The sequence below is a fragment of the Durio zibethinus genome, chromosome 11 (assembly GCF_047325235.1).
Source record: "Durio zibethinus cultivar Kanyao isolate XHJ-2024 chromosome 11, ASM4732523v1, whole genome shotgun sequence".
Lineage (NCBI taxonomy): Eukaryota > Viridiplantae > Streptophyta > Magnoliopsida > Malvales > Malvaceae > Durio > Durio zibethinus.
In genome coordinates this window covers 8,880,369-8,952,081 of record NC_143172.1, presented here as the reverse complement: position 1 = coordinate 8,952,081, position 71,713 = coordinate 8,880,369, and the positions used below count along the sequence as shown (strand labels likewise).

Below are 71,713 nucleotides of genomic sequence, written 5' to 3'. Positions count from 1 at the left end.
ATATCATGACATTCTTTTTCTTTTCCTCTGCAACAGCTATGACTTAAACAGTTCCAAAGAAGAAAGAGATGCTGTTAGAACTCAGAAAAGGTAAACTTGACATTCTCTTCCCCATATTTTGTACTTTGTTATTCCTTTTAGCTATATAAGTTTATTACTACCGAGAATTACCTGTTTGGTTTATTTCTTCACTTTTAGTCAATCTGTTGATGCAGGAAAGAGTATGAAAAACTCCGCAGAAAGTGCCGGCGGCTCCCAAAACACAACACTGGGAGTTTTAAGTTAATTGAAATTGGTGAAACTTGTCAAAATGGAGACAGTGGAAGTCTTATTCAGGAGACAGACACCTGTAGCTCTGAAGATGTGGTTAGTGCCAGAGAATCTCTCTCTAGTGAGGAAAGGAGCCCGGATGCTGAGTTCTCAGATGAACCATCCAGTACATTATTGGAAGGAGATGATAGTTCGAGAAGAATTACAAATGCTAATGTGTCAGCAATGAACAGTGAGTCATCAGACTCTGACTCGTCAGAAGACCCTGAAGTGATTCAGGGTTCCCCCTCTTTGGATGGCAGGGAGGAGAATGATCCTGACGTGTATTCAAAAAGGAATGTTTCTCCCTCAAGCACTGATGGGCAATCAAAACTATGTGCAACTGAAGGTTTTTCCACCTGGCAGCGAATCATTCGTTTGGATGCTGTTCGTGCCAATGCTGAATGGATGCCATACTCTGCTTGTCAGGCTGCAGTATCTGATGGGAGGGCACGCCGTTCGGCTCAGGCTGTTGGGTTAAAGGATTATGATCACCTGGAGCCCTGCAGAATTTTCCATGCTGCACGTTTGGTTGCTATCCTTGAAGCTTATGCACTTTATGACCCTGAAATTGGCTACTGCCAGGGCATGAGTGATCTCCTTTCTCCAATAATTTCAGTCATCCCAGAGGATTATGAGGCTTTCTGGTGTTTTGTAGGTTTCATGAAGAAGGCTCGACATAATTTTAGGCTTGATGAGGTGGGGATCAGGAGGCAACTTAATATTGTTTCCAAGATAATAAAATGTAAGGACTCTCACCTCTACAGGCATTTGGAGAAGCTCCAGGCTGAGGATTGCTTTTTTGTTTATAGGATGGTGGTGGTACTGTTTAGGAGGGAATTGACATTTGAACAGACAATTTGCCTTTGGGAGGTAATATGGGCAGATCAGGCAGCCATTAGAGCTGGGATTGGGAAGTCTGCCTGGAGCAGGATAAGACAAAGGGCACCCCCAACAGATGATTTATTGCTTTATGCAATTGCAGCTTCAGTGTTGCAGAGGAGGAAATTGATCATAGAGAAGTATAGCAGCATGGATGATATTTTAAGGGAGTGCAATAGTATGGCCGGGCAACTTGACGTATGGAAACTCCTAAATGATGCGCATGACTTGGTGGTAACTCTTCATGACAAGATAGAGTCGTCCTTTTGATCATTGCTACATTTTGTCCACTAATTTGATGTTCTCGGGTTCTTTCCTGAATCTGGGTTCTGTGGGTAATTCAGTCTCTTTTTGACGCACCGCTTGAAATGCTGTCTTTGCTGAGTTATATTTGCTTATTTTGCCACTGCTCACTCTCAGGGCTTATTGCAGTGGCAGTAGTTGAAAAATGCTTATTTAGTAGATAAATCTGCATTCTACTGCTCCATATTTTTAGCACACGAGATAGGAAGATATCCTTGATCACTTGTGTGTTGCGAAAGACAGGCAGAGCCCATAATTCCAATCTGTGTACCATATTGCAAAAGAAATATTTAGACTTGATCATGCAATGCCATCATGTCTTTTTCTGGTATAACATGTTTTTTAGCATCTTGCATGAAAATGCTTTTGAAAGATCGAGCACTGCCGACTGCCAAGCTCTTGGCCTTTTGCTTTGACATAGAGGGCTTGCCCGGTTGCCCTTTCTTTGTACCATCATACCTTTGGATTTAGATCGAGCAAAGGCTAGGATTGATGCGTCCCACTTGGTGCTTATGGTGGAACTGTAGACCTATGCTGGAAATCCATGCTGATACCATATTCAAGTTTAAGTTGGCATCAAATCCCATTGTCATTTGATAAGATGAACGAATGCAAATTGCACTTTTTCATGATTTTATCAATATAATAATAAAAGAGATGGAGAGAAGGGGAGGAAACAGCCAATATTGAGACCGTTAGTATGGATTTGGTTCACTAATATATTGGGCCTGAATAGACATACAGAGTCACGTAAAAACAATAAATCATAATAAACTTACAGTAAATAATTAATAATTAATAATTAATAATACATAAAAAAATAAAATATATCAAGATTTATGTGAAAAATTTTTTAATGTAAAGAGAAAAAATTACAAATCATTAAAAAAATCTTTATTATTAAATAATAAATATATAAAATTCTTTTCTAACTAAAATTATAATTAATCAACAATAAAAGAGAAAATTGAATAAAACTCATTAAATAAGTGGCTTAAATACACTCTGAATTTATTCTTAAAGAGCTGCAAATTCGAATTTTATCGTTCAAAATATAGAACATTGAATCATGAACATATTAACAAAATTTCAAATCAATCGAACAATAAATCAACTTGTATTCAATTAGCAACTCTCTCTTCTCCATTCTCTCTCTTTATTTTCTAGTTCTTTCTTTCTTCATTTTGGCGCCACACTTTTTTCTTTTTCATGCCAAAACTAGCCCCCCAATTTTTTATTATATAGGGTTCTTTTTTGGTTAAAAGTCAAAAAGCCCATGGTTTTTTATTAGTCAAAACCAAATGAGACTAGACCTCACGTTCTCAACAATCTCCCACTTTAGCCTCATTAGGAGAAGATTTATCACCATAATAGTGTCATTTAAAACTTATCGTGGCCAATGAACCAATTCTAACTAAATTACTACAGAACTTAAGTTTTTCCTTTGGAAGTGAAGTCAACATATCTATTACATTTTCATTAGTATAAACTTTTTTCAACTAAATCTGTTGCTCCTTAATCATCAAACGTAGCCAATGATATTTAACACCAATATGCTTTTTTTTAGTATAGTACATGGCATTCTTAATCAAATCTAAAGTATTCTAGCTATTACAAAATACGACATACTCTTTTTCATTCAACTTAAAAAAAAAAATATTTCATCCAAAGAATTTCTTTACCTGCTTTAATTATTACAATTTACTCAACTTCTGTAATTGATAGGACAATACACTTCTATAATTTAGACTATCAAAACATAATTTCTCTTGCAAAAGTGAATAAATACCCTGAAATAAATTTTCTATCATCAGTATCACCTGCTATGTCAACATCAGCAAACCCTTCTAAAACTAGTTGTGTAGTTTTATAATTTAAGCACATTTTTTAGGTGCCCTTCAAATATCTAAAAATTTATTTCACTGTTTTTCAGTGAACCTTTTTCATATTAGAAAAATTTGCTCACTATACCAATTACATGAGCAATGTTTTAGTTGTGTGCAAGCCATAAGATACATTAAGAAATCAACTATAAAAGAATAAAAATATTAGATATATCTAGTTACTCTTCTTTAGTCACATGACAAGATTTCTTACTTAAATGAAAATGGTTGATAAATGGAGTGCTAACTAATTTAACATGCTACATGTTAAATCTATTAAGCACCTATTCAGCATACTTTTTCTGTAACAACCACAACTTTTCAACTTTTTTATCCTAGATAATATCCATATCGAGAATTTACTTTGCTAGATCTAAATATTTCATGTCAAAAAACTTAAACAATTGTTCTTTTAACCTATAAACTATACCAATATCTTGTCTTATAATCAACACATCCTTAACATATAATAAGACAATAATAAAGTTACAATTATGAAATTTTCTAACATATTCATAAGGATCCATTACCCTTTTTTTTACAGTTATGACTTACCATAAAAGAATCAAACTTTTTTTAGTACTATTATGGAGCTTGTTTTAAGTCATACAAGCTTTTTTTTTAGTTGTAAACTAAATGCTTTTTTCTTTTCACTTTAAAACCCTCAGACTTATCCATATAAATAAAATTTAAACTTGGATACTTGATTGATAACCTATACTCTCTGATAGATTTCCTAAGTTAAGACTTTACACTATCTGATATTGAAGATAGCTCCTCTTACTCAACACTATTTAGTGGAAAGGATTGCTCACCTTGCTAAACATTCTAAGGTAGAAAGGATAATTTCTCTGGTTCAAAATTGATAACATCTGGCTCATCACTAATATGATTGGCTCATTCATATCCCTAAATTCTGTCTCTTACTCATTTTCACCATCTGTGGCTTTTCTTGACAAAACCTCTGACGGTGTTGAAATATCACACTCAACAATAAGTCATGTAATCTATTCATTCTTTTCAAGGTTTGTTATGGTGTCTTTTTCATGAAAAATCACATCTTTGCTTCTTATTATCTTTTTTTTCATTGAATTCTATACCTTGTAACCAAATTTCTCATCACCATATTCGACAAACACATACTGTGTAGCTTTATTGTCAAGTTTTGACTTCTATTCTTTTGGTACATGCATAAATAATTTACACTTGAAAACCTTCAAGTGAGAGTATGAAGCATTTTTTCTTATTTACGTTCTTTCTAAAATGTCAAACCCTAAAGGCACTAATAGTGATTTGTTAAGCAAATAGCAGGTTGTGTTAACTACTTCACCTTAGAATAGCTTTGACAATTTTGCTATCTTTAGCATAAATTAACTTTGTTTTTATAATGGTGCAATTCATCCGTTCAGTTATACCATTATGCTATGATATTTTAGGTTTTGTCATTTCATGCCTAATCTCATATTTTTAACAATATTTTTCAAAATCTTTAGGTGTGTTTCTCCACCATTAGCAATTTAAATACACTTCAAAAACACCACTGTCATCATTTTCATCATGACATAAAATTTTTAAAAATACTACAATAACTGACTTTTATTTTTTAACATATACATCCAAGTTTTACATGAAGCATCATTAATAAAAGTAACAAAATATTTATTATCACCTAATGACTCAACCTCAATAGGATCACATACATCAAAATAAATCAATTTTAATCTATTTTCTTTTCTTTGAGAACGCTTACGAAAAAAAATTCTACGTTGTTTATCATGTAAATAATGATCACATGAATTGAGAAACATACCTTTGGTCAAGAAAATGAAAAACTACCTTGCTTACTAAAGCACATTCTCAACGGTATTTATCTGGTTGCCGTTCAATTGCATCCATGTCTTGTATATTATGCAGCATAATTTTTTTTTTGCAACTATCATAACTCTTTTGAGAAACTTTCACTGCTTTCTTTTGTTGATTCTCAAATTTTTCCTTATGAAGAACTTTCATCACAAGCAAATTGATTCTAATATCCGAAATGTGTCAACATCTCTTAAATCAACATGCAACCCGTACTAGTTTGTATAACAATATCATTGATCCCAACAATCTGTGACATACTCTTGTTTTTCATTTTGATGCAACCAAAATCTCTTACTTTATAAGTTGTAAACAACTTATTCTTAGGAAAACAATGATATGTCACTTATGTATCAACTATCCATTTAATGTTAGGATCACCAACATGATTGCAATCTCTATGTATATAAATCAAAGTAATTGAATCATTATCTGAATCACCGTCATAACATTGTCATCATTTGAACTTTTATCTTTCTAATTTTTTGCTCTTACTTTAAGATTTTGCAGTTTCACTTTACATAACTGAGTTTACTCCAATGGTAGCACTTCACTTCATCTCTAGACTTAGATTCATGTTTAGACTTACTATGACCTTTCAAATTCTTACCTCTATCGATGTTTCTACCTTTATTTTCTATGACAAGAGCTTGATTCCCAAAATTTGAATCTTTTCATCCTATTTCTTTGTTAAACATACTATCTTTTACCATCTCCAATATCATCTTGTAGTCAGGAGTTAAATTAAGAACAATCATAATTAGAGTATTTCAGTTGTCTGGTAATAAACCTAAAAAAAATAATGCTTTTATTTCATCATCCATTTTAAGCTCCATAGTAGTCATCCGATTGAATATATCTTGAAAATTATTCAAATGCTCTGTAATCGATTGTCCATCTCTATACTGTAAAATTGCAAGCTTTTTAACAAACATAAAGTTATTTATGTCTGTCTTTCTTCAGACAATACTGTTAATTTTTTTCAAATAATATGAGCATTTATCTCTTGTGTTACATGATAAAACACACCGATACCAACCTATTTTCTAATTGTGACCAACGTTTTTTTTACCTAACTTATTCCAGCTTTTATCTTTCATATCTGTTAACTTAGCCAAATCATCCAATACCAACTCATATAAATCTTTACAGTATAAATGATCTTCTATCATAGGCTTTTAAATTGAATAATTTGATATTATCAATTTTATCATAAAACCTATATCACCTTTCATGATCTGAAACAGAATTTACTTCTATCTTGAATTGTTATTATATCAATATCTCAAAAATAATTAGTACTGTGATACCGCATGTTGAGTCTGAAGCAACAAACACAATAATGTAAAAGCAATATATTGTAATAAACCCACAGTAAATAGACAATAATCAATAATTAACAATGTAAGAAAAATAAAACACACTAAAATTTACATGAAAAATCTTTCAATGTAGAGAAAAAAATTATAGACTACTGAAAAAATCTTTACTATCAAATAATGGATATACAAAATTTTCCTCTAACTAAAACTAAAACAAATCAACAACTAAACAAAACAATTGAAAAAATCTCATCAAATAGGTGACTCAACAAATATATCATAATTTGTTCTTAAAAAACTTCAAACCCGATTTTACCGTTCAAAATGTAAAACACTAAATCATGAATACTGAAAAAATTTTAACTCAATCAAATTACAAATCAACCTTCATTCAACTAACAGCTCTTTTTTTTTTTTTTTTTTTTTTTCATTCTCTCTTTCTTTTTCGGTTCTTTCTTCTTTTCGGCATCACACTGTTTCTTTTCCATGCGAAAACCAAATCGGGTCGCACCCATCTTTTTATCATATAGGGCTCTTTCTTAGTTAAAAGTCAAAAAGCCCATAGTCTTTCGTTGGTCAAAACCAAACGGGGTTGGACCGCACGTTCTCGACAAAAAATTCTGTGATACACCTCCTCCCTTGTCCCTCGGTGAGAAAGCCCTTTAGTAGTCTTTAAAATGGCAGAAACTTGTGTGTTAGATCATTGCCATTCCAGCTGGGAAACGAAAAAGGAATATAACACAAAGGAATAAAAACATGCTCCTGCTTTTAATTCCCAACAAATTTACACATTGTCTTGTCTCAATGCAGACATAAATGGGCGTTAAAGATGCTCAATAAAGCATTGTCTTCGACAATGGACTATACTATAAACCAGTATTCAGTTTGACACAAACGCCAAAAGAGGAAATTAAACAAACAACTAACCGATGACACCATCAATTCACCCCTCAAAACGAGTAAACTCCAGTGTAGTAATAAACTATGGGAGCTCAAAGTTACTCAGTATAGTATTAATGGACCACATTATGAACCAGTATGCAGCTTGACACACAAAAACTAAAAGGAAATTAAACAAAAGATGCGACTGCCCTTTTCAACTAATAGATGACACCACCAATTGACCCCTCAAAACGGGTAAACTCCTGTGTGTAGTAATAAGCTACTCTTTCTTAGTGTATTGAAAGTACTGCAATAGCCAAGCCCAGAATCAAGAGGGGTACAAGAAATTGTAGGATCTTAATGACAAACTCAGGGGTTGTATCGGGGTTGACAGGAGTTTGCTGTGGTGGGATGTAGGTGTGCTTAGTCGGAACAGCTTTGGAATCAATCTCTCCAATGTGGTATTTTTCCATCATTTCTCTTGCGGAATCACTGTGGCCCACATCTTCAAAATCATTTGTGGCATTCTTCCCTGATAAAACAGCGGAAAATATTCATGATCTAACTATCAAATCAGGCTTAATTCAATAAAATTAATTAAAGAACCAAATACAAAATATATTGTTAAAAAAAATTACCAGTTGATGACAGCAAAACTTCACTGCCTCCAGGATGATCATCCATGAATGGAGTTACATCATATACCTATATAGAGGGAAATCTCAATTATATCCAATAGCATAATACAAAATTTAACTCCAAATATCTTGTTCTTGTCATATTTGTCAGTGACTTTTAAACATCAAAGAAGATACACATGTGATCTAGCGTAGACAATTAAACGCAGCATTATATATGTGATGATAGATGAGAGTAGACGTTGTCACATATAATAAGTAAACTACCAAAGTTTACTATTCTCCACTCAGAAATTTCTTTCGACCGAAAACATCCAAATCTATCTGACAAGAATAACCATATTAGTGGCATCAAGAGTTGCAGAAACACACACTAAAATTAAGAGATTCATTAATATACTAATCCAATATCTGAAAAGATAAAAAGTTCAGGCCAAAAAAAAGTTAAATATCAAGGCTCACCTACCATGAACATGAATATATTATCAGCCCCTTAATTCTCTACCCCTCTATCATCGCCCCCCCCCCCCCCCCCCCCTGCCCACTCTCTCTTTTCTCCTTTCATTTTTGGTTTTCCTGGGTCCCCTATTTTGAAGAATAACCAACAGGTAAGAAACTAGACTCATAAATCTAGAAATTAAATCATCCAACATAGCTGACTATGCAAAACAAATTTGAATAATCATTCACACAGAAAGTTCCAGTTTTAACTGTCCAATAGGAAACTTACGGTTGAAAGATGAACTATGCTCACAATTCATCAGCAATCAATAATCACCAAAATAAGCATAGTTTAAAATAGAAAAAGCAATTATACAATTCTGAATAGAAAGACCAGAAACCCTAATCAAATAAAACAGAGAGAAAGACCTGACCTTCCCAGAAATAATCAGCCAACAATCATTGGTTTTGTTGTGCTTAGCAACCTCTTCGAAAGTGTGCATCTTTGAATATGAAGCCATTTTTCACTACAACCAATCACAGAAAGCAACAAAATTTTAAAACCCCACCACCAATTACAAGTAAAGCCTTAACATTCGAAGCTATGAGAGATATGAAATACCCAGAAAGAAAGCTACAAACCCGAATACTCAGAAGAAAACAAAAGCCTTGTAAAATCAAAATTCCAAAAGCCTACAAATATATACTTGCAAAGAAAAAGCTAGAGAATTTACGATGAAACAAAGAGAGGAATCTGATTGAATTACGGGGGCTTGCTTTGAGAGATTGGAAAAAGGCTTTAGCTTTGGTTGCTTCTGAGAATATTATCTCCGCTTTTTCCTCAACAAGACAGCGCCAAGTGCCAACTCAAACAATATGAGGATCTTCACTTCTACTTATGTTTGCGAGGTGTCCGAATGATGATTGCCAAAATATCCATCAAACTCTTCAAATTTACGGAGCTAACCTCGAATGGGGTGCCGTTCAATGAGGTAGTTTTGTCTCTTCAAGAATTATAAACGTAGTGGTTTATTTTTCAAATTAGTCCTACCCTCCCACTGAAGTCTGATTGGTGTTGGCTAAAATAATAAAAAAAAAAGTTTTTGAATTTTATAATTTTATTTAAATAAATTTTTTTTATATTTTTATTATATTTAAATAAAATTTTAATTTTTAATTATATTTAAATAAGTTTTTAACTTTTAAATTGTATTAAAATAAAATTTTTAAAATAAAATTTTATTTTAATAAAAGATCAAAATATAAAAACTTATTTGAATATCATAAAAATTTAAAAATTTATTTAAAAAATAAAATAATTTAAGAAAATTTTTATAATATTTTAGTTTTTGATGTTTCACGTTTGTCTTTAATTCTTTTATTTGACCGAAAAATTTTAAGAAGCAAAAAGTCTCTTTCGATTTCAATTTTTAATAGTTGCTATTATTGAATTTTACATAAATGTGAAGTCATGTTTTTGACCATTTGTATTTTACTTTTATTTAATCGTGAATGAGGCCGCGAGCATCTAAATTTTGTATATATTTAAATTTAATAATTTAATAATTTATATCATATTTATTTTATATTAAATATTTATAAAATATAAAAATTATTATATTAATACATTAAATATAAAATATTTTTTAATTTTATTAAATTCATATATAATTTTTATTAAAATTTTAAAATGTGTTGGATTCTTGTTGTATTTAACAAAGACGGTAACGGTATTAATAAAGAAAAGATAAAAGAGTATAAAATATGTGATTTTGGTAAAGAAATTTGTAGGGGATAAAGCTGTACTTATCAAACACGTACCCCAATTCCATATTGGTGGCTATTGAAAATATTTCATTTAAAAAATAATCCCACACCAACCAATGTAAGACTTGAACGGCAGTTCCAAAATTTCTTATCCATGCTGCTTTTTTTGTCTTTATGGTAATCTGATTGGAAAACCAGGTAGACTAGTCCAATAAACGCTGTGCTCCTCTGAATTTTTCACAAGTTGGACTTCGGCTGTTTCATTATGCACAAAACTAGCTGATTGGTATGCAATTTCCTACTTTTTTTTTTTTATAAAGTAGTCTTTTTCTTTTTTGGGTATTTAAACATCCATGATCAGTCCTAGCCCACGAGGCTTTTGTGCTCTAATCCTATGTTTGGATTGGGGGAAAGGAACGGAGAGGTGAGGAGTAACATTGTGCTGGTAGACTTACGGGATCACTGAACATATTTGATCCGTTCCCAACACGTCTTTCTGCCCATCACAACTAATTTCTATCTGTTAAATGTTAATGGACACATCTAATCTAAGCATGCAAACTGACCAGGGAAGATATACCTCAGCAACAGCTAAAAGCTTTGATAATGTAATTACGTCACCGTCAAACTCATGTCAAGTTCGAGTTTGAATACCTTCAATGGTTAAGCGAGTTTAGTTCTATATACAAGCTTAATTCAAGTTTGATTATTTTTCAACATTGGGTTGAAATTTGAAAAATAAAATTCAATAGAATTCCAATCAAGTTCCAGTCTAAGGTTTGTTGCCAAGCTGATCCCATCGATGAGGAAATCTTTTATTCGTCCATGGTTGAATCATCCCTTACTAAATGGTGCACAAAACTGTGATCTATCTTTTTGTTGAATGTCAAGTTCATGAGAAGATTATAAGCTTTCTATTGATTCTCAGCAACGTCCAAGAAAGTTCATTCCCCTGATAGTACACTTGCAGCATTGTTTCCTTTGCTAACAGTTTCTGGCTATGTTGCTGTAATCCACATTCTGATAGCAACAAAAAAAAAAAGAAAAAAAGAAAGAAAGAGATGTTCATGGCTTCATGTGTAATGTGAAATATACAATTTGGTCTCATACATATACAGACCTTATAAATATAAATAAGCAAAAAAAAATGTCCACATATTTTGAAGCATGAACAAGAAGAGAAAAGTATTAAAGCTTTAGGAAGACTATGTTTATTCTTCACCCAAACTGATTTCTTATTACACAACCTTTTCACATACTGATATACATCAGAACTACCCAACTTTTCCTGTCACTTCAAGCTCATATAAAGTATGTTACTTTGGAGCAGCTTAAATAGATATACATACATACATATATATATATATATATATATGTTGCCTCTTACCCTATTGCTGGAAAGCACAGCTTGTGTATCGAACACCATACTCTGGTCTGTCATCATTTTGCAGGTTCCAACTACAAAACTAGTCTGTGTTAAATGTCACTAACAAAGCCTCTGCACTCTACCTTTTCTCTGTCCTCATAACATAGTCTATGTCGATGAGACGTTCATGCAGATTGGAGGACGAACCTTAAGCAAAGCAAGAATAGACAAAGGAAGAAGCCACAACCCATCTCCACATATCAAGCCAGAAGCAACAGCGGGAACCATCAAACCTGCCTTCTTGCCATTTAGCTTGTGCCATGCAAACACAACCAAACTTCCCACACACATATCAATTGCAAAATAAGCACCAACAAGGAAGGGCACAGCCATAGCCATTAGAAGGGGAATCCATTTCCCGATATTCTTGGGAGTAAAATCTCTAAACAAGTTGGCTGCTATGGCAAAGAAAAAAACCCACAACAGAGCTGCAAACAATGCTGGGGAAGCGCAGAGAAGCCTTGAACACCTAGAATTGCCATATTTCGATAAACGAGGGCATATGGGGCTTTGTATTCACTATCAGGGTTCCCCACATCAAAAGCTTTATAGAAGAGAAAGAATGTAAGCGGAGCTACAACACAGCCAATGGCTATTCCAATTGCCTGGCTGAGAAGCATGGATCTTGGAGAAGAGAGAATTAGATGCCCAGCCTTAAGATCATGCATCAAATCAGAAGAGATAGAAACAATGGACTTAATAAGACCACAGCCCACAAGTCCTGCAACCACACCATTTTCCTTTCCTGATAAGGCAGCAAGCACAAAGAGAGCTACTTTTCCATAATTATAGGCCATGTTCATGTCAGTAAGACCAGCACCATAAGCATTACAGAAGCTTAGAAAGGGTGCAAGAATGTAAGCAACGAGTACATAGTACCATTTCAACTCAGGGAACATCAGAGGGATCACAATAATGGAAATGATAGAAAAAATGGTGCACCCTGCACATGCTACCCAAATAGGAATGCTCTCTCTAATGAATAGTTCATTTCATTGAAGATCGTACAGATTCTGCTTTTGGTTATCAGAAACTGCATTACAAGCAAAGGAAGTTAGTAAAGTTGTTATTCTCCAAGGACAGCAATATACAGAAAGGAGTCTGAAAAGTTTTTATTCTCCAAGGATCTATGAGACCATGGTGACTCATATCCGGTTAGCACTTCCAAAATCAAAATGAACAACATTGCAGAATGTCAAATCATGATAAAAGAGGGCAGTCCCCCCACTTCTCCATTTGAATTGCTTAAGTACCTCTTGTAAAATGAAATCAGCCTAGTTCCATAGGAAATGGCAGCTATAACTAGCGAGTAGAAAATTAAGTAAGTGCTAAGCTGGACAAGAGCTAAAGAAATAAATGGCATTTTATGAAGTTGCTGTCTTACATGTTTTAAGGTTGCTATATTTCACTCTGGTACGAATGTTTCCTGCAGTCAAAAATAGTATCTTCAGAAAATTGTAGAGTCCATCCCCCAGGATTAGAGCAATAGAAATAAAAACCTGCACGATGAATGGAAAATAGTGAGAAATAAGTATGAATGTTGGTGCCAAGATATTATTAAGGGAGAAGCTGCTAAATAAAATGTCTCTGCAGACCTTGTAACCATTTAGACTCTTCATACTGCTTTCTGGTAACGTTGCAGGGAACCACTCTCCCTTGAGCCCACCTATTAGTGGCCACATTACTCCCCAAGAAAGCACCGCTCCAAGAAGCAAAGATAAGTTTACTAGATGAGAACAGATCATTCCTGCACCTATGTAAGTCATGCTGAAATCAAAGTAAAATCTGCAAAAATGAATTTCGCTACTTAAAGAATATGGCAAGATATATGTAAGTGGAAAGGTGAGCACAGAGAGAAGGGAAAATCTAGAGCACGCACGAGTTGTGCCATGCTTTCAAACCAAATGTAGGAAATTGAGCAAATCCACATCCATCTCCACCTGCATAAAACCACTGGAAGAAAGCCCAGAGGAAACTTAAGTGAAAAGAATTTCAGAAACCCGTGAACCTGCTTCCTGCAAGGTGAATCATTACATAATTGAGTTAAGCCACACTTACAAACTGTTTTGGTGCTTAATTTGAAAGGAAAGAATTCAGAATTGGTAGATTCATACTCAGCTATTTTGTCTCCTTTAGGAGTGTGAAACCCGTTTATCAGAACAGCGGTAGCAGTTCCACTTGGGTAAGCTAATTTGTAGTCAATTATCATGATCTGACAGAACAAAAATCGCATGACACCATTATAGCAAGTTCCGAAAAGGAAATCATCATTGACTGTTAAGATTATATATAATGATCTTAATTGTTAAGAACCGGATTACCACCAAAGACTCAATGAAATCGCTACAAATGAATCTATCATCAATTTATCTTGGAATTACACTGAATATCAGGAAAGGAAAATAGAAGAAATTAATAGACATACCTTTCTTAGAGGAACCAATGCCAAAAGACCAACAAAGCAGCTCACAAAGAGAAAACCGATCATCCAACCAATCCCAGGTTCCTTGATGCTCCCAGGATTATTACCTTCTGGATCAACGCCTGCTTGCTCATATGTTTTCCTGTTTAAACCCAATAGATAAGACCCAAAGCCACCTGCATTCAATAATTGAAAAGACAAAACAGGTGAAATGGTGTCCAATTATTAATCAATAAAATTGACCGAAAATGAAGAAAAACTGGTTGCAGACAACAAATTAACTTGATAAGAGAACACAAACCTCCAACAGCAATACTATAACAAGCAACCGCACAGGTCTGAATTGTAGTATTCTCTTGTCGAGTAAATGGAGTTGAAACAACTCCAGCCTTTTGAAGCAGCTTAGTCCATGACCTTATAAATAAAAAGGCAAGAAGAGCAGCCGAGACATTGAGATTGGGAACTAGCCCGGTTGTGAGGTTGAGCTTCATGACTATCATACTGTATATGATACCAATAAGAAGGCTAGCAACGAGTCCTCGAATGGTAATCTGTTTCATCCAGGGAGCAATTCTCTTCAGCTCCTCCTGCTCATTATTCATCTCTTCTAAATCTTGTCTCTCAATCTCCTTCATCTCTTCCGTGTTCATGGATTGATAAAATCTGGTTCTGGCTACTCCAATTAATCATCACAAAAATCTCATTTTCAGTTCCAGTTCAAAGAGAAAACAAATATTACAATGAAACTACGTGGACAACTTAAAAATTATTACCTCAGTGATCAGCTTTTTCTTCTTGCTTGCTTCTGGTTTTGCTATGGTTAAGCAAAGACCAGACCTTGGAAAAACTTACACGGCTCAAAATACTCAACTCATTTCTCAGGTTATGGAGAGTTGACGAGCAAAACGCTCCAAATACAAGGTATCGCAAATATCTAAGTTGAGTGTTTCAGTTCACTGTGGACCGAGGCAGCGGTAATGAACACCCCAAAATGACCACGAGCAAACCACAAGATCCAGAAAAGGCCAATGCAGTACTTAAATTCAATTGAATACGATATCACTAGGGCATTAAATTCCGCACCTGAACCAAGATAACCCCAAAATCCTCAAAAGCTTATCGAAAAATCAGCAATTTAAGACTTTGCGATTTGGCCAAAAATTGCTGTCTTATATCAAAGGTAACCACAGCTTACAAACGGCAACAAAAAATTAAAGTAGCAAGAGTGGCCTTAACGCATTTCAACATGCTTTGCAACTTAAAGTGCAAAGTAATACAAACATGCAGTTCATTCATCAACCATTGACCCCCAATACATTTCAACAAATGTTTGGCCATAAATTTTGATCCTTTACGTTGAATCCCATCTAAGTTACAATTTACAAAGAGAAAAAGAGTGGGATAGAGATTGAAATGCAAGTCTTTTTAAAGAGATTCAATGGAACTTGTTCGACTTCTTTGGATTGAGAACGGCTTTTACTGGCAAAATTAAGGCGTGTGGCTTTAACTTGGCACATTCAATAAATGCAATACAAAAAACAAAAGTGTCAAAATCAATCAGAAATGCAAAAACAATGGCGTGGCCTACGACGTCAATGTCTCTGACGAATGGACGGACTCCTTTGTGATAACATGTTTTACTATCGAGCGTGCTTATTACGCGCTCTCTGGAGAAGTGGGCTTGCCATGGAACAACTCAAGGTTGAACCCCCAGTCCCATGTTCTCAGATTTAATTTTGCAAGATTGGGATCGTAAAAGGATTTGAGTGTCAGTAAAATTTTTGGCTTAAAGAGTTCTAATTAGAGGATTAAATTAAATAGAAAATTATTAAAAATGATATGTTGATTGGGATAAATTTTAAAAGAAAAAAAAAAGTAATGCAATAAAACTGAAGATGTAAAAAAAGTAAGGAAGAATAAATGAAAAAAAAGTAAGGAAGAATAAAGAATGTTTAAGGGATTGGGACACCTTGTTTGTCAGTTGGACACGTGTCTTTCCTTGGAGTCGCTGGATGTGGAGTATCCATCATTTGTCCATTGATTCACTCACCATCACTCAACCTTTTTTAGGGACGGCAATCAAGTCCGTTTCCAAAAGATTTTGGCCCAATCTGATCTTATAGGGTCGGATTTTTTTTTGAATTTTGTGTTTCGGATCGAGGTCGGATCAGATAAATTTAGGTAATAGTCGGGTTCGAATATGCTTAAAACTCGATCCTATCCGACCCGATATTATTAAAAAATTAGTTTTTAATTAATTAATTAATTATATATATTTATATAATGATATTTTTAAATATTTATATTTAAAAAATAATATTTTATATTTTAAAAAATAATATTTTATTAATTCAGGTCAGGTCGGGTACGATTTACATATTGTCGGATCGGATCGGGTTCGTGTATTAAAATAATTCGGGTCGGATCGGGGTCGGATTTGATGAGCATAAAATCGGGTCGGGTTCGGGGCGAGCAAAACCCGCCCCGAACCCGACCCGATGCCATCCCTAACCTTTTTCCTTTTTCTCTTCTTCCTTTCCACATTTCAATTAATATTTAATTTAGTAATAATTTTAATTCAAGAAAGATTTTTATATTAGTACCACATTTTTTTTATTTTTTAATATATTATGAATTATTCTAATTATTTAAATTAAAAATTCGCCTTTGTGTATCAACTGATTGATAATTATTGATTTTTTTTAAAAATTATTTTATTTTTTACTAATGAAATATTTAAATTTTACAAACAAAATTAATAAAATAACACACAATATTTAAAATATATTTAAAAAAATAATCAAAAAAATAAAACATATATCGATTATATTTTATTTATATAAATGAAAAAAATTACTAATTTACAACTTACATTAAAAACTATCACAATATGTGTTGAACGGACAGTTAAGCAATGTAAAAAAAAAATTAAAAATTAATTTGAAAAAAAAATCTATATCATATTTTTCGTTTTTAGTTTCTTTTGCTTTTTTTTTTCTTTTATTTCTTAAAAAAATCCTTAAAACACAACAAAATTCATTCAAACATTTTTCCCAAAAAAACTGAGCATCGCCATCTCCCACCATGTTGCCGTCATCTTTAGTCATTGAAAATCTCCTAAAAAATGATTAAAAAAAAAATCCCCTTTGCCTCTTTATTTACTTTCAACTTCCTTTTTGCATGAAATTGCCCCAAAACTCCTAAATTTAAATGAAATCCCTCAATTAAAAAAAATAAAAATCTTTTTTTTGTGTGTTTTTTGTTATGTTGGTTCCCTATTCCAAGGAATGTGTTTACTAATTTGTCTTTTTTTTTGTTTCCAATAGGCTAGAAAGATTTTTTTTTTCTATGTTTTGACAGAAGTTCTCTCATTTTTATGACAGAGTTTTCTTTGATTACAACTTTTGGTTTTTCTTTTTTTGTACAGTTATTCACTATTGCATCTTTTTTATTCTTGGATTAGGTGAGTTTTTGGATTTCTTTTTTTTCCTATTTTAAGATTATGGATTATTTTTTTGTATTTTTATAACTTTAATTTTTTTAGGTTGAGGTGTTTAGATCTTTTAGGCAAATAGGACATGCCATATTTTGGATTTATTATTTCCATTTATGGTTTATGATTTCATACATTAGTTTCTTTGCATGCGTTTATGGAGTTTTTCATTTGCATGTGTTAAGTGTTATTTTTCTAAGTATTTGTTTTCATCTTTGGGTTGGTTTATTTTTTATGCCTAGTGCTTTTTCTTTTTTCAGTAATGCTCAGTGCTGGTTTTTTTTTTTTTTTTTGGAGTGCCTTTTATTTGTTGGTGAAGTTTTGGAATATGGATTGCGAATTAGCAAAATTGGTATTTAGTTTTTAATTTTATCTTTATTTTGTGGATATAATGTTTGGTAATTAAGCAAAGACCATTGTTTGTTCAGGTATTGAAAGATGAAAGACCAAAGTCTCTATATTTGGGATTAACGCTTGCGTTGACCAAGTCTTTTCTATATGGAAGTCTCCGTCTAGGCCTGTATGAACCATCAAAATATGCTTGTGAATGGGCATTTGATTCCACCAACATCTTGTTTAAGGTTACGTCTGAAGCATTTTTTTGTTCCATTTCAATTGCCATAACCAATCTCATGGAAGTTCTAAAGGTAGTGTTACAACATTACATGTTCTGATCTTTTAAGGTCCTTGTGGTTCTAAAAAATAGTTTTCTATCATCAGGTGTGATTATAGATGAACAGAGATTTGAGACAAAGAGGGTTGATTGTAGAAATGAGTAGCATTGTCTCTAAAAAGGGAATATGTGCTCTTTAGAAAGGTGTTGGCCCTGCAACAGTTAGAACTATTGCTTTGACTGTTTCATAGCTTGCAACATATGATGAATCTAAGCAGGTCAATCTTTAAGCACATTGTTTTTCAATTTAAATATCCACGAAGTAATTTCCAAAGTTTTTGAATGATTTACTTTGTGATTGATTTATCATCTAGCTAAAGTATTTGTTTTCATTTTCTTATCCATTTTTAAAACTTTCTAAAATTATATTAGTGCATATATTGGTGAAATGAAAACTTCTTGAAAATAGACTTATCTACATCTCATGTATGACACTACTTAAACTTTTTCTTGCTCTTCTTAGCCTTATTATATAAATTGTAACAATTAACAAGTTATGGATTAACTTGAAAATTTTAGCAAAAAATAAACATCTGAAAATAATAAATAATTTAACTTAAGCAAATATTTGGTTTGAGAGCGAAGAACAAGGGTTTAGATTTGATACTTTAATTATCAGCTTAATGTTTTAGAATGTGCCATTATGTTACTAAAAGCTTTTCTTTTTTATATTATTTTTCCTTGGTTTTTGCATTTCTGAAAACGTAAGTACAATTACTAGCTTGATGAGCACTCTAATTACAACACCTATTAACATGGTTAACACTTGTGTTATGTTACAATGAGAAAGTTTTGGAAGCTATACAAATGGATTGCATTATGCATATCACGTGTTGAATTGGTTTTACTTTATATGCCTTTTATGTATTTCCTTCATCATTGTTGCTTTAAGTTCTTCCTTTTTTCATTTTAAGTTTTTATCTTTTATACTTTTAAATATCTTTAATTAGTTTCTTTTGTTGTTGTGGATTAAATACATGATTTTTTGCTTGCTAGAGCTATGTAACATGGATGTTATGACCATAATGTTACCTTCAATACCCCAGGAGAATGAGACCCATCTGCTATTTTCCTTTTAATATGCTTATAGTATGGTTCATAGTATCCAGAATTTATGCTTTATTATATAGAAGTTTTCCCAATTTCTACTTTACCAAGTTGGGTTATGCTGCAAAATATTTTGCAAATTCTTGTTAAGAACACTTTACAATGAAGGAATGCATTAAAAGTTATCAAAGTAACAAATACAATCAAAGTACATGGAAAAAATTGAAACAATTTCTTTCTATATGCTCATTAGATTAAAACTAAAAGTCAAATTGAATTTAAGCATTGGCAAATAAGTCAATGACAAGGTAATGAAGTGCTAATAAGAGTAGGACAATTTTACAAAATAGACGAACAATTATATTCTGTATGCCTTTACATTTGATAAAGACCCATTGACTATATCAATGAGGTGGGGGGATTGAATGCCATTCAGTTTCCAATCACAATCCTCATGAATTATAGTGAATTTCTATATAGAATGAAGTTGATAGTTAACCATATCAAGCTAAATTGAATTTTAAATGAATTAGAATTTGTCTTAACTTTTCATCTCTATGATTTTACTATTTATCCAATGTTACCCTTTACCAATTTTTGTTAATGATTAATTTAAAATCATTAAATTTTAATTTTAGATTTAGTTGAGAATGTATTTATCATTATTGGATAAAGTAGTGAAAACTTGATATAGTAGTTAAGGAGAAAGTATATGATTCATGGAATGGAACATTATTAGATAATTTTGGTTTTTGCTTAAAATTGAAAAGGTAGAAGTAGAAGTAGAAATGGATGAAGACAGGTTAATTAATAGTGTATTATCAATGTTACATACTGGATATTAGATTTGAGTTATCCCTTCTATTGTTTTTTACATGATTTGACAAATATATCCCGTAATATGTTTGATTTTTGAATTGGTCAATCTATGCTATATATTTTTAGCATCTATGATCGGTCTATTTGATAATTATCAATTTCAAAAAAATTAATTTTATTGATGCTTTGTTATTTGAGTTTTAAACTTTGTTATTGATGGATTGGTATGGTTATTATCTTTGTTTTATCAAGTTTTTGTTTTATTTTTGTAGTTTTATTCTTATTTTATTCTTGATTTCATGCTTTGTAAAACCTGTTGATTTTAAGGTCATTTTAGAGTCCTTGTTGTGAATATTAAAGTTGAGGTTTGAGAAACTTTAAAACAAATTTTTATTGTATTAATTTGCTGATTTTGAGCACTTTTTTGAAATCCTTGGATTTGCAAGTAATCCATTTTCTCGAGCAAAGACTGTAGTGATATTTTACGTTATAATGTAGTTCAATTTGGTTGTTTATGGCTTATTCCTTCAAAAAATAATTCTTTCTAGTACCAAGTTATGTACATACACCAATCTCAAGTGCCCATCCTCAGTTCTTAATGCTTAAACAACATCACCATATTTTTTAAACTTTCCAACTGATTATCTATCATGATTATGAATAATCTTCTTCATAGTTATGCTATAAACTTTAACTCTTATCAATTTAATAGCTTTCTTTTCATAACAAAAAATTTTATTTTCATAGTTAAAACAAGCCTACAACATAGCATAAGCTAACCGACTAGTAATATATAAAAAGGAACTTTTTTCATTGCAAATTTTAATTGTAAACATTTATTTTGTCCAATCTCGTTTTAACCTAAATGTAATTTTGTTTCTTTTTTAAAAATTTAATTATAGTTTTTTTTTCTTTTTTTTGATCTTTTATGGCCAAAAGTCACATTGTATTAAATGCATATGTACCACTAGCCCACCAAGGACCACTTACAAGACCACCACCCTAACACCCCTGTCTAACTTGGTAGCGTAGAATCCAATCGCCAAAGTCCATAGTGACTTTAAAAATTATCATAAAACTTTTGAAAATCTAATATTTAAATCTAAAAAAGCTTTTATAAATAGTGTTTTTTTCCTGTAAGCAAGAGAGATAAAAAAAAAAGAACCCAAAGAAAAAATCCAAATAGAGAAGAAAGTACTGCCAAAACAAAAAGCCAACATAAAAAATAACCTTTGGCCAAAACCTAGAAAAAAACCCAAAAAATATTTCTTAGCCTACTAAAAAAAAAAAACACAAAAACAAAAATTCACAGCTTTTGAAACAGGGACCTAATGCCAAAATAACAAATATCAACAAAAAGAAAGCAACAAAATTTTTTTAAAAAAATATTTGGCCAAAACTTTTGAGTAGGATTTGAGATTTTGGTGGCCATTTTTTATGAAGTGAAAGGTAGATTAGGGTAAAAAAGGTCAAGAGAACCTGTGTGGTGTTTTTTTAAAAACTTTTTAGTCACTGGCAATGGTGATGGTACAACATCAAATAATTATAATGATCAGCTGTTTTCTAAGTATTGCGAGAGTTTTTTTTAAAGTTTGTAGCTTTTTTTTTCTAAAATGTATTGAAATGAATTGAAAAAAAATTGGTTTGTGTACAAAAAAAAAATCAAAATGACTTTGTTTCAAGCCAAGAGGATCCACACATGGATTTGGATCCAACCCAAGGTCTGTGCAACCTAAATCAACTTCAGTTCCAGTAATCAACTACTGATCGGTTTGATTGAACTGTAGGTGAACCACCCCGGCCCTATCAAACCACATTCTAAACCGCTAAAAACATGCTGAGTTGTGAAAAACAAGCCCAAAAACTGTTTGAAACAGTCTAAACCGTGGCGAACCATTGATCGATTATTTTTATTCTTTTTTATTTCTTTTAATTTTTGTTTTAATTTTAATTTTTATGTTTTATATATTATTTTAAATAATATGCATATTTAGAATTTGAACTTGCTATAGTATAAGATATTTATAAAACAAAATATTTAAATTAAAATTTATTTACATAATAATTTTACTCCAAAATTTAACAAATTTTAGGAAAATTAAAAAAATAATAAAAAGAATAAACAAAATAAAAATAAATATATTTTTAAAAAATAATAATAATAATAAATTTTAAAATAGTCACAAATGTGCAACTTATAAAAAAAACTTTTAAAATTTTACTTGAATGATGGTGAATTTAAAAAATTCTAAAAATATTTATTTTGAAACAAAAAATAAATAATAAAAATAAAAAAAAAAACAACAAAACCAATAATAAAAAAATATAGAAAATTACAAATGAGTACTTTTTTGTAGAAAATTTTTTTTGAATTCGACTAGAATGATGAAAAATTCAGAAAAACAAAAAAAGAATAAAATTAAACAACAAAGGTCACAAAAAAATAATAATAAAACAAAAAAATTAAGCTTAGGAATAATGAAAATAGTCTAAATCATAGAATTATAAGAAATCACAAAAAAGTGATTTTTGTAAGAAGTTCCTATGTGTGAAAATTTATTCAAATTTTGTCAAAATGTTGAAAATTTTGAAGAAATTTTTACACTAATGATTTACTTTTATTCCTAAGTAAGAAATAATAATAATAATAATAATAATAATAAATGTTATAAAATTTTAATAAATCAAAATAAGTAAGAAAAATCATTAATCGATAATAGAAAATTACAAATGAGTAATTTTCTTTTTTTTAAAAAATAAAATGTAAATATTTTCGATCTAAATTATTCTAAAATGATAGATAATTTATGATTTAAACTATTTTTTATTTTAAAAATCTTTATAGCATGAAATTCTAAAGATTATAAATGAGTGATCCTTAGAAGAAATTTTAAAGAATAGTATATTTCTAAATTTAGCTAGAATGATGAAAAATTTAGAATAAAAAAATTTTAATAAAATAATTAAAAAGTTTTTAAATAAAATTATAAAATTTTTATTTATTCGACAACGAAGCTTCTTCAAGGAAATGAATAGGTTTTTTTAATACTCTTAAGGTGAGAAAAATATTGTAGAGATTTTACTAGAATGATGATAAAATCTTATGAAATTTTTTTATATTTAAATAATTAAATTAAAAAAAGAAATAAAATAAAATACTATTTAATTAAAGACCAATTTAATACAACACAAAGTTATTTGGTACTGTCTTCGAATGAGCTTTGTGGTGGTGCTAATATTTTTTTATGTGTAATCGTACTCCTGAACTTATCTCTGCAATGTAGACCAAAACTTATCCTTTTTACGAAGTCTTAACTAAACTTAGGATTTCTTTAAAAGGAGGTAATTTTAACATGGTGACCAATTGCACCTCAACAAAAAATATCAATGGCGACTCTTAACTTTTTACGTCTAACGATCTAGTTCTCGAACTGATATGTTATAATAGCTTGGCAACTCCACTAGGGACTCATGCCAAGAAAGTCGAGCCAATAAGTAACTTTGTGTTGCCTTAAGACTTATTTCATGGACTAATTTGTTATTATTTTTGTTTTTATTTAATCTTTCAATAAGTAACTTTGTGTTGCCTTAAGGCTTATTTGATGGTCTAATTTGTTATTATTTTTGTTTTTATTTAATCTTTCAAATTATCTTATTTTACTAATGTTATTATTTTCTTATAATTGTTATGAAAAAAAATCAAATGTCTAATTTGGCATGCAAAATGATTATATGTTCCTTCACACACACTACATATGCATATGTATGCATAAGCTCTCGGTTCAAGCTCAATCCTTTTTAAGAGGGAGTACTTATCGCCTTTATGAGGTGATAACTTTCATGCAAGCTAGTGAAATACTTTCACTTAGATTAAACCTTTTCATTTGTATCGTATAATGGGTGAGTCCAGCACATATGACAATGAGGAATAATTTGGCAACCTTTTAGCCTATCTAATATCCAAGCATAGCATATAAAAAACCTAAGGAACTCACTTTAAAATAGAGCCATGCTAACCTGTTGCATAGAGTTATGACCCAAACTAGGACACATGAAGAACACCCTTTAACAATAAAATTTGACATTATGATTTACATTTTTTTGTTTGATCATTTCATTTTCATGCATTTGCATTTATTGATCTTTATATAAAGAGGTATTTACTACATAGCAATTATCGATGAGGTGATTTCACTTGCATCCATGAAGAGTTTATTGCAAGCCAAAACTATACCCATCTAGTATGAGATTTTTGATAGTTTAAAAGGTTAGGTTCGAAGACACCTAATGCAAAGAAAGAGATTGTTTACCAAAAGATCACATGTCCACTTTTTCAAAAAAGATCTATCTCGACCTTAGACAAAATGATTTCATTGAGTTGACTAGCATTTGGAAGCGTTGAAGTGAAACAAGATAAAAGACTTTTTGCAAGAAGTACGGGGATTTGGCATTTCTTCTTCAAGTGGTTGTCAATAGTAATTTGGTACAAGCCATAAAATAGTTTTAGGATTTCTTGCATAGATGTTTCATGTTTAAAGAAGTGGATATGCTACTAATAATTGAAGAGTATTCGATTTGCTTCACCTTAGCCATTCAAACCCAAATAAGATCTATTAAAAAAATCAAAAGTCAAGCTATCATAAAAAGCTCGCTAGTATAATGGGAATCAATGTGTAAAAGGTTGACATACGTGTGAAGCCAAAAAATAAAAGTACTTATATACCTTGGGATTTTCTTTGAGTTTGTCTTATTGAGTGTTTGGAAGATGATTGAGACATAAGCATGATGGTTTTTAACTTTTTATGGGATGGTGATATTCCTTAAATTCTCAAGACACATTGAAGCTGCGGTGGTAGGTTTCTTTGACCAAATGGAGCATCAAATAAATGTAGTAATGGTAATTTTAGTTGAAACCATTTGGTTTTTGAATCATTGCTATGAAAATGTGATGGGAAGTCACTTTGAATGCAAAGAGGCTAAATTTCGTAAGCCATATTTCACCACCTGCATACTTATCAAAGAGTTTTGTGAAAGTAAATAGTTGGAGCGAAAGTTAAAAAATGAATGGATCTTAACTTTATGCAAGTTTACAAGTCAAGATATTGTTTAAATAGCTCTAGGGATGTCATATGACTCAATATTATTCAATTACAAGAATCAATCTTAGGCCCCTCTTTTAGGTTTATGGGGTCAGTTATATCCTGATAATTGTGCGAAAGCAATTAGGCTATGAAAAATTTATCCTAATGAAACATGGGCTCAACTAATTAGAATTTACATATACTGATGCAAATACTCTGAATAAGATAAAAGATGTCACCAAAGCTTGGAAGTAAACTGTTCAGGTGCACAAAGGTAGATACATAGATAATACCACTTAAGAATATTTCATTTGGTACACTAGGCAAGCCAAAGACATCGTGTTCCTTTCAGATGAAATTTTTGATGGTCTAGTTAAACCTATCTATGAGATCATTTGCTAACTCTAAGAAGAGAGGGATGAATTGAAAAGCGAGAATAAAAGACTTCGTCAAGAGATTGAAAAATTAGAAGATATTTGAAGAGGCAGAATGGTGAGATCCAAAAAATTGGTCATGAGCTAGACAAGTGAAAAAAAATGTTTGAAATTCAAGCCATACATTTTCATCCACTACCGCTGAGTTAGGGTACCTTCAAAAAGAAATTAGATAGTCAAAAATCGAAATACATAAGCGAAAAAAGGAATGTCACAAAGTTAAAGGAAAAAAAGACTCACTCCAAGCTTTTATAAATGAATTAGGAAAACAATTGTATTTCCAATAGATGTCGACAGAAAAATTGATTGATAAATGTAGACAGCTTCAAGTATATGCTCAATTTCTAGATAGGGGTAAAAGATGAAGGCAAGCTTTCTTAATAAAACAAGAGCATTTAAAGCATCTATTTGAACAAATTAGTAATCCATTTGCAAAAGCAATAAAAATAGAGGAAATGGTGAAAGAACTAAAATTAGGAATGTATCCAATAAGAAAACAAAGGCAGCATCTATTAAATTTTTTAGATGAAAAGCAAAGCCAGTACCAACAGATCATGGATTTTTTTGGAAACTATAGATGTTAAAACTCTTCATGAATGTAATTTCAAGTCTTACGTGAGATAATCTTTAATGGAGAATTCTTTTGTTAACATTTGCTATGTGGCAAGTATCTTAGTATGCATTCATGCAAGCCATTTAGTTTTGCAAACATGTTTTATCTCTTTTCAAAACTTCTCCAGAATGATGGGATGAGTTTGTCTTGCACAAAGAATATACATCTAGATATCATTTTTATGACACAAAAAAATAATAATACAACATCCTAATTTTGAAATTATGGTAACAAAAGTTCAAAGATAGCTCGACCATCAAAAGTTTTAAATTAACTTGTCTACCATTCATACAATACTCGCTCATGAGTCAGAGCCATGAAAGAAGAACAAGTCAGTTGAATAGATAAGATCGATAAAACATAAGAGATAAAAAAAATAGCTTAATATGATAATAAAAATGATGAGAAAAATGGATAAAAAAAAGAAGTGGTTAGAGAATAAGTTGTTTAAGAAGGCCACCAATAACAAAATGATAAAGATCCTTTGTATTTATCAGGTTTTACTCCATATTGAGCTCAAATCTTTCAAAGGGCACAACCATAAGCAATGTCATTCATTGGAGGGTACCCCTATTTTTATTCCAGCATACCTATAATAGTAGGGCTTACCCAATTTTAAGGATAAGTTATTGCCACCTCAGGAATGAAATCTTCAGATCCGATTTATGTGTTAGATCTAGATAATCGTCGAGAACAAGAAAGCTAAAAACAAATACATCTTAAGTAAGAGAAGACTTAAAATCTCAACACAAGATGAACCTTATAGAAAAAAGGCTGAGGGCCATTGAAAGAATGGATTTCTATGGTTTTATAGATACAACTGAGCTTTTGTTTGGTTTCAGATGTGGTCAACCCACCTAAATACAAAGTCCCTAAGTTTGAAAAGTATAATGATACAAAATACTTGGTAACTTATGTCATTATGTGTTATCGTAAGATAGCTGTGCATATTCACGGTGAAAAGTTACTGATGTATATATTTCAAGATAATTTTATGAGTTTTATAGTTAGATGGTATGTTTAATTAGACAAGACTTATATCTATTTTTGAAAAGAACTTACGAGGACATTCTTTACTCAATATCGACATGTCATAAATCTAGCTACAGATTGTTTGTCTCTATAAAGCATGAAAAAAAAAAGCAACCGAGAGTTTCAAAGAATAAGTACAAAGGTGAAGAGATATAGTTACATAAGTACAATCTTCCTTTATTGAGAAAGAAATAATTGTACTATTATTAATAACCTGAATGCACCATATTATGAAAAATTGATCAAAAATGTAACCAAAAATTTTATAGATATGATGATCTTAGGCAAGATTATTGAAAATGTCATAAAAAATGATAAGCTTGATGCAGGAGAAACAAGTAGTGCAAAAAATGTGGAACACCCAAAAATAGAAAAAGTGAGGCACAAACAACAAACTATGTAAGGCAACAGATCAAAGGTTTCACTCTATACTATGCATTAAACCCATTACCCTTCCATAAACAATGTGATATCAATCCCTTATCCCTATTAGCTAATACAATAATAAGTTTATCCACCTCTTTTTTAGCCATCTTTTCAAATACCCGCTTATATTTGCAATCGTTCTAAATCACTTACTAGACCATAATAAAGATCCAACTAGGACAATGTCCAAGAGCCCCTAAAAATATATAAGAAAAAGCCTCTTTTAATTATATTCCCATGCATACACTAACTTGTTCCCTTAATTTGTGAAGAATCATTTACTAGCCCTATTTTTTATGAACTATTGAAACCTTCGTATCTTAAATGGTACAATCTTAACGTACATTATGATTATCATTATAAAAACATAAATAATTTTATAGAGAACTGCACCGTTTTGAAATGTAAAGTGTAAGAGTTAATCAATAAATGAGTGTTAAACTTTGATACTAGCCAACGATGGGCTTCAAATGTTAATGAAAATCTTCTACCAAATCTTAATGGACCAATAATAAATGTTTTAACTGATAGCTAAAAATGTTACATTAAAATAAGGATTGACGAAGTTAAAACTTTGATTGATAAAGTTTTTTAAGCTTTAGTTAAGGTTGATATGCTGGAACTAATAGAGCCTTACAATTATCATGAGATGATTAAATCAATTGAAAGTTAAGACTATCATAAAGGAGTTTTGAGCCACTTTATCAAAAATTATGATTAGTTTTATCAAAAGGTACAAAGATTTATGGACATAGGCCAAATAGAATTCTATGAAGAGAAAAAAATTTGACAAAAGCTAAAGTTTCTACCATTGATGCATTGACAAAGTTTGTGCTTAGACTTATAGTCATCTATTATGATGAAAAGTCAACCCTAATGCCAGAAAGCCTATCTTATGACCAGTAGTGACCATTAAAGTTCTAGTCTTTTTTCATACCAGAATGATACAGCAAAGTATAATTATGATATTACTATTAATCCAAATATTGTAAACATATTAAGCATATAAGGTATGACTTAAAGTGGATAATGTTACATTCTAAAATTGTTGAAAAAAGTTAGGAAAGAAAAAGTGAAAGTTGGAGAGGAAAAAAAAAGTCAAAGTAACTTTGTGGCAGTCTCTAATAAAGAACACCAAAAGTTGATCTCTAAAAATGAAGCTTATGAATTTTTGAAATTGATAAAGCATAGTAAATATAGTGTGGTAGAACAAATGAATAAGATACTAGCTAGAATTTTATTATTATCACTCTTGCTAGTTTAGAATCTCACCGCTATGCTTTTATTAAAGGTGTTGAATTAAGCATATGTATCCCATAATATATCTGCTAAATATATGGCATAACTTGTCGATAATTTGGTGGTTTCAAACTATATCTCTTTTAGTGATGAAAAGATTCTTCTAGAAAGTCAAGAAAATATTAAAACTCTTTACATTACTGTTAAGTGCAAGAGTCATGCAGCCTAGTAATATAGTTGTTCGAGCCTTCGATGAAACTCGAAAGAGATGTTTAGGGACATAAAAATGCCCTACAGATTAGTTCTTATACTTTTAATTTAAAATTTTAAGTTATAAATATCTCACCCTTATACAACTGCTTGTTAGGTAGGCCATAGATTTATATGATAGATGCTATTCCATTTTTGCTACATTAGAAAGTCAAATTCATTATTGATGAAAAGCCAAAATGCATAGAATGAGAGAAAGATTTATTGATAACTCAGCTTGTGAATACTTCTTATGTGAAAGTTACAGACGAAGCTTTAGAATACTCTTATAGATCTTTTGATATTGCCAATGCTACATATATGGCAGAAAGATCTAAATTATATTCACCATACCTATCTACTACTATTCAAATAGTTATCAAATAGCTTAAGGGAATGGGATAGCAACCTAGAACTAGACTTATGAAGGATTTGTAAATAATCATGGGGACACCATTAATGTATGATAAGAAAGACAGATTTGGCTTGGGATATAAGCCAACAAAAAGGAAAAAAATGAAAATGATAAATGAGACAAAAAAAAAAAGAATAGGTAATCTCAAATGATGTGAGTTAAAGTCAAAGCTGATAGTTATTTCTTACCTCTATGATTTTTTTCAATTAGGAGGATATATATATCTGGATTCACCTAAAGCCCCAAATGTAAAATTTTTGAAAACTTTTTTTAAGTTGGCCGTTCAGATAGTAGGTGAAGAAAAAAAGAAAAGTTAGGATGAAGATTTGTTCATGTGCCTTTGTCGTTCAAATTTTGAGCTAAAAAATTAGAAAGTCATAGAGTGATGTATTGTTTTTACAACTTTTGAAAAAAAAATATGTTGTGAAACTTTAAATCTTTAATTGGTTGCTTTATAAGCATTAGAAGACATTTTATGTTGTGTTTTAAGTTTGTCATCTTAATAAAATACGTAGAAAATGCATCTACATTTCTTCTATTGTATTTATTTTCATTCATTCTCTCTTTTTTTTTTTTTTGCCATGCTAGTGTCGTGTGTCAATATTCTCTTAATTGCACCCATTTGCGGATTTTCAAATAATGAATATAAAGATAATCATGACAATAATCTTGGATTCGATTTCGAAAACCCAATTCATGTTGATAAACTTAATAATGAAGAGGACTCAAATGATTACACTTTTCCTCTTGATTTGTTAAAACTAATAGAGTATGAAGATAAGCTAATTAAGCCCTATCAAGAAGTTACTAAATCAGTGAATTTGGAAGATGATGAAAATAGAAAAAAAAAATTAATGTTGGTATATCCCTTCTACTAACTGACTGACAAAGGTTAGAAGGATTGCTTTGGGAATACGTAGATATGTTTACATGATCTTACTAGGATATGCCAAGATTTAGCATTGATATTGTAGAGCACGAATTACCTTTAAAATTAAAATGCAAGCTGGTACAGTAAAAGTTAAGATATATGAAGCTAAAAATGCTATTGAAAATTAAAGAAGAAGTAAAGAAGTAGTTCGATGCTGAATTTTTAAATGTGGTAAAATATCTTGAATGGGTAGCCAAAATAATGCCAATTCTAAAAAAAGATGAAAATTTGAGAATGTGTGTCAATTATTGGGATCTAAATAAGGTAAGTCCCAAGGATAATTTTTCTTTACCTAATATTAATACATTAATAAATAACATGCATGGCATTCCACATTTTCCTTTATAACTTTTCAAGCTAAAATTAACTTAAGATGGCTTGAGACGATATGGAGAAAACAACATTTGTAACCATGTAAGGAACATTCTACTCTAAAGTCATGCCTTTTAAATTAAAAAAATATTGGTGCTACTTATCAAAGAGCAATGATGACTCTCTTTCATGATATGTTACATAAAAAGATAGAAGTATATGTAGATGATATGATTGTAAAATCTTATAAAGAAGAGGATCATGTAGTCAATCTTAAAAACTTATTTGATAGATTGAAAAAATTTTAGCTAAAGTTGAATCTTGCTAAATGTATATTCGATGTTAAATCAAAAAAATTATTAGGCTTTTTGGTCAGTGAAAAGGGAATCAAAATGGATCTACATAAGACACATACCATTCAAAACTTATCTCCTCTTTGTACCTCAAAAAAAGTGAAAGGCTTTTTGGGAATATTGAACTATATTACTCATTTTATCTCTTAACTCATTTACAAATAGTCATTTTCAATTCTTAGAAAATATGATTTAGGAGAATGGAATGATGAATGTCAAAAAGTTTTTGATAAAGTTAAAAATTATTTGTCAAATCCACCTATATTGGTACTACTAGTTTCAGGAAAATCTTTAATTTTATACTTAACAATACATGAAAATTTAATGGAATGTGAACTGAACAAATAGATAAAACCAATAAGAAGAATTGAGTGATCTATTACTTAAGTAATAAGTTCATTGATTATGAGTTCAAGTATTCATCATTGAAGAAGATATGATGTGCATTGATTTGGACAGCTCGAAGGCTCAGATAATACATGCTTTACATACCACTTGGCTTATAATGAAATTAGATCCCATCAAGCATATCTTTAAGAAGCCTTTATTGACAGAGAGAATAGTATGATGGTAAGTTTTGCTTTCAAAATATGATATTGTCTATATAACTCAAAAGGCAATTAAAGGAAGTGCAATAGTTGAGTTCCTTATCGATCGTGTAGTTAAAGATTATGAACCAATAAAGTTGGATTTTTCCAATGAAGATGCAATAGTTATTTCTCAAATTAAGGAGAAAAAACCTATTGAAAAATCTTGAAATATGTATTTTGACAGAGTTGCTAATGCTCTAGGTTATGATATTGGAGAAATTTTAATATCTTCCGATGGACATTATTATCCCATCACAGTTAGATTGAATTTGAATTACACAAATAATGTGGTTGAATATGAGGCTTGTGTTATGAGTTTACAAGCAATGATTGAAAAAAAATTAAAATATTAGATTTTTTTAATATTCAACTCTGGTCATATATCAGTTACGAAATGAGTGGGAAACAAAAGACTTAAAGTTGATTTAGTATCATTAGTATATTTTTGAAATAGTTAAACAATTCAAAGAAATTTAATTTGAGGATCTACCTAGAAAATAAAATCAAATTGCTAACACGTTGGTTACTTTAGCTATAATGGTCCAAATAAATGCAAATATTGAGATTCAACCCATCAAGTTGGATGTGAAAGATGCACCAACACATTGCTTAAGTATTAAAAAGAAGTTTGATGGGAAGCTATGGTATTGTGATATTTGGTAATACATTTAAAGTCAGTACTACTTGGAGTATGCAACAAAAAATGATAAAAAGATTATCAAAATGCTAGGTATAGGTTTCTTCCTTAATAGAGATATCATTTACCAAAAAAGTTGAGATCAAGTGTTTCTAAGATATGTAAGTGTAGCTGAAGTAAAAATTTTTAAAGAAATACATGATGGGGTTTGTAAGGCACATGCGAATGGTCATATGATAGCTAGACAAATTATGATAGTTGACTATTATTGGTTAACAATGAAAAATGATTGTATTGATTATGCTAAAAGATATCATAAGTGTCAAATTTATGCTAATAAGATTCATGCTTATCCATCAGCTTTGCATATTTTGGCACCTTGTTGGCCATTCTCTATATGAAGCATGGATGTCATTGGTTCCATCACCTTGAAAGCTTCAAATGGCATAGATTCATCTTTGTGATAATTAATTATTTCACAAAATAGGTAAAAGTTGTATCGTATGCTAATATGACCCAATTGGTGGTATGCAATTCATAAAAAGAGAGATAATATGTAAATATAAGCTTTCAAAGAGAATTATTTCTGATAATACCAAAAACTTAAACAGTAAAATGATGAATAAAGTGTGAACACAATTTAAAATCCATCTTCATAATTTGACACTGTATCATTTGAAGATGAATAAAGCAGTAGAGGCTGTAAACAAAAATATTAAGAAGATCTTGAAAAAAATTAATGATACTTATAAAAATTGACATAAGAAGTTACCTTTTGCCTTGCATACTTATAGAACATCAGTCAGAACCTCTACTGAGGTCACCCCATTTTCGTTAGTTTATGGAATAGAAGTTATGTTCCCAGTTGAAGTAAAAATTCTCTCATTAGGAGTTCTAATGAATGTTAAGCTAAAAAAATCTGAATAGGTTTAAAATCGCTACGACTAGTTAAACCTTATTGAAGAAAAAATACTTACAGAACTTTGTCATGGTCAACTATATCAGAAGAGGATGATAAGAGCACATGATAAGAAAATCTGTCATTATCACTTTCAAGAAAAAGACATAATGCTAAAAAAGATTCTTTCAAATCAACATAACAATTAAGAAAAATTGACACAAAATTAGAAAAATCCATATACAATGAAGAAAGTTTTTTTCGATGAGGCATTGATTTTAATAAAAATAGATAGAAATGATTTGCCTAATCTAATAAACTTAAATGCAGTGAAAAGATACTTTGCTTTAAAAAAAAAAAAAGACAAATATATCTAAGTTAAAAACCTGAAAAATGTGGCTTGGATATAAAGGTGAAGTAACATCATGCGATGACTTCATAACACAAAGGCAAATGTAAAAGATCAAAGATGTCATTTGGTTAAGTTTCAAAAAACATTTGAGAATAACTTGTTCATGATTGTTTTGTAATCATTCTTTAGGTATTTTTGTTCCCACCCAAACACTTTTATTGATATATTTTCGTCATCTGTTTGATGAAATGTATTTCATTTTCTTTGAAAAATAAAAATAATACATATACATTCCTTTATCTCATATACCTTATTTGTCCACTCTATAAATGAATAGGAGAAAGGTGTGGTGCATTTTATTTGTCTCAAACTTAAAATGATTAAAAACTAACCAATAACATGAAAGATACCAGCATTATTTTTTAAAAATTGATAAAGTTAGGTATGAAATGACAAGAAAAATATGATTAAGACATTGTTATTGTAGAGTTTCAGAAAAAGGAAAGGATATTGTTGAGAAAAAAATACAATGATCAGATGATAAGGATAAATTGGTCCTATGGCAATTATTGAGAATTTTGATGACCAAAGTAGAAAAAGCGAGAGATTTTAAAAACTTTTTACCACAATTAGAAGTAAATAATTTGATTGCATTACATGTATTGTATTTAGAGTATTTGGTATATGCATCCATGAAAGATTAAGATCACAAGTTATAGCAAAAACAAAGATTTTTCATTTTTTAATGAAAAATAGATTTTTGGCCTTTGTAAAAAGATAATGATCCAATATAAGACCTCAATCCTCAAAAAAGAAAAAAAAAATTTTCAGAAGCAAGATTTCTGTTTCAAGGAAATATGAGAATTTTAAAGTTATGAAGCCTCTACTTAGATGAGTTTTTTTAAAGTTATTGAGACTTTGCTTAAAGAAAGCTTTTAAATATTTCAAAGTTGTGGAGCCTCTATATAGATGAGCTTTTAAATTATTGAGCATCTGCTTAGAGAAGTATTCATTATCAAGATTTGTAAGTCCTCTATGCAGAATATTTTAAATCTTTCAAAGTTACAAAACCTTTACTTAGATGAACTTTTTAAAGTTGTTAAGCATCTGCTTAAAGGAGCATTCATTATTAAGATTTGTAAGTCCTTTAGGTAAAATATTTTAAATCTTCAAAAATTGTGAAGCTTCTACTTAAATGAGCTCTTTGAAGGTTTTTAAGTCTTTATTTAGATGAGTCGTTTTAATTTTTAAAAGTCGTCAAGCCTCTACTTAAAATAGCTATTTAATTTCAAAAGTTGACAAACTTCTGCTTAGAGAAACCTTTCAAATTTTTAAAAAATTACTGTGCCTTTTTTAGGATTAGTAAAAAAAAATTGGGTTCAATGTTTTGTCTTACGTATGTTTGCTCGAACAAAATGGTTTTTTTTTCTTTGCTTTGTTCTCGATTCTTAAAAATATGCGAAGAAAGACAGCTATAAACACCTATTTTATCTGGTCTCATTTTAACATAAATGTAATTTTATTTTTTTTATTCATTATTTTTTTCTTTATTTTAGTCTTTTGTGGCCAAAAGTCACCATGCAGTAAATGTACATGTACATTGCCCTCCAAAGATTGCTTGTATGACCACCACCCTGACACTTCTGCCTAACTTGACAACATAGAATCTGACCACCAAAAGTTCACCAATGACTTTGAAAATTATCATAATTTTTAAAAATTAATATTTGAGTCCCAAAAAGCTCTATAAATAGTATTTATTTCCTGTAAGTAGGGAGAGAAAATAAAAAACGAACCTAAAGAAAACATCCAAATAGAAAAGAAAGCTTTGTTAAAACAAAAAACCAAAAAAAAAAAATAACCTTTGGCCGAAAGCTAAAAAAAAAAAACCCCAAGAAAAGGGTTTTTTCTTAGCCAACTAAAAAAACCAAAAAAAAAAAAAAACACACACAAAAACAAAAAACCATAGCCTCTAAAATGAGGACCTAATGCCAAAAAAAAAAAAAAGTATCAACAAAAAAGAAACACAAGATAAAAAAAAAAAATTGATCGAAACTTTTAAATAAGATTTAGGATTTTTGTGGCCCTTTTTAGTGAAAAAAAAGGTTAGATTGGGGTAAAAGAAGTCAAAAGTTAGATTGAGATAAAAAAATATTAAAAGAAACCATTTAGTATTTTTTAAAAAATTTTTGATTACCAGCGACAACGACTGATGGCAATGACGATAGTGATCGACCATTTTTGGGCAGACATTCAGATTTTTTTTTTAAAGTTTGTGGTTTTTTTTTTTCATGAAATGTGTTGAAATGAATTGAAAAAAAAAGTTTGGTTTATATAGCAAAAAAAAAAAAAAAGCAAAACAATGCCATTTCGAGCTTAAATGATCCACACATTGACTTGAATCCAACTTGAGGTCCACGCAACCCGACTCTGCTCCAATTTCATTAATCAACTGTTAACCAATCTAACTGAACCATAGGTTAACTATCGCAATCAACCAAACTGTATTTTGAAGAGTGAAAAACTAAGCTAAATAGTGAAAAATCGCCCAAAAACCATCTGAATCGATCAGAATCATGACGAACTACTAACTCGGTAGTTTCTAGTTTTTTATTTTTTATATTTTTATTTATGTTTTATATATTATTTGAATAATATACATATTTAGAATTTAACTTGCTATAATATAAGATATTTATAAAATAAAATATTTAAATTAAATTTTATTTACATAATAATTTTACATTAAAATTTAACAAATTTGAAGAAAATTTTAAAAAATAATAATAAAAGCAATAAATAAAATAGAAATAAGTATATTTAAAATAATAAAAATAACAATAAATTTTTAAACAACTGCGAACGTGCAACTTATAAAAGTTTTTTTTTTAATTTTACCAGAATGATGGTGAATTTTTTAAAAAAATTCTAAAAATATTTATTTTAAAACAAATAATATAAATTAAAATAAAAAATGACAAACCAACAACAAAAAAATCTAGAAAATTACAAATGAGTAATTTTCTATAGAAAATTATTTTGGAATTCTACTAGAATGATGAAAATTTCAGAAAAACAAAAGAGAATAAAATAAAACAAAAAAGGTTAAAAAAAATAATAAAACAAAAACTTAAGCTTAGGAATAATGAAAATCGCCTAAATCATGGAATTAGAATAAATCATGAAATAGTGATTTTTGTAAGAAATTTCTATGTGTGAAAATTTACTCAAATTTTATTAGAATGTTGAAAAATTTTGAAGAAATTTTTACATTGATGATTTACTTTTATTCCTAAGTAAGAATAATAATAATAATAATAATAATAATAATAATAATAATAATAAATGTTATAAAATTTCAATAAATCAAAATAAGTAAGAACAATCATTAATCGATAATAAAAAACATAAATGAGTAATTTTTTAAAAAAATAAATAGAATATAAATATTTTCGATCTTAGTTATTCTAAAATGATGAATAATTTATGATTTAAACCATTTTTTTTTAAAAAATCTTCATATAATGAAATTCTAAAGATCACGGATGACTGATCTTTAGAAGAAATTTTTAAATAGTAAGATATTTCTAAATTTAGCTAGAAAAATTTAGAATAAAAAAATTTTAATAAAATTATAAATTTTTTTTATCAATTTGACGATGAAGTCTCTTCAAAAAAATGAATAAGTTTCTTAAATATTCTTGAGGTGAGAAAAATATTTTAGAAATTTTACTAGAACGATAAAAAAGTCTTACAAAATTTTTCAATATTTAAATAATTAAATTAAAAAAAAACAAAATGAAATAAAACAAAGATCATTTAATTAAAAACTAATTTAATACAATATAAAGTTATTTGATACTATCTTCGGATAGATACTATAAGAGTACTACTTATTTTTTATGCATAATCATACTCTTAAATTTAGTTATGCAACGTAAACTCAAATTTATTCTTTTTATAAAGTTTTAACTGAGCTTAAAATTTTTTAAAAAAATGATAATTTTAATTGGATGATAAATCATATCTTAATAAATAAAAATGATAATAACTTTTGATTTTTTATAACTAGCGATTGAATTTTTAGAGTGACAATAATAAAAGAACTAAAAGTAACCAATCGAAAATGAAACCAATTTGGAGACGCAAAGAAAGAATTTTATATAATTGTTGAACTTGTTTTCTGAGTTTGAGAAGGTACCTAAAAAAGGGGCTACCAAGCAGTAGCAAGTAGCAATCTCCAATGTAGTTTGTGAGCAATGATGCTGATGGATTAAAAAGAGGGGGGAGGGGGGGGGGGGGGGATGCCTGCCAACCAAACTTGGATTTGGACGGTGATATTGAGAGTACTTCGGTTGGCAAGTAGATTAGATTAACCTAAATTGTTTGAAGATTTTGTACTATAATAACTTGAATCCAATGAGAGAAAGTACAACATCAACATGGACTAATTCAGATTTTATTTTTTGTTATTTTGCCGAATAAAAAATTATTCGTGCATTAACACATGAACTATGTTAAAATCTTATGATACAAAGTCGGCTTCATATTTTATACACTCCATTGACCTCAAATATAATATATATATATATATATCTATTATTACTTTAGTTAGCGGTTGATGCCAAAGTTGTTAAGAATCAGGACATTCCCGCTCCGTGAGTGAAAAAGATAATATATAAAGAAATGTTTTGAACATGAACCGAGGGCCAAGGAGAGGTGACAGCCATGTTCCCTCCATTTATAGCAACGACCCATTTCACCGATGGGCAACGTACAAGGCCAACATTTTTTTTTAAAGGAATTGTCAAATTTTTACCAAAAATAGAAAGCCTCGGATCTCCGAATCCAAAACCCCCTCTTACCTTATGGCTTCTGCTTGCTTTTTCCGGAAGGAACTCGGAAAAGAGAAAGTAGCGGGTTAAAAGTCTCTTTCTTTTCCTTCGTTCCCAAACAATTTCTTGTAAGCGAAAACCCTGTTTCTCTTCTATTAAAATTGAAAACCTTAGTTATTCCCTAAATGCTATTTCTAGTAGGCTTTTATGATAATACTAAGATAAATAAATAAATAAATAAATAAAATAGATTGATAGATAAATTATATGCGAAAGATGGGTTCATCTTCGTCAGAGACAAAGTTCTTGCAAGAATTGATTTTGTATGCCGCCAGCGCCGCCCTTAGTTGCTTGGTCCTCTTCGCGGGACTCCGACTCCTCGACCCGAACCGGGAAGCTTCTAAAAAAGCACTGGAGCAGAAGAAGGATATTGCCAAGCGCTTGGGTCGTCCTCTAATTCACACCAATCCCTATGAGGTACTTTTATTTTGGGAATTGAAAAATAAATTAATTTGTTTTTATGATTAAGTTGTGAACATTAGTTATCTGTAAAAGAAAATATATGTTTTTATTGATTCTTTAGTGTTTAATTAGGGATTTCCTTAGATGGAATGGAATTCAAGGCTGGAATTTGTGGTTCAAAGTTGCTAAAGGGATATGTAGGGAAGGGTAGCTTGCTTTTGATGGTTGCTGTTTGTTATTTGTCTTTTGCTTTTCAAAGTTGCTAAATCAAATTCATGAATGTAAAATAATTAGCATACGGTAAGTTCAACTCGTATCTATTCTTTATAAATGTAAAATTATGCGTTTTCTTATTCATGAAATCTAAAATTTGAAAAGCGAGTAGCAAAAATAACAACTATATGACAGCAGTTACCCAACTAAACAATGCATTACTCAAAACAACTACTAGAACTCACCCGGAATACACAATAAACTAAATAAAAAAGATTTCCTTCTGTATCTTCGCAATTACCGTCATGTTCTGATTAACAAAGAATTCATCCATGCTAGTAGAGAATAGTTAACCAGCCAGCTACCTATAATCTTAGCAGAAACTGGAATGCTAGCTCATGATAATGTGTTTTTTCAGCCTTTATTGCGGGCATTAGTGAATTTCTGTTTGATTTCTGTAATTTGCTAGAGGTTTCCTTCCTTTTATTTATTTATTATAGGCATCAGTGTCTTGTTGTATAACTAGTAGTATCACATCTTTGATAGAGGCTTTTCTTCTATTTATTTATTTATTTATTATTTGCATCAACATCCTCCTGTATGTCTAATAGTATCACCTCTCAGAATGCATGCCTACCAAATATACTTTGAAATTCATGCTCAGTATATTCAATAATCCCAAATTTAGGCTGTTGAAATATTTGCTTTGAGATATAGTGTTCAAATAGCAGCAAGGGGTCCTAACTGTTAACTTCTATGGTTGCCACATACCTATACTTTTTCGTTCTAACAGGATGTAATAGCATGTGATGTGATAAACCCTGATCACATTGATGTGGAATTTGAGTCTATCGGAGGATTGGAAGCCACCAAGCAGGCTCTCTATGAACTAGTGATTCTTCCATTACGGAGACCAGAGCTGTTTTCACATGGAAAGCTTCTTGGTCCTCAAAAAGGGGTTTTGTTATATGGACCCCCAGGTACTGGAAAGACCATGCTTGCTAAAGCCATTGCAAAAGAGTCTGGAGCTGTTTTTATCAATGTGAGGATATCAAATCTTATGAGCAAGTGGTTTGGTGATGCACAGAAACTCGGTAAGTGTTGTAATGTTAACTTATCCCTATTGGTTCTAGGGCTTTTTGCATTTTTTTTTACTATAGCTGAATACATATGGTTACACGGGGTTAAAATTGGAATGAATGTAATCTGTACTTGCGGTTTCTATCAAGTTTAACTCTTGTGGAAATGGGAGAAGATACTCTTCATAGGTAAAAAGAACTCTTTTAAGATGAGTTAACTGATTTGACCATCCTAAGGTCGTACTGAGATGGTTTCATACCATTTCTTTTGGCTGAGGCCCCAAAAATGGTTTTGTCATCTAAATATGTCCTGTAACTCCAGCATCCACACACAGACAAAAAAAAAATAAAAGATGGAAATTGTCATTGCATATGTAAATAGTAAGCTGGCCTTTCTTAGCAATTAAACATCCTTTGACATGTCTTTTCTGATGGATGTAAGGTCCCTCACAGATCTATTTGTTTTATGTCTCTCAGATTGTTTTGTTTATTTTCTCTTCTACTTTTGCAGTGGCTGCCATATTTAGCTTGGCCTATAAACTCCAGCCTGCTATTATATTTATTGATGAGGTTGAAAGTTTTCTGGGACAGCGTCGTAATACAGATCATGAAGCAATGGCAAACATGAAGACTGAGTTCATGGCTTTATGGGATGGATTTACAACTGACCGTAAGTATTTTTGTGCCTAAAAGCTGTTATATACTGTTATCATTCTGCCACAAAGTACTGTCTTTCATTTGTTCTGTGATGAAGGGCTCTTTGAAGAATGTTCTAGGTGTTATTTTCAAATTTATTATTTAAAATTTAGTGATTGTAGATTGTTGTGCAGAGAATGCACAAGTTATGGTTCTTGCTGCAACGAATCGTCCATCAGAACTAGATGAAGCCATACTCAGGCGTCTTCCCCAGGCTTTTGAGATAGCAATTCCTGGCCACAGGGAGAGGGCTGAGATACTGAAGGTGATTGTGAAGGGTGAGAGGGTTGAAGAGAGCATAGATTTTGACTACATAGCCAGTTTGTGTGAAGGGTACACAGGTTCAGATCTTCTTGAACTCTGCAAGAAAGCAGCATACTTTCCTATTAGGGACTTATTAGATGAGGAGAAGAAAGGAAAACCATCTGGAGTAAGTGCATTTTATATTTATTTTGTGTGTCCATGTGCTTTCTTTCTCTAGTTTTGCTGAGGTTCAGCATATGTCTCTGAATGATCTCACTCTTTCAGAAATATATATTTTTTTGAGGTAGATCTTGTTTGGCTGTTTCTGTTATGTGATGAGGGACAGAATCTAACTTTTTTTTTTTCGCAAGTACTTGATTATAGATGGAAAGACTTAGAGGATTAGATTCTAGGAAGATCTTTTTTTTGTATTAAACAAAAGCCTATGAGTAAAAGTTCTTTTTTCATGTGGAATTGATCAACTTTGGTCACTTACCTGCAGCCTTCATATTTTTAGCTACATATCTTATGAAGTTCTTGCCCATGTTCCATTGTTTGTTTTTCAGGGTCCAAGGCCATTATCACAAACTGATTTGGAAAAAGTTCTTGCCACATCAAGGAAGACTGGGGTTGCTGCAAATGAATATAGCAGGTTAAGTTCACAGTTATCTGGATGGTCAAGGCAGGGGGAATCAGATGATTATCAGGTTCAAGCTACAATTAATGAATTATCGAAGCTTGTAGTTTCTCAAATTGTAAACCTTCAGTCAGATTCCCATGACTCCTAAAATTCTTATCTCTATACTCAGATTCTGCTACATGATATGGTGTTCTGTAATACTATGCCCAGAGCATTAGATTCTTTTTCGTGGCAAAGCCTGCTTATTAAGATTTGAGGTGACATCTTATGTAAAGCTTGGGATGGCAGCTTTGAAACAGTTAGAACTGTTATAGTCACTAAGTTATTCATTTAAAGTAACTTTCATTTTGCCTTTTGGGTGCCTGGCCTCCAATTCTTTTTCCCCATAATTTTAGATGCAGCAATTCCAATGGAGCTATCGAAAGTCAGCAAATGAAATCTTTCAATTGCAGTATATTACAGAAACCCCATCGATTCAGTTTAATTGGGATGTTATGTGGTGGACCACTGTTAAGACCGTAGACTGGAAACCGATTTGGTTTTTCTATTCCACTTTTTGTTGCTTGATCTGAAAGATCTCTGTAACAAGATGGGTGTACTCATTTTGGGGTGGGGTTGGGGGGTTGCAGTTCCCATATTTTAATGTGAAAGCAATAACTTATGTTGAATGCATCATTGGAGGTTGCTTTTCATAGTTTTTTGTTCGTATGATTTACAGGTTGCAAACAGCCAGGAATGATTGTTGTCAACTTATAAAGAACGGTGGCTGTTGAAATGGGGTGGGTTGGAGTCCAGTGCTACTTGCTTGCTACCATTTTAAAGTTGAGGAGGTACAGCTCATCCCATGCCTTGAACATTGCAACTTTGTAAGCCTTTCCCTATGTTTTATGCTACCTGTAAGCTTTTTAATAAAATGCAGGTTTTAGGAGAAACTACACACATAAATGCTTAACTTATTGATAAATCTTTATTAAGATGATTTTTGAAGCATCTGCATGTATTTTTTTCTCATCGTATAAATGTTTTTTATTAATTAGTGGTGGAATTAGGATTAAAAAAATTGATAATGGATTTATCAATTTAAAAAAAAAATCATTAATTTTGTGAACAAAAAGGGTGTTCATCAGAAAATTTTGGAGTTTATATCTGATGAAGAAATTTTTTTTTCAAATTCTTTTTATTTTTCATCAATCTCTGAGGATGTTCATAAAAACTTTTGAAAGTATCTAGTAAAAAAATATTTTTATTTTTTATTTTTAAAATTTTAGGGATGTTCATAGATAGGTGGATCCATCTATGCTGACAACTCTTTTGAAAAATATATAATATAAATTTAACTTGATTGATTTGTGTTTGTGAGTCTAGATTGGCAATCAATTTGGGATTTTTTTCATGTCAAATATATTTATATTCCATATTTTTATCTTACACAGTGACAAGTCGTGGTTAGCATCTCAAAGAAAAGGTCATCTTTCCTATAGTGTACACATTAGACAAATTGCATCAAGAATTTTAAAAAATAATTATTATTATTATAAAATTGTTTAGAACATGTTGTTATGGGCAATTGGCAGTCAATAGAAATTTGTTTTTGGTCTCTTTATCTGTTTGTCCTGAATATGAATATAAAATAACTTAAACAAACAAGAAGCAGCATTGAAAATTTCAGCCTTTTTCTATAAGCGAAAAAAAGGAAAGAAAAAATTCCATTGAAATCTCTAACATTTACAACCTAAATTTTTATGTAAGAGAAAACGGTAGGAAATATGGTCGGACTTACTCGGTCAAAGACTAAAAGTCTAGTACTTTTAGAACACGACAATGAATATGGCTATAGTTTGAAACCGCATCCCCCCACTTTCCGGTTCTCTTCCTTTGTCTGATAATTTCACATTTCTCTCTCTTGCATGATGAAGAAGCAAAGTCAAAATCTTTTTAGACGATTGGATTGAGAGTTGAGACATATAACTTGGTCTAAGCCATGGTATATGTATCATCTGCCCAATTTAAGTGCAGGCGAAGAAATCTAAAAGCAAAAAGCATCAAAATTGAAGAATCTTGATAGATTGCTATTCTTGTCATTTCTCAAACTTTGTTATGGATAGAGTATATGGTGCAGAATTTAGGTGATTTAAGTATACCAATAATCAAATTGCTACCAAATGCACGGAAAAATCAAAGCCCATGTTCCAGTCAAAACCATTGAAAAAGATGGCCAAAATGCGGCAGATTATATTCAATTGTGAATTAAGTCCTAGCTCCTAATAGTCTAGAGTCATCAGTCCAAAACTCTCTGCTTCTCGTGCTTTTGACGCTGTTGCACTTGCCGATTTGCCGGCTCGAGCCAACTTCTAAGGTAGCCCCCCAAAGATGACATCTCCATTTCTCTTTTTATAGCCTCTCCATTTTTGTTCTCCTCCCCAACCCCATCTCCCTTCCCAGATTGTAAACATGATCCTGATACTGTTTACAATCCTGGGCTTGTTTTTGATCCTCCGATTTTTATCGAAAACATCCTTCTTACATATCCTTCTGAAGCTTTTGCGGTCTTTGGAAGACTGGTTTCATGTCTACCAATCCTACAGAGTTCCACAGTTTAACGATCTTTTCCAGGAAAACGAGTTCTATCACAAGGTTTCTACGTATCTGAACTCTCTCCCTTCCCTGGAAGACTCGGATTTCACCAACCTTTTTACTGGTTCCAAGTCCAATGATATTGTTCTTCACCTTGACACCAACCAGACAATTCGGGATACGTTTCTCGGCGCCAGAGTCACCTGGACAATCGAGAAATCTGAAAAAAGTGGAAGGAGAGTGCTCGTGTTGAGGCTCAGAAAGAATGATAAACGCAGAATTCTACGTCCGTACCTCCAACACATACTGTCTATTGCTGATGATATTGATCAAAGGAAGAAAGAGATCAAGTTGCGCATGAACGTTGAAAACTCATCAAGTGAGAATGGACGGTGGATATCGGTCGCGTTCAATCATCCAGCGTCTTTTGATACTCTTGTCATGGACGTTGATTTGAAGAATAGGATCAAAGCTGATCTTGAAATGTTTCTCAAGTCCAAGCAATTTTATCATAGGCTAGGCCGTGTCTGGAAGCGGAGTTATCTTCTATATGGAGCTTCAGGAACGGGAAAATCCAGCTTTGTTGCGGCTATGGCTAGGTTTCTGCACTTTGACCTGTATGACATTGATTTGTCGAAAGTTTCAGATGATTCTGATTTGAAGATGCTCTTGCTGCAAACTACCAGTGGGTCTGTAATCGCGGTTGAGGATCTTGATCGTTTCTTAATGGAGAAATCAAGCGATGTGAGCTTGTCAGGGATATTGAATTTCATGGATGGAATCATATCTTGCTGTGGCGAGGAACGGGTGATGGTATTCACAATGAACTGCAAAGATCAGGTTGATCAAGCGGTTTTGAGGCCGGGAAGGATCGATGTTCATATACAATTTCCACTATGTGATTTCTCTGCTTTCAAGACTTTGGCTAATAGTTACTTAGGTGTCAAGGAACATAAGCTTTTTCCACAGGTCGAGGAGATTTTCCAGGGAGGGGCTAGTTTAAGTCCGGCTGAGATTGGTGAGATTATGATTTCTAACAGAAGCTCGCCAACTCGAGCCTTGAAATCAGTCATCACAGCTTTGCAAACCACTGGCACTAATGTAAAAAGTGTTAGTAAGAGATTGAGTGACACTGAATTGGTTCGAAATTCAAATTCAGACGAAAAGGGTGATCAAGGAATCCTGTTCAGTAGGGATCATTCGGTCAGAGAGTTTCGAAAGTTATATGGACTTTTAAAGATGGGGAGTAGAAGAAAAGAGGAGCCATTAGATTTAGGTTCATTTGACAAAGAAGGTTCAAGACATGAAGCTTAAAACTTGTAACAAAGAGAATTTTGAATGAATTAAAAAAAAATAATTTTTTTATTTGTGATACTCCAATTTGAGAGATTGCTTTTTAGATACCCATTACTGAGAAAAAGAGATTTCAATTTTTTGTAAAAGAAAAATATAGTTTTAGAGTGCCACTTGCCAGGAGATCATGATTTTTCCCCATGCCTCTGTTTTTCCCCAAGCTGAATCCATTTCTAGCCAGAGCTGACTTCTTGAATACTTCAATAATTTCCTATGCTCCATTATTGCAACGCATGTTTCCACCAGAACAAAATACAGATCCCTAGGTCTAGGCTGTACACTAAGATTAAGGACACAAATAAAGAAATTAAAATCCTCATATTTGGCACGAGAATGAGCTACTACCACTAATACAAATCAAACACAGGAAACTCAATTAACCTATTATCGACTAATGCAATATAAATTCCAAAGATATATCATTTGAAAATTCTTTGATTTTTTATGCAACTGAAGCCGATTGGAATATGCATAAAAGTGTATAATTTGAATCTCCAGGGGCAATATTAAAAAATACTTAAAAATTTTTTTTGGTTATGTATTGTCAACAGTACATGACTAAAATTTATGCCACGTGGTATCTCTTTCTTTCTTTTTTTCCTCTATTTTTTAATATTTATTTAATATTTTTATAAATTTTATTTTTTAAGATAAGATTGGTCAAACTTTTTTTTTCAAGATTTTAATTGTATTTTTTATGAGATCCATATCATATATTAAGAATGCTGCATTTTTTTATTATTTTATATTTTTATATTTAATAAATTTTTTATATTTAAAATTTATTTTGTCTCATCGATACTAATGGTAAGTCATATGTCAAGTTATTTTTTTTCTGTAAATCTCTTTTTTTCTTTTTATTAATTTTTATTCACTTTTTCTTTCTTTCTTTTTTTTTTTAAATATTTACATATTTTTATAATATTTTACTTTGAGACGGATTAAATTTTTAAAAGAGAAACAAGCTCAAGTTGGACACATATTTAAGGTACTTTATCTTAAGTTATTTTAAGGTACATATAAAAATTTATATTTTATTATTTATTAATTATATATTATATTAATAAAATTATTTATTTTATTTAATAAATTAATATTTTAAACTCAATATAAAGTGTTGATGTGACACTACTATGAATTTTTTTTTCATTTTTAATTTTTTTATGTTTTCTTTTTCAATCTTTTTGTTTTTAGTATTTATTTTTTATTGGATTAAATTATATATATATATATATATATAAAGACCAATTAAGAAATCTGTGTGTTATTCTTGTCTGTTTTTTATTTTTCATTTTTTTTTACTTAGATCAATTTGTTAAAATATACAGCACGTAGGTATTTTTTTAGTATTTATAACTATAATTAAAAGTAAACCCTTACTAAAATTATAGTAATACTTTTTAAATTGTTTCATAATTTGTTTAACACGTGATATTTTATGTCATTTCTTATAAAAATTATAGAAATATCGTTCCATATTTATTTAATTACATCATGTAAATTACTATAATGCCTCTTATGCTATAAATAATCAAAATTACTATATTATCACTCTTGTTATAATTATTCAAAATTACTATAATTCTTTTGTCATAATTATAAAAATATTTTTTTATTTGTTTCATAATTACATATTATATTTTAACATTAATTCCTTTAAAAATGATCATAATACCCTTCTAATTACTTATGACATATGTGCAAATTAACTATAATACCCTTCTTTCTATAATTAATTAAAATTATTATAATACCCTTTATATCATAATTACTGAAATATACCTCCTATCATAATTGAATAAAATTATTATAATATCCTTCTAATCATAATTACGAAATACTCTCTTATTATCATTGAAAAATTATTATAATGTCTCTTTTACTATATTAAAATTATTGTTTTTTTTTTTAAATTAAGTTGAATGGGTGATAATATTGTTGGGCTTTGATTTCATTGATAAATAGGTTTGAATTTGATAACTGATCAATATTGACAATAGATAAATACTATATCAGATATATTGAATTACCATGTATATATTATTGGGTTTGGATTTAATCTATATAATTTTTTAAAATAGTCTATCTTATTTAAAATAAAAGCTAACACATATAAAATTGTAATTGACTGGCATAATTAAGAGATCGATTTTTTTTTCAAAAAATTATATTTTTCAAAAATTAGAAATAAAAAATCAACAAAATACTAAAAAATTAAAAAATTTTAATTTATTATTAAATTAAAAAAATTAAAAAATTTATATTTCATGGCCGGGTGATTTTTCTAGTAACATATAAAAATTATTTAATATAGTATTGGTGAATTGAATTTCATTAATTAAAAAGTTGTCACATAATTGATTAAAGTATATATAAAAATATAAACAAATTAATATAATGAAGAAAAAAACACATAATATTATTTTAACTTTGCTTACGGAGTTTAAAATTTTCATCAAACACTTCATTGAATAATAATTGTGTGTATATTATATTATACGTCCATTTAGGTTAAAAAAATAATTTCCCAAAATTTTATGAACTTAAAGTTGTGAAGGCCTTTAAAAAGCCTGTTTCGTCATTTGAAGATAAAGGCCCCTAAGTGCGAAGTGTCGGAGCTTGGAAGAGCCAGCGGGTGCAGAGTGCTTCCTCACTTTGTTTTGGACTTTTTGTCGTGACGTCTCGTGAAAAGCAAGTGACGGTGACGACGAGATTGGTACTACTGGACACGCGCCAGTCTTTGCTCCCGATTCCTAACTGTCAAAACTCAAAAGTGGTTTGGTTCCCCTTCTTCGCCAATCTCGATTCCCGCTGCCGTCTACGGCTATTCACTTGTCCCTGCGGTTTCCGATCCTCAATTTCGAGCTGCCAATTTTCGCTTGATCTCATCGTTTTTCGCTATTTTCCCTGGTGATTTACAAGAATTGAACGGTAACAGCATGGTAAGATCTCACACTTGGATTAGATTCCATTTAGACTCTAAAATGCTGTTTATTTAATGCAATTCGGGTTTCATCTTAATTTTTTTAAATTAGAATTTCCTGATTGGAGCTTTCAAGCCGGCTTGTAATTTCTCGATCACGTTTTCCGATGGAAAATCTCGCAAGCAGGTATCTCTCTTGATCATCTCAGGTTTAGTTTCGTGTAAAAAGAAAATTAAAATTTCCATTTTTGTGATTGTTTAGTTTTCTTTTTTCTTTTTTTTTTCACGAGTCTTGGTTCTGGATTCTGGATTATTGTTATGTGATTAGGTCCCAATGAAAAAGGAAAATGGCCAAACAGTTATGGTTCCGCTTTTCCAAAGTCAAGAAAATATCGCTGGGAAGGTATTTATCTAGTTATTTACTTTTAGCTGATTTTAACAGATTGAGGATCAGATCATTTGAATTTATAGTTATAACTTTGAATGCCTTGTTATCAACTTTAAGTTTTTGAAGATTTTTCTATTCTCTTCCACCTTTAGATTTCCATTGAACCACTTCAAGGGAAGAAAATTGAACATAATGGTGTGAAAGTTGAGCTCCTTGGTCAAATAGGTTTGCTCTTGCTCCTTGTTCAATGTGTCAGTATATGTTTTAAATATCATCATTCTGATGTGGTGGCTGAATTAGTGAATAAGGTTGAACATTTTAGAGTTTTGTTTTTTCTAGTTGGAATGAAGTCAACGCTAACTTTGCTTTTGCTTTCCAGAGATGTATTTCGACAGAGGCAACTTTTATGACTTTACCTCTCTTGGTTAGTATATTATTTTATGACTTTACATTTGTTTGCTTTGCCTGGAAATTGTTTAGATGTTCTTTATTTTCGTTACTTGCATATGACTTGGATGGGGGTAGAGATAAGAACTTGAGCGTTTAATTTGTGCTTTGCAGTTTATGATTATTCTTATCCTTCTTTCACTGGTTTAGAGGCTAAAAGATGTGCATGAAAATTTTTGTTTATACTAAGTTCTTGTAGATTGTTGATTGGTTTGTATTGTTTACCATTTTTATATTCCTAATATTTGCAGTACGTGAATTGGATGTTCCTGGGGATATATATGAAAGAAAAACGTATCCATTTGAATTTTCTACAGTTGAAATGCCATATGAAACTTATAATGGTGTGAATGTGCGGCTCAGGTATGCTGCCCACTGCTTAAAATCTTTGAAGATAAAATTTTGTTCAAATTTCTTATGGTCGATTTGAGTGGGGTGTTTTGTGATCACTAGAAGTTTGTGTGCTATGTTTTCTTGAAGCTTATATATCAGTTTGATTATCATGATAATAGTTTTTGGTTACTTACCTTAATAAAGCTTAGAAATTACTCTGATATGTATTATTAAAAGATGCTAGTTGTAATAGTTTTTTATATGTATTATTTAAAAAAAAAAAGATGCTAATTGTGGGGTTCTAAAATGCCATTTTGTTTTGTTGGTCCATGGATGAGGTTGGTGATTTGAGGCTATAATGTGAAAACTCATGTTACAATAGATTGATTATTTGCTTTTCTCAGGTACATTCTGAAAGTGACAGTTAGTCGTAATTATGGTGGAAGCATAGTGGAATACCAGGACTTTGTGGTAAGCATTTCCATCTACACCCGCTTCCTTTCATTCTTTTCATTTTAATATTTGTTTTCTCTCTATCTCCTCTCTTTATCTTCCTATCTTTATCTTTTGCTATCCTTATGGCACCTCACTTTCATATGCAGTAGTAGAATTATGCAAATAAGCATATATAATGTTGTGCCACAGGAGGCAGAACTTTAAGCTCTGCCTTAACGTGAAAAGTGCTTTTTCCCCTTTATTCCTGATATAATACTGAAAGCCAGCATCATCTATTTGGCCTTTCATTATGGTTTCAGGACATTTACTTTATCATTGTATATAGTACACTATTGAGTGCAATTTACAATTGTCAGTGTTGCGGTTGTAGCTACTTATCTTTTGCTTGGTTTTTGCGAATCAGGTTCGCAATTATTCTCCACCTCCATCAATCAACAATAGCATCAAGGTGAGTGCCATTGTCTTAATACTAATGTGGTGATTGCACTGTGGTTTTCATTGGTAACTCAACTGATTCTTATGAACGATAAATTGTTCTTTTGGCCATTTTCTAATGAGCTTCCCACCACTAAATCGTTGATAATATTTAATTTTAACAAATATCAATCCCATCCGCAGATGGAAGTTGGAATTGAAGATTGCCTACACATTGAGTTTGAGTACAATAAAAGCAAGTAAGTTGAACATCTATAGATCTTGCTTAAACGTGACAACATAGGATTGCTTAGGTCAGTGCATGTTTGGGATTTAAGCTTGCTAGCTTAAACTATTATAAGAAGCAATTTTCCTAGCCACTTTCTATAACGTAGGTTTTGACTAGACATTGAAGTTCTTGCTTATTGGAATCCAAATTGCTCAGGTATCATCTGAAAGATGTTATTATTGGCAAGATTTATTTTCTTCTTGTGAGGATCAAGATTAAGAATATGGATCTTGAGATCAGGCGTCGAGAATCAACAGGATCAGGAGCAAATACCCATGTTGAGACAGAGACGCTAGCTAAATTTGAGTTGATGGATGGTGCTCCAGTCAGAGGTATGCTCATAACATCATATTTCTTGCATATTCTAAGACCTGGTGTGTTAGATATTTGATACAATTAGCTTATATATAATTGACTGAACTTGTGTTTTTCTCTGAAGGATGTTACTTTGGGAAGAATTTTAGTTTTGATGCATAAGATATTTCAACTGTAACTGATATATATATATATATATATATATATATCATTTTCCTAAAGCATAGTGCTTATAATCATGTGCTTGGTGTTGAAGGTGAATCAATTCCAATCAGGTTGTTTCTTAGTCCTTATGAACTGACACCAACACATCGCAACATTAACAACAAATTCAGTGTGAAGTACTACTTGAATCTTGTTCTGGTCGATGAAGAGGATCGTCGGTATTTCAAACAGCAGGAAATTACAATATACAGGCTGCAGGATTCCTGATTAAGCATCACGTACACGTAAACTTGACATTCCATCTGGTGAAGAAGAAGAATTGATTAACTGCCTTGTGGAAACCTTGTAAAGCCTTGAAGCTTAGGGTTAAAACTACCGGAACACAGGGCTGTTTCTTTGGAAGTGCTAGGCTTTGTATACTTTGTTTGATTGCAGCTTTGACTCAGAACTTGTGCAATGATGTACACGAGTCATGTGCGGTTGAGGAGAGTATAGTTGCCTTTTGATGCGTCATCACTAGGGCTGCTACCGCCTTTAGACATTATAGTCTACAAATTGCCACTCTCTGTTCTCTGTGGAATTACATGGCAATGACACGAATCATTATCAGTTTTCATTCCCTTGGAATGTGGATGGCGTTTGTCATCTACGATTCAATAATTTACTAGGCGTTTGTCTTTGGACCCTTTTTTGCCCAAAAAAAAAAAAAAAGAAGTTGCTAAAAGAGTTAGATGATTGATAAGAGTTATTTGAACTGCTTTTAATTTTGTCATTTTTGTGTTTGTGTCGAGCTGTTTGGATGCTTGTTTTAGAAGTGGGCCATTATCTCTTGCAAAATCTACGTTTGTGTTTCATGTTTTAAGGGGTTTGTCCTAGTTGGATTTCTCTCATCTCATCCTCATTCCAAGCCGGCTGGAATTATCTTCAATAACTATTGTTAACATTTCATTTATCTCCCGAAACCTCAGCATCAGAGCATAAAAGAGCCTTTCAATCACGGTTGTATTTTGGAGATTGCTCTTGGCCACTGACAAATGGTTAGGAGGGACTTCCATTGCCCCTAACTTTCCCTTCCTGTTTTCCACTTGGCGAAAAGTGGTAAACCCTTCTAGGAGCTATGAAATCCAGTAGTTCAAGTAGGATGAGTGCTGGTAAATCACATGCCCTCTATCACAGATTAAGCTTTCTCTCGATCAAGCAAAAGTTCATACGACATTTGTATAAACGTTTTCACATAAGTTAATCAAGATAGCTTGAAATCTTAACAAGCAACAAGCAAGTCACAAATTAATCTCGAGAATAGGCAATGAGATATTGGGACATAATGAGTGCACATCAGCTCGATCTTTAGTGCTCTCGAAAGAAAAAAATATTTTGTCAATATCGAAAAAGTTACAACGATTACTAAGAGAAGTATCAAGTTCATCACCATCATCGGAGACAGAGGGCTAGCTTTAGATAGGTGGTCTAACATGTACATTAACCAATAAGGCAACTCAACAATCCATCGATTGCTCACCTATTTTAAAAAGCTTAAAAGCTTTTATAACAATACTATCAAAGACCATTAAAATGTTTGAAATGAGCACCCTTTTTCCTAGCATATGAGATTTGTCTTCCCCCTTAGCACTTTTACCCAATCATAACCCTATACAAGGGTCGCTTATAACATCTTATGCCTAGTCATGGCCCTATACAAAATTCGCTCATAATATTCTCCTTTATTCAATTTGGCACATTTCCATCGATTTGCTTGCATGGAATTCTTCAATCTTTTGCTTGAAGGCTTAGAGGTCAAGGTCTCTCTCCAAACTGATTTCTTTTAGTTCTAAGCCCTCCCACTTAACTAGATACTCATGGATTGGAATTCGAGACACCTAAGTTACCTTATCAACTAGAATCTCTTCAACTCAATGTTCTAATGGCAATTTCATAATGATGGCAGCCTTGGTTGGTTCATTATGACTTGCATGGCAAGGCTTTATGTTGCTTACATGAAACACTAGATGCACTTTCATCCATTTTAGATAGTTGATTTTGTAAGAGACATTTCTCACTCTAGAAAAGATTGTCACTAGACCCTCATACTTTTGTACCAACTTATAATCATGTTTTTTTTAGGAATTTGGTTTGCTTGAACACTAGTCTGACAAGCACTAAGACACCAACTTTGAATTGTTAGGCCCTTTGACATTTATTTATCCATTTCTTCATGCGCTTTAATGCATTCTTTAAGTACGCTTGTGCAATTTTTGTGTTTTATCTCCATTCCTTGGTAAGGTTGAAAGAATTTGTGCAATTAAAGAATTGTATTAAACCCACCCTTGCTGGTTCATCCTCAATTTCCTCAACAATTTCAAACACTTTGGATGACTCATGAGAAAAGACTCTTGGAGCATTAAGGGCACCTTTATATAGGTATTCGACCACTCGATGCAGCCCTTAACACAAGAAACGAGCTAATGGTTGCCTTGGCTTGAAATTCGATAGGTTGTTTAACTTTGATTAAGAAATGTCTTGACCAGAAGGCTTTTTATCTGCTTATTCACTAAAAGGTCTATCCATTCTGGCCATCATTATAGTCATTAAGACGTTTGACAACAGTCATGATATTGGCTACATCTTTTCCCTTTTGTCTTTGTAGCTCTGTCCTAGCCTATAGCTTTAGCCCTCAAGGAAATAGAACATCTTATCATTTTTAGACATGTTCCTAATATCTAACATTAGGGTAAAGAAGCTCCTTACAAACTCTCATACTATTCCTATTTGCACTAATTTTCAAAGCTTCCATCGGGCCACATACTTTACATTTTTAATAAAGAATTGATTCTTTAACTCTTATTTAAGATATGCTTAAGTTCGAGCATTCATCATTTAGAAATTTAAAACACCACCATAACTTGGCATTTATAGCAATATACATTACGACTATGACAACCTTATCTTTTTTTAAATCTGTGCACAGCTTGAAAATATTGTTTAATATCAAATAAGAAATTCTTAATCTCTTTGGCATCTTTTACCCCTTTATAATATCGAGATTTAAGCACCTTGATCCTTTTCCCTTTTTTCGTGGAGCTAGAACCAAACCTGGCAATAAGCAATTATAAAACACTAAATTGAGCCTTGAGCTCTTCAAACTCTCTTTGAAAAATGCTTATAAAGTCTCTTATCTCATCAACTAAACATTTTAGAGTCTTAGACAACTCCTATTGGGCTATCTTAATCTATCTTAATCAATCATGGGTTACCACATGAGCTTTCAAAGCGGTTATCGTGGTTTTGAGCTCCTCAATCCTTTGTCAATCTTCTGATCCACCACTTGTTGTAACTATTTTTTTGTTTTAATACTAACACTTTTCAATTGTGCTCTGATACTACATGTTACAGACTAAACTTTCTTTTAATGAAATAATAGCTTGTACAACACTTGGATAAATGCTTCCATACAAATCAACCAAGATAATTTAAAATCTAAACAAGCAACAAGCAAGTCACAAGGTAATCTCGAGAATAGGCAACCAAATATCAGGGCATAATGGATGTATATAAGCTCAACACCTGATGCCCTCAAAAGAAAAAAATATTTTATTAATAATTTTGAAAATTACAACTATTACAGAAAGAGTATCAAATTCATCATCAACAACCAAGGTAAAAAAATAATTTTAAATTGATGGTCTAACATATACTTTAATAAGTGAGATAGTCAATAATCCACCAACTGTTTATCCTTTCCAAAGAGCCTAAAAGCTTTTATAACTATACTATAAAAAATTATTATAATATTTAAAATAAAAATACTTTTTATTGGTACATGAGATTTACCTTCCTTTCGACACTTCTATCCAATTATGACCCTATTCAAATATGGCACATGATATTCTATACCCGACCATGACCCTAGCTCATGATAGCCTCCCTATTTTCCCTTGAATTGCATGTAAATTTGATTAATTTAAGTTCACGGACTTCTACCAAAACAATGGGTTAAGAATGAGTGCCCCCTTTCCTAGTCAAGTTTCGGTTGATTATTAATTGGCCATCACATGCCCCATAATTATCAAAGCCCGACCATTGTCAATCTCAATTGTCGTATATATTATAACGGATGGCAAATTTAGAGTGGATTTCAGCCTAAACCATGATTAAATGCGCTTGTTAAAATGGTTTTCAGCCTAAACCATGTTTAAATGCGCTTGTTAAAAAACACTAACACTAGACGGTGATTCCGTTTTCATTTTTCACCGATCCAGTGATTGCCAATAGCCGGATATAACAACGCAGCAGCCAATCAGATTTTTATCACGTACACGGGAAAAGAAAATATTTGAAAACCTAGAAATTCTTTCATCATGATTGAGAATTTTCGCAGTACAAAATCTGGTGGCAGTAGCACCAACCGTGTTTTATCATTATGAAATTAAATAAAATTCCTTCAGTAGTGAGCCTCACAAGGTGATCCAACGGCTCTACACATTTTGATAAGGCTAAAGGGTCCCACTTCACTTGATCAGTTTCAGGATCCAAGACTGTCGTCAATGCCATGGCCATCTGACCACCGACACTTACGCCTTAGTATTCTTCATATCGGACAACCCAGATCCCGCCACGTGTCAACCTTAAAAAAAAAAACCCTAAAAATGACCCACTTGAAAAAACGCGTCCTCCTGGTTTTCATCTTCTGTTACGTATCCCAACCATTTCTCCCGCACCCACCACGCTATTTCCCATTGTACCTTACTCGTGTTCTTGATCAAATCAAAGGTACAACTATTGAAATCACACTTTCAAAAAGGCACTGAAATAGAGGTTTCTGCAGGTAATAAAAACCCAATCTCCAGCAAAGCATGCCATGATATATCTGCATCTGTCTCTCTTTTAGAGCACTTAAAAAAGAATCCCAGTGTGCAGAGGACACATTGGCTTTGGCATCACAGCTTTATATAAATCTCTGCATCTCCCCTAGAAATAGAAGAAGAATTTGGGTTTGTGTGAATAGTAGGAAGAGCAATGGAGCTGTTCTACTTCGTGGTGTTCGGGGCATTGGGAGCGGTGGTGGCAGCTTTAGAGCTAAGCAAGACCAGCAAGGATAGAATCACCACGTCCCCTGCTTTCAATTCCTTCAAGAACAATTACCTTTTGGTTTACTCTCTCATGATGGGTAATTGATTCTCCTCATTTTTATTTACCCATATCTGATTTCCATTTCTATCCTTTAGATCTCACTTTTATTTTACATAAACATGGATCTGATCTAATGCTGGTGATTCTTTTTGTGAATCCAGATACCCATTTCTTAGATTTTCATTTTTATAGCGTGATTAGGGTGTTTTTGTGATTTTTTTTTTTGGTGGATAATGCTTTTGTTATTAGTGGCTACTTTGAAAAGTACTGTTTTTCTTTGATTTGGAAATGGAAAACGGGCTCATCAAAAAAAGAAAAATGGAAAACGGGATGCATGCATTTGTTTTAGCTTGTAAAAGAAAAGGTAAGAGTATAAGACAATAACTTCCAATAAGTAATATGTGAATTTTCAGTCCTTTTCTGTTTTGTGGTTGAGACATTGGATCCGGGTTTTTTTGTGGGTTGGAGATAGGTCGCTATTGCCTGGTTTTATGGTTATGTCTGGTTGATGATGGTTTGGATAAAAAATAACCTAAACTTTAAGGATGAAGCTGCCCATTGTTCCTGGAGCTTAGATGAAGTCCTAATTCATGCTGAGTTTAGTAGTTAAGATGTTTTTCCTCAGCTAGTAAAACTAGCTGAAAGAAAAACAATGTCGCATTAATTTCTTCAATGAGTTTCTAGAGGGATGGTGCTTTCTAGGTGTCTCCTTGGGATTAACAGTCTGAAATGCTGCTGGTCAATAATTTGACTTATTGTATCAAAATTTGTGGTTAATCTAGCACTTGATACAAGTCTTTCATGACAATGTTACTTGATTGGTGTAACTCACGATCATATTCAAATGAATCATAAACATATTACTAGTTATGGTTGGAGATCTTTTTTCTAATGAAAAATTCCCACTATAATTACCTACTGAATCTAATTCGTTTTGGATGTATTATCTTATCTGTAGATTTTTTTTTCTGGTAATTGTGAAAGATAACCTTTTTATATTGTGGTTATTTGGCATACATCTAGCTTGCTGTTTTGATAAATGGTTGTTTATGTTTCAATAGCTGGAGACTGGCTGCAGGGACCATATGTTTACTATCTGTATAGTACATATGGCTTTGGAAAAGGGGAGATTGGACAGCTTTTTATTGCTGGTTTTGGATCCTCCATGTTGTTTGGGACAATTGTTGGATCTCTTGCTGACAAACAGTAAGTTTTACTTTTGCTTCTCTTTCGTTTTTTTCATACTTTATGGATTAAATAACTTGTCTCAATACAAAAATACCTATATGTGTTTAATTCAGGGGCCGGAGGAGGGCATGTGTTACTTACTGCATAACTTACATTCTTAGCTGCATCACAAAGCATTCTCCTCAATACAAAGTTTTGATGATAGGTCGTGTTTTGGGAGGTATTGCCACCTCTCTTCTGTTTTCAGCATTTGAGTCATGGCTTGTTGCTGAACATAATAAGGTGAGGCATTGCTTCTATGCCCTTTACTCTTAATGCATATCAGGCAAGCTTACAATTTACATTATAGATGTGTTTGCTTATCTGCCCTTTACTCTTATTTTTAGTATTCTAGATGTTGTATGTTGCTTCCTGTCAGGTTGTTTTCCACCCTGCCATATTTTGAAAAAAATTAATGATTTTCAGATATTATCATATCACACATGATACATAGGAATATTTTAACTTTGTTTCTTGAATTTTCCACCATTGTTGTCAAAGATGGTAAGGCATGAACCATCTAGTTCTGCTTTGCCACATTCTTCTATGAGCTTTGTCTGCAGGAATTGATGTTGATATCTCCTTTAAATTTAATCTTGTTCTGAAAATTCTGTTTCTGGTTCTAATCATTGCAGAGGGGCTTTGAGCAACAGTGGTTGTCACTAACATTTTCAAAGGCAATATTTCTTGGAAATGGTCTCGTTGCCATTTTGTCTGGGTTGTTTGGGAACCTACTTGTTGATTCATTATCCCTTGGACCTGTGGCTCCTTTTGATGCTGCTGCATGCTTTCTTGCCATTGGGATGGCCATTATTTTATCATCATGGACTGAAAATTTTGGAGACCCCTCAGAAAATAAGGACTTGCTTACCCAGTTCAGGGGTGCTGCTGTAGCAATAGCTTCTGGTAGAGTTCAATATTCACTTTAAACTCAATGCATTAATCAGTTTGACATGTTGCAGGCTGAGTACTGTCCCTTGATGCCTTGTTTCTTGTTGTCTTTCTTCCTCTATCATGCATTGATTATTTCCTTTCTTTTCTCTTTGTTTCCTCCTTCATCTAATCTTCTGTACGCTTCAGATGAAAAAATTGCTTTGCTGGGTGCCATCCAGTCTCTGTTTGAAGGTTCAATGTACACCTTTGTGTTCCTTTGGACTCCTGCTTTGAGCCCCAATGACGAGGAGATCCCTCATGGTTTTATTTTTGCCACATTCATGTTGGCATCAATGTTGGGAAGCTCCCTTGCATCTCGATTGATGGCTCGCTCATCACCTAGGGTAGAAAGCTACATGCAGATTGTTTTTGTGATTTCCTCTGCCTCTCTCCTGCTTCCCATTATAACCAATGTATTTTCTGACATCTCTCTCTCTCTCTCTCTCTGTGTGTTGATTATCTTTTAAGTGATTCCTAATTGGATGAATTTGCAACAGTTCTTGGTAGCACCTTCTAAAGTGAAAGGTGGAAGCATCTCATTCGCAGGTTGTCTTCAGCTTCTTGGATTCTGTACTTTTGAGGCTTGTGTAGGGATATTTTGGCCATCCATTATGAAAATGAGATCCCAATACATCCCCGAGGAGGCTAGGAGCACTATTATGAACTTTTTCCGCGTTCCTCTCAATATCTTTGTCTGCATCGTGCTGTACAATGTATGTTTTAGGCTTTGCTATAATAGCTGCATTTGATCATATGCCATAGACAGATATATCTATGCTGGTGGATCCTTTTGGCTTTAACTCTGTTACTAACTAGCTGTATTGCTTTTGCCTCTGAAGGTTGATGCATTTCCCATCACTGTTATGTTTGGTATGTGCTCAATTTTCCTCTTCGTGGCATCTTTCTTGCAAAGACGGCTGATGGCAATTTCAGACAAGCCAAGTATGTACAAAATTATTTTTCATGCTGCTTTCTATGCATATCAGGTTACTCTTTTCTCAACTTTTTAGTGGTTTTTCTTTCAGAGATGGAAAATTGGACAGCAATTAAGGAAAGGGAACCTGAGGCGGAGCCACTAAATGATTGAGTGATGTTGGACGGCAGCAGGGACTCTTGGCATGTTGAAAACAACAACGTAATTCATTTCTTCTGCTGTTGCAGTTCCTACTCGATGGAGGGTTGTATTTTGATTTTATAGTAGAGATTCCAATGTATAAGAAAATAGTGGTCTGCCCAGTAAAGAAGATGTGGGTTATACAGGTCACTTGATTTTCATGATTGTTTTGGGCTGTCAGTAGACCAGCACCGTTGTTTGTCTTTTTTTTTTTTTTTTCCTTTTTAAGTAGGAATGCAAATATCCATCTGTTTAAGTCTGATATTATTCTTTTCTAAACTGGTCTATAATTTGTTTTATAGTTTGCTCAAATAAGTTTTTTGTTCAATGAAATTGCAACAACTAATTGATGAAGCATCATTTGGGATCTGTCACCCTTAACAATGTCTCTGCAGTGAGAGATTGTTCCTTTTTTTTTTCTTTTTTTTTTTTTTGTTTATCTCCAATAAATGATACGTCGAGACTTAGAATTTAATTGTTATGTCTGACTAGGTGAAAATGGTTACCTTTTATTTATGTCTTTAATTTCTGTTTTGGACAGAAGCATCTGCTTAATAGTTAAAACTAAAAAAAAAAAAAATTGGGGCTCCATTACCATAGCTATAAGCACAGAAATAACATTATTTTCCGTACTATTCTTTCTTTCTTAACGCATGCATATACAAAAAAGAAATTTGAAGTTGAAACATTTGACCTTAGGATGTTCATAGCACCCTACCACGTTTGGCATCGGCGGAAGCAACTTCCAAGTCGCCTAAGAAAAAAAGGATTTTGTCAAGAATCCCTCGACGGTGTTCCCCCTCCACGTTGGAAGTTTCTTCCATCACCCTCAAAGCACAGTCTTTCACCCCTTTCCTTTTCCTCCTTGAACCCAAATAACGTTGGATTTGACCTTGATGTACGAGAAAGTAGTCACCACCTTCTCTGATTATCTTCAGCCCTCTACAAACACAAAAAACATCAACAATTCTCACATTATCATCTTCAACATCATACAAATATGACAAAAAATAAATTAAATAAATAATTAAAGCTTATATAAATTACAATCCAACTCGATCACATCTGTCTTGTGTCTCGTACACTTGTTTCCATGATTTTGAATCTGTAGGAGTAGGGGCATAGAATGCAGCTTGATCAATTCCCCACCTCTCTCTGAATAGGTTAGACCATAGCATGTTGTCCGAGGCCAACACCTTCCATTTCCTGCTAACTTTACAACCCCATATTGCAATTAATATATCATCTTTAAATTGACAATAAATTCGGAGCTGATTTAAGAACAATAAACCGGAAATCTCGTCGGTTGATCCAGAATTCAGGAAATAAATTGAATGAACAGTAAAATTCAAGAAACCCACTTCCATTTACCATCGAAATAAATAGTAATACGTCTAAAAATGAAATTTAGAATGAAAAACAAATAAAGAAAATCAACAACTGACGCCATCAAAGCAATAATTCCACAGGGAACTGAAAGAAGAAAACTGAAATAAAAAAAGAAAAAGGGGTACAATACAACACAAATTCCAGAAATTGAGCAAAGATCTCATCTAGAATTTGCTAGTTCAACAGAAATACATCAAAAGAAAAGAACATCCCAAAAAATAAATAAATAAATAAATTGTAGGAGTCGCTGTGCTAACCTTGTGTAGCAGTTGCAAGGTTCTGATGATCCAACAAACAGAATATCTTAAGACAAATATCAGCAGGCAATCTCTCCATTTTTTTTTCTCTCTTTTGTCCTAAAAATGTTTCTCAAAAACTCTAATTTTGAAGAATCCAAAGACAGCAATCCTCTTTGTAGTTTGTCGGGACAAGAAGAAATCCAGAAAGGCAACCTTTTCTGTGTGCAACTATTACTTCCGCTTTTATGGTAGAAAATCTAGTTGGGTGAAATATGAAGTTACCATCTCAACTTCTGATAATCGCTTCACAAGATAGGCCACGTAGGAGATTAGGAACATGTCCTTTCCAAGACAGCGAGTATGATATGTTAAGTAACCTATGGAGAGTATTAAAGTGTTTTGACTGGGACAAGTTGCAGTTAGAACTAGCGAAGTGTTAATGTTTTACCGCGAAAATTGAAAATAATTTTCTATGTAAAAATTTTGAATAAACTCTGCTTCGGTTGCTTTGCATTCGGTGAAAATTGGCCACTCGCCTCTTTTCATACGTGTCAAAACATGTCGTCATTGCTGTCAACCAATAATTTAAAATTTAATAATATTTTCAATAATCTAATGCGAAATTATCATGTTAATAAAGTTTTTGATGATATTTTTTATCATTTTTTCGTAATATAAAGCTTTTCAAGGGATTGACAAACAAGATAGTGATTTTTTTCTCAATAAAATATGGTTGAATTTGAGCAGTCATATCTCTTTACTTTTAAGCATATTTTTTAAAAGATTCTGTGATATTTTTTTTCATGCTCTGTAAAGCGAAATGATCTAAAACCAAATTTATAATGTGTCGATATTGGATAATGAATGCTTTTGCTAGTTTTTTTCATGAAGTAATACGAGTTCTATTTAATTGAATGTACCATCTAGCAACAAAACCAATAAGGCTGCTTTAGAATATATGTATTAACAGTTTTTCATCTTTTGTGTAAGCAATTATTTTTCGATAGTATATAGTGACATGAGCTATCAAATATTTTGTATCATTGTACTTTTCAAACTCCGAGACCTTAAATTTCGACAAGATTATTACATTTGGAACTAAGCATAAACTGGCTACATCTATTAAGCCATAAAAATTTATCCCTTCAACTACTCGTAATCTTTCATCCAACAAGTTTATCTTTTGTTCAGCTTTTGAGCCTTTTAAAGTTTCAACTACCTTCGATTTCAGTTTCTCTTTCTCTTTCGGATCATCCACGTTGAGGACTTGTACTGATTCTACTCCATTTTCCTTAAAGACTGGATTGATTTAACTTTGAAAATACCTTTAAGTTAATACATAAGGCATTCGAGGATAAGTATAGCCTGTCAGGCATGAGAATTGCTGTGGAGGAATGCCTTGGGTAGATTAGGCCTGATATGGGCTATAACTAGGAGGATAAAGAAGATCACAAACATATTGTGATGGATGGTCTTATGGGCTGGTATTTTCTTCTATGACCTTCTTTTTGTTCAACTTGTTTAGGGCTTTTAAAATTTTACTCAACTCTTTTTTCGAGTTTTTATTGGGCTTTCTCTATTTTTTCTAGATGATTTGTATTTTTCTATTCCATTTGCCTAGTTCGAGCTTTAGTGTTGTATTAATGGTGGGTTGTTTGGACAGAGTTTTTGGACAGTCAAGCTATCCTTAAATCTTAAGTACCATAATTAACATACTCATGTTACTAAGTATGTATGCGAAAAAGCTTTCAAACTTAACCTAACTTTTTTAAAAATTCTATATGCATACATGAATAAATGCATTAAATACTTGACACAACAATCTATTATACATAAACACATGAATGTATACACAATAATGTATAAATGCATGTATTGATGTTTGTCACATTATGATGCATGGATAAATCCATATGTTGATGCTGGATTACAATATATAACATACAACAACTTAACAATAAATAAGGATCAAATAAAATTCATCATGAAATTGATATGAATGAAGCTCAAAAGGTCTATTCATTTATCCTAATTAGGGTTATATTCTAACGATGAGCAAATATGGCTCTAACCTAAAGTTGGCTTCTTATATTTTACTACATGTGATTTGAGTTAAATCTAAAGATTTCCAAATTGTTCTCATATCATTGTCCATCATAGACTAGTAAGATGCTCTAATCCTTACCCATCATAAGCTACAAACGAAAATGATTCAATTAAGTGGAAGTATATCACTAGCCATTGTGGAGATTATCATTTTACAAGAGCGTAGGTACTTTACTCTTTTCTAAGGATGACAGAGCCCTGGTATAGAACTCGTATGATGCACATACACGTGATAATGTGTGTGAAGGAACACATATAATTATTCGTAATTTTCACAAGCCAAGTCAAAGAATAAAAAATAATAGAAAAAATGAAAACAAAAACAATTAATAATTTAAGACCAAGCAAACAAAAAATCAAGGTAATTTAAAATTAATCAATGGCCTGACTCTCAGAGTCTTCAATGGAGTCATCAAACTATCATAATATATAGATTCGTAAACTTATTGTTAGACATAACAAGATGAGTCGCCACTAATATTTTTTGCTAAGGTGTGATTGGCTCTCTTAAGGATATCGCAAGCTTGACTAAAGATCCCTAAAAGAATAAGTTCTAGTCTGCATTTCAGAACTAAGTTTAAGAGTTTGATTATGTATAGAAAATGTTACAGCACCTTCACAATCCCATCTTAAGATAGTACCATTCAATTTTAAATTATCTTAACAATCATCTTGGTTCTAATGGTCTTTTATTTTAATGTTTAAATATTAAAAATAATTTCTAAGATTTCTCTATCAATCTAGTAAAATTTTTAAAAATACTTTCTCATCTCAAGAGTATTTAAAAATCCTATTTATTTTCTTAAAGAGGCTCTGTCATTAGAAAAACTTAATCATTTACTTTTTTGTTGTTAAATTTTTGTTTTATTGAAAATATATATTATTTTTTCACCATTTAGGCCACAATTAGAAATATTTTCTCACCTAAAAATCTATTAAATAATCATCTATTTACGATTATTAAGAATTTCTTCCTCATAATTTATTTTTTATTTTATAAGTTTCATTTCTAAATTTTTCACCATTTAGATTAAATTTAGAAATATCTTTCTTAGAAATTAAACTCTTGTTATTTGTTATTTGTTTCTTAATCTTTAAGAAGAAAATAATATGATAATTTTTTTTTAAGTCTCATCTAAATTCTTTCACCATTTTGGTTAAATTTAGGGAAAAAAAAGTATTTACTTAGAAATCTCTTAGAAGTTCAGTGATTTGTAATTTTTTTTTAGATTTCATCCATGAATAATTGCCATATATTTTCACACAAATTTACAAATTATATTTTTTACTTTTTTAGTTGGAAAAAAATACAATTATTTTTATTAAAAATTCATCTAAATTATTCTACCATTTTGGTTAAATTTAGAAAAATTCCTCAATTAGAGATTTCTTAAAAAATTTATCATTTGAAATTTTCAAGATGTCATCATAGGATAATTGTTAATTTATTTTCAAAATTTCAAAGTTTATTTATATTTTTTTGTAATTTAAAAATAAATATTAATTATTGTTATTAAATCTTTACTTTTTGTTAATTAAATAATCAAAACATGCATTAAAAAAATAGTAAAATAAGTAAATAAATAAATAAAACAAACAAAGAAATAAATAAATAAATACACACATAAATGAGTAAAGAGTACCCTTCAACATGATAAATAAAGCATTAGTATGTTAATAAGGTCAGCAAGTGTCCCATCCATCGTAATTGCAAATGACTTTGTGCAAGCTTTCCAAGCAAAAGCCAATAGTACCTACTAGCAAAAAGCCTTCACGACTTTTATCCAAATTGGATGTGGTGTTTTGGTAGAGATGGTAGTGGGATGAGGGTGTTTTCTAATGATTTCTCTCTGTGATTTCTATGTCTCTCCTTCTAATTTGTTGTTGTTTTGTACGGGTCTATTTATGCTAGAAGATTAACAAAATTCCAACTCAATTTAGATTTGTTTTAAATAAAAGGAGATATTGATCCCAAATTTGATAAGAATCAACATTTAAATAACCTTTTCCATTTTTTTTCTTCAAAATAATCAGATAAATATTTGAACCACAAGATAAATAGAATAGACAACAATAAATAATAATAATAATAATAACAACAATACAAAGTAATAAATAAATAAAATAAAATAAAATTTAAAAGAATTATATATATATACATAGATAAAAAATAAAAATATAACAAAACCAAAATTCAACAAATGGGGCTTGAATCAAGTTCGAACTCAACTAGTTTAGACCTCAGACTAAATAAGGTGTCTACAATATTTTTTGATTCATATGATCATTATTTACATGGTAAGCAACACATTTTCTTTTCATAAGTGTTCTTAGAGAAAAAAAAGTAAATTAGAATTGATTTATTCCAATATATGTGGTCCAATTAAGGTTAAGTTATTAGGTGATAGTAAGTACTTTGTTACTTTTATTGATGATGTTTTATGTAAAACTTGAGTGTATATGTTGAAAAACAAAAATTAGGTATTATAGTATTTTCAGAAATTTCATGCCATAGTAAAAAGGATAACAAGGTTGCTTTTAAAGTGTATTCGAGTTAATAATCGTAGATAATACACATCTAAAGACCTTGAAGAATATTGTTCAAAACATGAGATCAGGCATGAGATGATAGAACTTAGAATATCATAGCATAATGGTGTAGCTGAAAAAATAAATCGCACCATTATGAAAAAAGTTAGATGTATGCTAAAGATGACAAAATTATCAAAATCATTATAGGGTGAAGCAATTAACACAACTTGTTAGTTGCTTAACAAATCACTATCAATTTCTTTGGCTTTAACGTTCCAGAAAGAGTGTGGATAGGAAAAGATACTCCATACTCTCACTTTTAAGATTTTCAGGTGTAAAGCATTCATGTATATGCTAAAGGAACAGAAGTTAAAACTTGACAGTAGGTACATAGTGTGTGTTTATCGGATATGATGATGAGAAATTTAGCTACAAGGTATGAGATCTAATGAAAAAAAAGATAGTAAAAAATAGAGATGTGATTTTTCATAAAAAAGACATCATAGTAGACTTTGAGAAGAATAAGAAGATTACATAAGTTACTATTGAGTACAATGTTTTAACATCAACAAAAATTTCACCAATAAAAGCCACATATGGTGGAATATGAATGAGCCAACCATAATTAATTATAAGCCAAATGCTATTAGTTTTAAATAGGGAAAACAGTCTTTCTACCTTAGAATGTTGAGTAAGGTGAGCAATCCTCTCCACTAAAAAGAATTAAGTAGGAAAAGTTACCTTCAGCATTAGGTAGTGTAGAGTCTCAATCAAAGAGATATACTAGAAAGCATTGGCCATTAACCAGAAATCCAAATTCATATTTTATTTATATGAATTAGCCAGAAGGTTTTAAAGTTAAAAGGAAAGAGCACTTAGTTTGCAAACTAAAAAAAAACTTATATGGCTTGAAATAAGCTTTACGATAGTACTACAAAAAGTTTGATTCTTTTATGGTGAGCCACATTTATAAAAAAATGGCAGTAGATCCTTGTGTATATGTCAAAAAATATTTTGATAGTAACTTCATTATTCTTTTATTATATACTGATGATATGTTGATTATGAGACAAGATATTGATATGATTCACAAGTTGAAAGAACAATTATCTAAGTCTTTTGACATGAAAGATTTAGGTCTAGCATAGCAAATTCTCGATTTACTTATTTTTTGAGATAAAAAAATTGGAAAGCTGTAGTTATCATAAGAAAAGTATGTTGAACATGTGCTTAGTAAATTCAACATATAGCATGCTAAATCACTTAGCACTCCACTTGTCAATCATTTCCATTTGAGTAAGAAATCTTGTCTGATAACTAAATGAGAGCAACTAACTATGTCTAATACTTATTATTTTTTTACAATTAGTTCTCTGATGTATCTTATAGTTTGCACATGACCTAACATTGCTTACACAATTGGTGTAATAAGTAAATTTCTTTCTAATCCAAATAAAACTCACTAGAAAGCAATAAAACAAAATTTCAGATATTTAAAGGGTACTTTAAAAATGTGCTTGAAATATGAAATTATGTAACTAATTCTAGAAGGGTTTACTGATGCTAACATAGTAGGTGATCTTGATGGTAAAAAATCTATTTTAGGGTATTTGTTCACTTTTGCAGGGGGAGCTATGTTTTGGCAATCTAAATTGTAGAAGTGTGTTGTCTTATCAATTATAGAGGCTAAATATATTGTAGCAATCGAAGTAAGGTAAGAAATGTTTTAGATGAAATGTTTTCTTCTTGAATTAATATTGAATCAAAAAGAGTATGTGGTGTTTTGTAATAGTCAGAGTGCTTTAGATTTGAGTGAGAATATCATTTACTATACTATAACAAAGCACATTGATGTTAGATATCATTAGCTACATTTGGTGATTGAAGAGCAACAGATACAGTTGAAGAAAGTCTATACTGATAAAAATACAACAGATATGTTGACTTCACTTCATAAGGAAAAACTTAAGTTCTATAGTAACTTAACCATAATTGATTCTTTGGCCAATGTAAGTTTAAAATGAGACTGTTATGGTGATGAATCTACTTTTAATGAGGTTGAAGGAGGATATTGTTAAAAACATGGGGTCCAACCCCATTTGGTTTTAAAAATCAAGGCCATGGATCTTTTGACTTTTAACTAAGAAAAAGCCTTATATAATAAAATGGTTAACTTCATAAATATACCATGTGGTTAAGACTAAAATAAAAATGCCCTCTAAGGTTTATAATGCGACACTTAACTATCCTATAATTTGTTTTATTATTTTTTTACCAAAAATCGTTACTTTTTTTTTATTTTTTTCCTCTTTTTTCATCTAAATTTATACTCTCTCTTTAAAACCAAATCAATTCTCTCTCTAAACTCAAACCAATCCATATACAACAACTTTCAAACCACTAAAATCTTTACACTACCACCACCATTACAAATTCACATCACCATTAGATTTCATCTTAACTCATTCAATGCCTTTTCAGAACTCGGTATACCTCAATCATCGTAACCGCTGTCAGCCACCACCAATTGTCACCTCAATCATCCACCAATTCTAGTGTCCACCTGAAAGCAACTTTTAAAGACAGTTTGATCTTCTTAGTTTTCAGTCGAATTGCTTTTTAAATTTCTGATTGTGTTTGCCTATGAAATTGTTTGCCTAAACAGAATATGTTTACTTTGGTTACTAGGCAGTTTTAGGCTTTGGTTACTAGATGAATATGGATTTCATGGTTGGGTGGGGTTTGAAAATTTGGTCTGTGTTTTGGATAGACGATGGCGGTGATTAGGTGTTCGATGTGGAGGCTTGGTAGAGATATCTATTGTTGATTTCTATGTAATTTAGGCCGAATTGGTGGTGACGCTGAACAATTGGTTAATGGTTGTAGGTGGTTAAAGTAGATAGTATGAATTTTTAGAGAGAATAATGAGTTTTTAGAGATAAAGTATGAACATTTAGAGAAAGAGTATAAATTCAGTTAAATTTGTGAACTTGTAATAGTGGTGTAGTGTAAAAGTTCTGGTGATTTAAAGGTTGCTGTTTGTGGATTCATTTGAGTTTAGAGAGAGAATTTGTTTGATTTTAGAGAGAGAATATGAATTCAGATGAAAAAAAAAGAAAAAAATTAAAAAGAAATGAAAAAAATAATAGATTTGGGTAAAAAAAAATAATATAACGAATTATAGTGTAATTAAGTGTCACATTTTAAACCTCAGAGAGTACTTTTATTTCAGTTTTAATCACATGGTATCTTTATGAAGTTAACCCTAAAAAAAATTATTAAAATTCAACACTTACATAAATATATATAAGCAACAGTGCAACACATTACAATTTGATAAACTCCTACAATTTTCAACAATTTTCAGTCATAATTATTTAATTAAAAACAATAATTGCATATGAAATATTTTCATCATAAATCTTGAACTACCTAAGTTTTACTTATCAATAAAAGGCATTCTCATCGCTCAAGGTTCAATTTCAAAATCACTTGACAATGCAAAACGAATCTCTTTCATCAATCATTCAAATGAAACATTATTATTGTGATTTATATTGAATCCAGCGAAACCATGTGCTAATTATGGGAGTCTAGATCTAATTGATTTGAACGTATTCATGGCCAGCCTGGCTTGTAAATTATAGTAATTGATTCGAACGCATTCGTAACGTTTACAGGAATACGAAAACAACCTTCAACTTCCTATAGCAGTTAGAGATGCAAGCAAGGCGCTGCTTTTTGCAACCTTCAACTGACGGGTATACGATCAAGGATATGGTTTTGATAGTTTCAGCAGCGTAACCAAGTTTCTCCTTTAATTTATGCCATCATTCATCCAAATCTAAGAAACAAGGGTTGAAATTAAATAGCATCTCAAAAAACAAAGCGTCATTTAATGGCTTAAAATGGCATGCCGTTACCATTATGTAGGTCTGTCTCTTTTTCTTCATGAGAGAAACAATGTGTTTTTCTCCTTTATGAGAGAAGAAAGAAGAATCGAACAACAAATGGTCTAGAGTAACGGGTCAAGAAAAAATAAAAAGACACTTATAAAATGGGGCTCAGAATAAAATAGCCCATCTTGACTTTGACCTAACCCAATATCGTCTTTGATGGTTGGGTTCAATTGGCTGCCCTCTGCTACTTAAATGGGCTAAAGAAGGTTTTTCCCATATAGGCTATTAGGCTCTCTTGGCGGCCCAACATTAGGGGCTTCTTTTTCTTCCATGTGTTCTTTTTTAAGTATTTGAATTTGTTATTGAAATTAAGAATACAATAATTTATAAATAGATAATCATTAGTAGTTTGTTTTTCATATAAACATGAGGTTTTTAATATGTCTAGAAGTTATAAACAAAAGTCATTCATATAGAAAGATTAAAATATTAAAAAGCTCTCATATATTTCAAAATTTTCAAATGTCTTTTATCTAGATATTGTATCTAATTAAGTCCTTAAGGGAATGTATGAATAGAGGGAGGGTGAGGGAAAGCAAGGGAAATAAAAAATAAAAACCTTTTCTTTGATTTATCATTTACATTTTAATAAAGGAAAGGAAAGGAAATTGAGCCCTCCATTTTTCTCAAAAGTTCTAATATTTAATTACCTCAAATTAGGGTAAACAAGAAGTAAAGGAAATTATTAAAATTTTTTAAATATAAAATGATTTTTATGTCTTTATTATATTTTATTATTTTTCAAGAATACAATTATAATATTCAAGTTTAACCATTGATGTTAACTATTGATGTTACCTTTAAATCTTTTACAACTCATTCCTCAATTATTTTCTAGTCAATAACTTCGAATTCTATATATATTTTTTAATTTACACTTACATCTTAATTTTTTTTCATTTTGTTATCACTTTACAAATAATATATATATATATATATATATTTATATCTATATAAAACAAAGCATGTACAACGATAGGAAAATACTAACAAATTTATGGCTAGCTTTATCTTAATAATAAATATTTAAGTTTTAATTTTCTCATTTATGGATTAATTTTGAAAAAAAATTTTAGTATAAAATTAATTCTAAATATGCATTTTTTAAGAATTAATTATTAATAATATTCTCTTCAATTGAAATTATATTTATTAATTTTCAAAAAATTTTAAAATAGTTAATATCAAGATTAATCACATGATAGAAAAATATTTTATTTTAAAAGGGTATAATTAGAGCAATATAATATAATATCTCATTTCCTTTCTTTTTCTCAACTTAACCAAATAAGGGTTATGATCAATCCTTTCATTTCCTTTCTTTCACTCGTTTTAACTATCCGAATAAGAGAATTAACTATCATTTCCTTTTCTTTAAAAGCCTTTTATTTTCCTTTTCTTTCCTTTCTTTTATTAACTTCAATCCAAAAATAGGTTAAAGTATTAATTTTATTTAATTAAATCCTTATTTTCCATTTGCCAATAATCATATGATTTGTTGGCTAAATATTGAACTTTTAGTTCAAGTTATTA

At 31.3% G+C, this 71,713-nt stretch overlaps 5 protein-coding genes and 3 pseudogenes across 12 annotated transcripts in view; 5 read left to right on the top strand and 3 right to left on the bottom strand.

Annotated features, from left to right (window-relative positions):
* Nucleotides 1-1,828, top strand: part of LOC111290526 (rab GTPase-activating protein 22-like) — a 4,284-nt gene extending 2,456 nt beyond the window's left edge. Inside the window, exons 4-5 of the mRNA XM_022881872.2 lie at nt 37-90; nt 216-1,828. Coding sequence (XP_022737607.1) covers nt 37-90; nt 216-1,461 — 1,300 coding nt within the window. The 3' untranslated portion in view covers nt 1,462-1,828. The remainder of the gene's footprint in view (nt 1-36; nt 91-215) is intronic.
* Nucleotides 1,829-7,295: 5,467 nt separating this feature from the next.
* On the bottom strand, nt 7,296-9,443 carry LOC111289452 (cytochrome b5-like; annotated as a pseudogene). The gene is made up of 4 exons (XR_016346311.1): nt 9,288-9,443; nt 8,955-9,047; nt 8,080-8,146; nt 7,296-7,973 (listed from the first exon to the last, which is right to left on the bottom strand). The product of XR_016346311.1 is annotated as a cytochrome b5-like (transcript).
* A 1,884-nt stretch (nt 9,444-11,327) lies between these two features.
* Nucleotides 11,328-15,599, bottom strand: LOC111289451 (metal-nicotianamine transporter YSL3-like; annotated as a pseudogene). The gene is made up of 8 exons (XR_016346310.1): nt 14,909-15,599; nt 14,437-14,804; nt 14,139-14,311; nt 13,828-13,925; nt 13,593-13,728; nt 13,309-13,498; nt 13,098-13,212; nt 11,328-12,746 (listed from the first exon to the last, which is right to left on the bottom strand). The product of XR_016346310.1 is annotated as a metal-nicotianamine transporter YSL3-like (transcript).
* A 22,799-nt stretch (nt 15,600-38,398) lies between these two features.
* LOC111289652 (uncharacterized) lies at nt 38,399-42,887 on the top strand. Of its 4 annotated transcripts, XM_089767968.1 has the most exons (6): nt 38,399-39,041; nt 40,033-40,333; nt 40,830-40,988; nt 41,128-41,444; nt 41,824-41,964; nt 42,616-42,887. In XM_089767968.1, the coding sequence occupies exons 1-6, from the start codon at nt 38,832-38,834 to the stop codon at nt 42,634-42,636; spliced, it is 1,149 nt and encodes a 382-aa protein (XP_089624094.1). In that variant the 5' UTR covers nt 38,399-38,831; the 3' UTR covers nt 42,637-42,887. The 4 variants fall into 4 exon arrangements, with proteins under 4 accessions (XP_089624094.1, XP_089624093.1, XP_022736616.1 ...); XM_089767967.1 differs by lacking the exon at nt 42,616-42,887 and having other exon boundaries at nt 38,405-39,041; nt 41,824-42,249; XM_022880881.2 differs by lacking the exon at nt 42,616-42,887 and having other exon boundaries at nt 38,409-39,041; nt 41,137-41,444; nt 41,824-42,249.
* A 974-nt stretch (nt 42,888-43,861) lies between these two features.
* LOC111289651 (AAA-ATPase At2g46620 pseudogene) lies at nt 43,862-45,836 on the top strand (annotated as a pseudogene). Its single transcript, XR_016346309.1, has one exon. The product of XR_016346309.1 is annotated as an AAA-ATPase At2g46620 pseudogene (transcript).
* Nucleotides 45,837-48,369: 2,533 nt separating this feature from the next.
* On the top strand, nt 48,370-52,326 carry LOC111290554 (vacuolar protein sorting-associated protein 26A). The gene is made up of 11 exons (XM_022881900.2): nt 48,370-48,766; nt 48,860-48,934; nt 49,076-49,150; nt 49,288-49,360; nt 49,515-49,559; nt 49,834-49,945; nt 50,320-50,386; nt 50,775-50,819; nt 50,990-51,045; nt 51,231-51,406; nt 51,646-52,326. Exons 1-11 carry the CDS (start codon nt 48,764-48,766, stop codon nt 51,819-51,821), a joined length of 903 nt encoding a protein of 300 aa, XP_022737635.1. The 5' UTR covers nt 48,370-48,763; the 3' UTR covers nt 51,822-52,326.
* Nucleotides 52,327-56,240: 3,914 nt separating this feature from the next.
* On the top strand, nt 56,241-60,270 carry LOC111290016 (uncharacterized). Its single transcript, XM_022881419.2, has 8 exons — nt 56,241-56,718; nt 57,743-57,887; nt 57,983-58,151; nt 58,544-58,814; nt 58,989-59,254; nt 59,339-59,554; nt 59,681-59,783; nt 59,867-60,270. Exons 1-8 carry the CDS (start codon nt 56,568-56,570, stop codon nt 59,926-59,928), a joined length of 1,383 nt encoding a protein of 460 aa, XP_022737154.1. The 5' UTR covers nt 56,241-56,567; the 3' UTR covers nt 59,929-60,270.
* A 174-nt stretch (nt 60,271-60,444) lies between these two features.
* LOC111290017 (uncharacterized) lies at nt 60,445-61,945 on the bottom strand. 2 transcript variants are annotated; one of them, XM_022881420.2, is made up of 3 exons: nt 61,602-61,945; nt 61,003-61,168; nt 60,445-60,897 (listed from the first exon to the last, which is right to left on the bottom strand). In XM_022881420.2, exons 1-3 carry the CDS (start codon nt 61,678-61,680, stop codon nt 60,660-60,662), a joined length of 483 nt encoding a protein of 160 aa, XP_022737155.1. In that variant the 5' UTR covers nt 61,681-61,945; the 3' UTR covers nt 60,445-60,659. The 2 variants fall into 2 exon arrangements, with proteins under 2 accessions (XP_022737155.1, XP_089624092.1); XM_089767966.1 differs by having other exon boundaries at nt 61,039-61,168; nt 61,602-61,814.
* Between the last annotated feature and the right edge of the window lie 9,768 nt (nt 61,946-71,713).

Bases quoted from the DNA above. Each gene is read 5' to 3' on its own strand.
- LOC111290016 (XM_022881419.2), top strand. From the start codon at position 56,568: ATGGAGCTGTTCTACTTCGTGGTGTTCGGGGCATTGGGAGCGGTGGTG. The intron at 56,719-57,742 runs GTAATTGATTCT...ATGTTTCAATAG, and splicing joins GGTTTACTCTCTCATGATGG to CTGGAGACTGGCTGCAGGGA. The intron at 57,888-57,982 runs GTAAGTTTTACT...TGTTTAATTCAG, and splicing joins GGATCTCTTGCTGACAAACA to GGGCCGGAGGAGGGCATGTG.
- LOC111290017 (XM_022881420.2), bottom strand. From the start codon at position 61,680: ATGGAGAGATTGCCTGCTGATATTTGTCTTAAGATATTCTGTTTGTTG. The intron at 61,169-61,601 runs GTTAGCACAGCG...GGGGTTGTAAAG, and splicing joins CCTTGCAACTGCTACACAAG to TTAGCAGGAAATGGAAGGTG. The intron at 60,898-61,002 runs GTAATTTATATA...TTGTGTTTGTAG, and splicing joins AGATGTGATCGAGTTGGATT to AGGGCTGAAGATAATCAGAG.
- LOC111289652 (XM_089767967.1), top strand. From the start codon at position 38,832: ATGCGAAAGATGGGTTCATCTTCGTCAGAGACAAAGTTCTTGCAAGAA. The intron at 39,042-40,032 runs GTACTTTTATTT...TCGTTCTAACAG, and splicing joins TTCACACCAATCCCTATGAG to GATGTAATAGCATGTGATGT. The intron at 41,445-41,823 runs GTAAGTGCATTT...TTTGTTTTTCAG, and splicing joins AGAAAGGAAAACCATCTGGA to GGTCCAAGGCCATTATCACA.
- LOC111290554 (XM_022881900.2), top strand. The intron at 49,151-49,287 runs GTATTTATCTAG...TTCCACCTTTAG, and splicing joins AAGAAAATATCGCTGGGAAG to ATTTCCATTGAACCACTTCA. The intron at 51,046-51,230 runs GTAAGTTGAACA...CAAATTGCTCAG, and splicing joins TTTGAGTACAATAAAAGCAA to GTATCATCTGAAAGATGTTA.